Consider the following 72089-nt stretch of genomic DNA (forward strand, 5'->3'; position numbering starts at 1 on the left):
TGGCTAACCTCGGCTCATCGAACGAAAATGAAGGGATCAGAATCTGGGATGGTAATACAACTGATGCACTTGATCCTGGATGCAGATAGCTATTACGAAGTAAATGCTACTAATTTGGTTTGGGACTAGACGAATGAGATCATTAATTTCTAAGGCCCACTGGCCCGATGTTTGGGAGCATTCGAAGAAAATTATGTTATGCGAGAGGTCCACGAAGGAATATGTGGAAACCATTCGGGCATATATTCCTTAGTTTTAAAACTAGTAAGGGCAGGATATATTATTGGCCTCGCATGGAACAAGACGCTAAAGCTTTCGTACAAAAATGTGATAAGTTCCAATGCTATGCACCGCTAGTACATCAACTGGCAGAACCATTGCATTCATCCTATATCCGTGGCCGTTCATAAAGTGGGGATGGACATCGTCGGACCGTTGCTGCCAGCTCCCGAAAAGGTAAGATTTCTTTTGATTTTAACTGACTATATTCCTAAGTGGGTGGAAGCAGTTCCTTATTAGAAGATTGACGCACGTGAAATGGTGGATTTCTTGTGGGAAAACATAATCTGTAGGTTTGGAATACCAAAAGAAATAGCATGTGATAATGGGCCGCAATTTATTAGTGCGAAGATCACAAAGTTCCTTAAAGATTTGAAAATAAAGAGGATCATATCTTCACTATATCATTCGAGCGAAAATGGTCAGGCGGAGGCGACGAACAAAGCGATTATACAAAACCTCAAAAAAAAAGTTTGGAAGCGGCAAAAGGCAAATGGCCAGAGGAACTACCCGGAGTTTCATGGGCATACTGAATGACGACCAAATCGAACACGGGGGAAACTCCTTTTTCCCTAGTACGGAGTAGAAGCCTTAATTCCGGTGGAAGTAGGGGAGCCTACCTTAAGGTATTTCTAGGAAAGCGAAGAAGCGAACAATGAAGCAATGCTGGTCAACTTGGAGTTACTCGATGAGCGCAGGGACTTGGCACATATAAGGATGGCAGCACAAAAGTAGATAATGGAGAGATATTATAACTAAAAAAGCCAACCTTCATTATCTTAAAGTGGGAGATTTGGTTTTAAGGAAAGTAACTCAAAACACTTGGGAAATCAACGAAGGAAAGTTCGGACCAACATAGGAAGGCCCCTACTGAGTTTCAGCTGTCACCGAGAAAGGCTTGTACGAGTTAGAGAATCAGAATGGACAAAAGTTACCAAGCAATTGGAATGTGGCTCACCTCAAAGGATACTACTACTAACAAACATCGTTCATACTGGAAGTATGCGCTGCACTCTTTTTCTCTTTGTCTGGTTTTTGTCCCAATTGGGTTTTTTTGGCAAGGTTTTTAGCGAGGCAACAACGGAAAGCATACTACGAAGAAAGTTTCAATGACAGCAATAAGACCTTTAATAGCAAGGCACAAAAGTGAAGGACTACTCCGGGACGGTTAGATTATCTTTGTCTCTATAGCAAAATTTTCACCGGAAAATAAGGTTGCTATAAAGCAAAGGTTACTCAACCGTTCACAAGTGCAAACCACTAGAGGATTGTTAGATAATCCTTTACTCGATAACATAAATTCTTAAGGGGAAGCGAAGTTTGTTACCGAGTGGAAGATTGTCTAGCAATTCATTAGTGGGATCCTCGAAGGTGCAAGATTCCCCAGTGTTCCAATTCGCATTCTTCGCATTAGAACATTGGGGGTAAGATATGAGAATGCTTATTTAATAACTGCCACAGGAGCACGAAAACCAAAAAAGTAGTTATGTCATTGGGATCGGGGACTGCACGGCCAGCCCCGTAGAAACAAGTTTACAAATTAGCCACAAGAAATGGCAATTTCTCTTTAACATAACAAATGCTTATGTACTTTTTGAAAACGAAAGGAACAAAGTAAAGTCCTTTTATTTTCCATCTTGTTTCTTGTCTGATCGATGAATCTATTTTATCATTTGAAAGTTAAACAAATACTTCAAATGCTAGTGTCGTAATGAACAGGAGACGTCCTCTTCAAGAGCACTGTAAACATAAGAGGGCCCTCTCTTATGAAAACCCTTATATTAAAGGGTTGATTTCGGTAGAACTTATGCCCGGAATCAAAATTCTTTTGGGGAAAAATCACCCAAGACTTCACATCATAAGACGCAAACAGTAAAACTTGCGCAAAACTCTTAAGCAAAAAGAAGAGAATGCAGAAATTTAAAATTGCATAAATGTGCAAGGGAAAGAAAGACTCAAATAATACTTGAGGAAAAGGATGTTTCTATTTATAATAACATGCCAAACTGGCACAGTTACAAAAGTTGAAAAAAGAAAAGAAAAGCTAAACTGTTGCATCTCTAAGACCCGGAGGAAGAGAAGTGTCCGCGCCCCCAGGGAAAGTAGGTAGATCCGAAAATGGCTCAACATTTTGGACCTCATCAGTTTGGCCTTGAACATTTTTGTCTTCGGTTTCCTCTTCAGTTCTCGAAGTTTCGAAACCAGAACCGGAAGCATTAGGCTCTGCCTGGAGACCACTTTTAGCAGCTAACTCAAGCTCACAGGCCTTAGCGAGTTTGGAATCAAAGTCAATGATACTTGTTTTAGCCTCTTCCAAGGTTTTTCTCCTCATGATGTACATAGCATAAGTTTTCTCAACAACGAGGGAAGCCGCTCGGCGCTTAAGTTCTTCTTTGAGTCGGGTAACCTCGACAGAAAGGTTTTCCTGGGCGGATTTAACAGATTTGAGGCTAATATCGAGGTCGCGGATAGTTGAGCTAAAAATCCTATTATGCTCAATAATATTCATATACTTCTCCTCCAATTGGGCATTTTCACCCCCGCAACCGCAAGATCTTCAGTCTTGGAGTCCAAGGCCGCCTCTAAGTTAGTCAATCTTTCAGCGGAGGCAACCTCGCGGTCAGTTGCAGCAAGAACGGCACTATGTACCTCAACCCATTTGGCCCTGGCTTCATCAAATGTAACCCTCAGTGGGCTAATCTCTTAGCTAAGGGTTTCCACTTCATGCTCGCTTTGATGCAAATGAGTCTCCAATATAATGGCAGCTTTGGCCTCCACTTCTAAGAAGTGGATGGCAGTTTGCTCCCGCTCGGTCAATAACTGATCCTGGGCAGAGGTAAGTTCTTCCTTTTCCCCAATCAACCTTTGGAAGCCTTTGGAAGCAAGAAAATTGGCCTATAAAGCAAGGAAGGCAAACTCAGGATATTTTTGGGCAAACATAGAAGAAATAACAAAGAAAGTCAAGAATATACCGTTGCGGTGTTGTACATGGCGTTGTTCAACAAGCATTCTCCCAAGAGAGCCTATATCTTTTCCCAATCTTTCTCTGAAGCCAAAAGCTTCAGATAATTAGCAAGCTCCACCGGCCGGGATAACAAGTTTTATCCGGTGGAGACCGAGAGGTAATGCTCCTCTACCTTTGCGGGTCCTTTGAAGGGGGAGTGTAGTTTTGCCCCAAATTCCCATGAATTGGGGACTGGGGGAATAGAATACCCTCTTCTCCGGAAGACACGGTCGGAGGAGGTGATGTAGCAGTTGCTGGTGGAAGAGTTGGTGAAGGTGGAGATGATGTAGTAGCTGCTGATGCTGGTGAAGATGGAGATGAATCTATGTGTGACGAAGGGTGAGATTCAGTTGCGACAAACGCAATGCTGGTTGTTGGTTGCTCGTCAATCGAACACGAAAAAGATCCGGTACTCAGTCTCAAAGTACGGGGAGCAGCGAATGGGATCCGGAAATGTGAGTCGACATTCTTTGCCATTTCAAATCCCTCCCCCCTAGAGCGCTGAGACATCATCCTCGGCTGGTGTAACTAACTCAACAGATTAAGCAATCTATTGAGTTGAGGATGATCGTCATCTTTTATGAAGAGAAGCTACATCCTCGCTAGCTTCTTCCTCATCATCAATCATCACGGTATCAATGGTCGGCCCAAGCAGAGGGCTCGTCACCACAACTTCCGAAGATGACTGGGGGGAAGCAGTCTTCGCCCTCTTATTCTTTCCCCCGGTTGTGGAGGAATGCCTTCTTTTTGGTTGCTTGTTCTCTGGCCGGGGACTCCGAGAAGAAACACTTGTAACAGAAGCAGGCCCGGAGACGCCCGCCTATGAAAAAGCTTTCTGCAGCAACCTTGCTGTATCAGCAGGATTAGCCAAAATTTCCTCCTCAAGGACAACGACCGAGCCCTGGGGCAGACCTATATTTAGCAGAAGAGAAAAATTAGATAATTTTCTCATAAGAGAATGGTAAGGATATGATAAGTTAAACTTACCATGATTTTTGGCCTTCCACCCATATTTTAGGGACAGCTCTTTCCACGAGCGAGTTTCGGGCATAGTAACATCCAAAATCTTCTAGACCTGTTGGTCCAAGCCCTAAACCCTAGGTGGAACCCACCGAGTTGCTGAGGGGGAAAAAGAAAGAAAAGTTAATAATGACGAGGAAAGAATCTTTGACAAGGAAAGAAACAAACTTTATACTTACGAGTGTGGTTCCACAGTTCCGGGAAAGAAGAAGCAGAGGCCGGGATGATGTCACTGGTGGTAATTGAAACAAACCGTTCCATCCACCCACGGTTGCTATCATCATCTATGCTAGATAAAAATGCATGATGGCCATGCTTGCTGAAGTTGATCATCTCCCCACGAAAGATCTTGGGGGAATAAAGATTCATCACATAAGCTAAAGTTAGTTCCTCCCCCATTTCCTCGAACGGGCGCTAAAGGCAAGCAATTGTCATCCACACGGAGGGACTCACGTGCCAAACACACTTGATAGCGGAGGCAAAACTTCATAATGACAGAGTCAAGCTCTCTACTTAGAGAGAATGTTCCCAAAGTGAAGGGATACGTATAGAAATACATAAAACCCTTCTTGGGTAAGGTTACCCGCTCCGCCAGGTCGAGAGTGATAATGTCTAGGTCCTGGCAATGACAGTCTTCCTTCACAGCGAGAATTCTGGCAGGGTGGATGGAAGAAGGATATCTGCTAACGGCCCATGTACAGGAGCTAACGGAAGGAATTTTCTCTTCAAAGTCTTTTGTTATAACAAGACTTCTAGGGATTATGGTGTTCAAGAAACTCATTCACGATTGGCACGGACTCGGGGACAGACACTTCTGAAGTGATGTCCGCCACCCGAACCAAATGGTAGATACACACCTTCCTAATCATCTTTGAAGCCTTAAGGTAGGAGATAAACCTACCTTTAGGCACCACACCATTTCCTTTCCACTCAATAACCGACTCATTAGGGAACTCAAGCCTCATGACTCTCGTTCGGCAGTCAAGTTTAGCAAAGCACGAATAAAGCCAGTCCATTCCTATAATCACATCAAAATTCACCATTTCAAGCTCAATAAGATCGGTCGTGGTAGCACGACCACATACCATGACAACACAATTCCTATAAACTCGCGTGACTGAAATAGAATCACCAACCGGAGTCGATACAGAGAACGGCTCATGAAGTTGTTCGGGTTCTACCCCAAAACTTGAAGCAATGAATGGGGTGACATAAGACAAAGAGGACCCCAGATCAATAAGAGCATAACAATCAATGGCCTGAATAGACAAGATACCTGTAGCAACATCTGGGGAGGCCTCTGCACTCTGGCGACCACTCAAGGCGTAAAACCGGCTGGGTACACCTCTACCACGAGCTCCACCCCTAACTACGCTGCGCCCTGCTGGGGTTGGAGGACGCACGGATGATGTGGCAGCTGAAGAACCGGATGACTGAGCAAATCCCCTACCAATGCCCTGACTGGGCGCACGGCAGTCCCACTGGATATGACCTCTTACCCCGCATCTATAACACACCGGAATATCCAAATAACAAGTCTCGGAATGGAACCTCCCACACTTGGGGCATGAAGCCCTCCCCTGCTTCTGTGATCTCCCTCCTGGATGACCGGAATGATGGGGTCTCCTACTATCTGAACCTGATCTCAAGTGACTGCTCTGCTAATAACTATGCACAGATGGCGGTGCGCTTGCTGAGGACTGGGAAAATGACTGGGATGGCCCTGATGGTCCTCTCTACGAAACTGGTCTCCCTAAGTAACCCACTGATCGGGCCCTACTACTACTCTCCCTTTCTGCCCGTATTTTCAACTTCCTAGCCTCTGTGGCCTGAGCGAACCCCATAATCTTCCCATAATTCATATCTAAGTGTAAGGCCGATGTAGCAGCCTCATTCACCACCAGAGGACCAAGACCCTGAATGAATCGCCGAACTCGAGAATCCATGGTCGACACTAACTGAGGAGCATACTTGGAAAACCTCACAAACTCCATGTGGTACTCCCAAACACTCATATTGCCCTGCTTAAGGACCTCAAACTCTATGGCACGGGCCGCCATTATCTCGGCAGGCAAGAAGTGGTCCATGAATGCATCTACAAACTCATCCCATCTAGCCGGAGGTCTTCCCTCCCTACGGGAATCCTCCCACATCTCGAACCACGAATACGCTGCTCCCCTCAACCTGCATGAAGCCAACTCAACCCCTTCCATCTCTGTAGCCTTCATCACTCGAAGGATCTTACACATTTCATTAAGGAAATCCTGCGGATCGGCCTCTGGGTCTGTGCTCGTGAACTCTGGAGGGGCCAACCGCAGAAACAGGTTAACTCTGAAGCTGGCGGAATATCCCTGTCTGCTGGGGGGCGCAGGGGCATTATGAGATCTCTGGTCCTGAGCGGCCACTAACTGGGTCAACATATGGATGGCTCCTCTAAGTTCCCCATCAGAAACCCCGGGACCGGAAGATAGAATTGCATCAAGATCAGGAATATCAGCGGGAGGGATGGTAGCACCCTCTGCCGCAGCTGGAATAGGCATACTTGGATCTGGAATAGATGGGCCAGGCAGATTCAAGACCGGGGAGTCACTCTCACCCACGGCATCAGGTACATGATTCAAAGCCACACTTGGGGTGGCATTAGCCCCGAGGCCGAGTCTAGCTCTCTTCTTAGGTGCCATTACTGAAAATTTGGAACAGAGCACGAGTTAGATGTAAATACTTCCACTTTTCACTTCACCGCACGATATAGAGTAACAAAGAAGAAGGTAATTTCCTAAATGCCCATGTAGCCTCCAACTTATAGATGTGGTCGACAACACACCGATAAGGAGGACTCTACTAGACACGGCTCCGAGACATCCTAGGACACTTTAAAACCTTAGGCTCTGATACCAAGTTGTCACGCCCCAAAAACCGAGGGGCGCGACCGGCGCTCCACCGGGTAGCCCCCAGCCAAGCGGACCTGGGTGCCTTTCCTATTCCACGTGATACCGTGCGTTTCCATTACCCATCAACCAAGTGAAATAGCCATTTATAAATTTAAACACATTCTTACGAGATTTACATAACATACATAGTTACTTAGCATGGTTTACAAGTTATACTGCCCAAAATACATAAGCACATAACCCACATTTCCTGTCTACGGAGCCTCTAGAGATACAGAAGAGTGTTACAATACTTGCCGGTAACAAGGCTCCGGCTATACCTTACGCAAATACCAAAATAAAATTTTCGGGAGGATAAGCGGCATGAGCCACGCAGGGCCCCGAGAGGAAAGGGGCTCACCAATTCAGCTGACGGGAGGTGAAGGAGTGCTACTGTCGATGGGCTGGAGTACCTATTATGGAACCACCTACAATCATAACACGAATGTAGCGCCCCCAGCAAAAGGGACGTCAGTATATTTGAATTGTACTGGTATGTATGAACAAACTTTACCCCAAGTAAAATCAAGAAATACACAGATAACAAACAGTAATAGAATCAACAATCAAATGCACATGAAAGGAACAACCAAAGACAAACAACTCCACAATCTCTCCTTTTCCCCTTTCAACATTATTTCATCACATCAATGATTTCACAACTTTCACATATTTTTATTTTAATAGTGATTTCGATCACTTTTCCACCCTTATTACCTCGTCCACCCTTATTACCTCGGCCACCCTTATCGCCACAAAACCCACACCTTATAACTTCATGTTGCGGCACGCAATCCGATCCCACCGGACAATCACATTTCACACGACAATAACAACAATTCACAAAGAATTTTCATAAACGTCAATACCATTTCCATCATATGCAACAGCTCGTATACAACTTAAGTCACAACGATAATTGCCCGCGACAAGTCACGTATGATATTACCACAGTTGTTTCAATTGCATCAATTACGATTTCTTTCCATCATTTGTTACACAGCTCTTACCACATAAACACATTCACACACACACTTGGTTTGTTGCCATTTACTTACACCCTTATATCGGGAGACTTAACCAACAACATTCAAGGCATATTAATCATAAGAATTCGCAAATAGTCCACATAAGTAACACATACCAATTACTCGTACACCAAACAAGGTGACTTTACAAAGGTTAAAGTTAGCAGTACATACCTGGAGTACAATCCAATCGGAGACCTACATCTCCTCCCGTACAATGCCTCAAATAGGGCCATCTGAATGCTAACATGAAAGTTGTAATTGTAAGAAAATTCTATAAGTGGCAAGTGATCATCCCAATTACCTTTGAAACCCAAGACATAATCCTGTAACATATCTTCAAGCATTTGAACAGTCCGCTCCGCTTGACCATCAGTCTGCGAATGGAAAGTCATGCTGAGATTCACCTGAGTACCCAAACCTTGCTGAAACTTCTTCCAAAAATTAGTTGTGAACTGGGCCCCTCGATCTGAGATAATAGAAAGTGGAGTGCCATGAAGCCTTACTATTTCCTTGATATACAATTGAGCATATTGTTCCGCAGTATCCGTAGACTTGACTGGCAAGAAGTGAGCTAATTTGGTAGTCAATCCACTATTACCCAAATTGAGTCGAACTTGCGCTGAGTGTGAGGTAACCCTACCACGAAATCCATGTTGATCATCTCCCATTTCCACATTGGTATTTCCATAAGCTAAGTTAACCCACCGGGCCGCTGGTGCTCAGCTTTTACTTGCTGACAATTCGGACATTTAGATACAAAGTCCGCCACACCCATAAATTTCCTACCGTTCCACCAATAAATTTCCTTGAGATCACGGTACATTTTCGTAGAACCTGGGTGCACAGAATACCTGGAATTATGAGCCTCCTCCATTACACTCCCCCGAAGATTATCCACATCTGGAACACATAGCCTACCTTGACATCGTAATACACCATCCTCACCACCGAGTGAAAATGTCGAAGTCTTGTTATTCAAAACTTCCTCCTTCATCTGTGTTAATGCTGGATCAATGAGCTACTTTTCCTTGACTTCCGCTACCAGTGATGATTCTGCTCCATTACGCACCATAACCTTCCCCTCGTCTGAGGTCGAAATACGAACCCCCAGACTGGCCAATTTATAAACCTCCCAAGCCAAAGGCCTCTGATCCACTCCCAAATGAGACATACTACCTATGGACTTCCGACTGAGAGCATCGGCCACCACATTCGCCTTCCCTGGATGGTATAAAATATCCATATCATAATCCTTGATCAATTTTAACCACCGCCGCTGCCTTAAATTCAAATCCTTCTGCTTGAACAAATATTGGAGACTTTTGTGGTCTGAGAACACATCCACATGGACCTCATAAAGATAATGCCGCCATATTTTCAAGGCAAATACAACTGTCGCAAGCTCCAAATCATGCGTCAGATAATTCTTCTCGTGATTCTTGAGTTGCCTTGAAGCATATGCTACAACCTTCCCATGTTGCATCAACACACACCCCAAACCGACCCTGGAGGCATCGCAATAAACTACAAATCCTTTTGTGCCTTCCGGCAAGGTCAATATCGGCGCCGAGGTCAATCTCAACTTCAATTCCTGAAAACTTTTCTCACAAGTGTCGGACCATTGGAACTTAACTACTTTCTATGTCAACTTAGTCAAAGGGGAGGCGAGGGTAGAGAATCCCTCCACAAACCTCCGATAATACCCCGCTAAACCCAAGAAGCTACGGATCTCCGTCGGGGTCGGGGTCGTGGGTCTAGGACAATCTTTTACTACTGCAATCTTCTGGGGATCCACCTGAATCCTTTCACTGGAAACAACATGGCCCAGAAAGGTAACGGACTCCAACCAAAATTCACATTTTAGAAAATTTAGCATACAACTGGTGCAGATAAAGGGTCTGCAGAACTGCCCTGAGGTGATCGGCATGATCCTCCCGGCTCCGTGAATAAACAAGGATGTCATCAATGAAAACAATCACAAAGGAGTCTAGAAATGGCTTGAAGACATGATTCATAAGATCCATGAAAGTTGTTGGGGCGTTGGTTAGCCCAAAACACATGACCAAGAATTCAAAGTGACCATAGCGAGTTCTGAAAGCGGTCTTAGGAATATCTTGTTCTCTGGTCTTCAATTGGTGATACCCGGACCGTAGATCAATTTTGGAAAAGAACCTCGCACCTTGAAATTGGTCGAACAAATCATCTATCCGAGGCAAAGGATATTTATTCTTGATGGTGACCTTGTTAAGCTGCCGATAATCAATACACATCTTTAGCGACCCATCCTTTTTTCTGATAAAAAGAACTGGGGCACCCCACGGTGACACACTTGGCCGTATGAACCCCTTTTCTAATAAATCCTTCAGTTGTTCCTTTAACTCCCTTAACTCCACTGGCGCCATTCTGTATGGTGGAATAGATATCGGTCGCGTATCTGGCAATACATCAATCCCGAAATCAATCACGGATGATGTGGCAGCTGAAGAACCGGATGACTGAGCAAATCCCCTACCCATGCCCTGACTGGGCGCACGGCAGTCCCGCTGGATATGACCTCTCACCCCGCATCTATAACACATCAGAATATCCAAATAACAAGTTTCGGAATGGAACCTCCCACACTTGGGGAATGAAGCCCTCCCCTGCTGTTGTGATCTCCCTCCTGGATGACCGGAATGATGAGGTCTCCTACTGTCTGAACCTGATCTCAAGTGACTGCTCTGCTGATAATTGTGCACAGATGGCGGTGCGCTTGCTGAGGACTAGGCATATGACTGGGATGGCCCTGATGGCCCTCTCTCTGGAACTAGTCTCTCTGAGTGACCCGCTGATCGGGCCCTGCTGCTACTCTCCCTTTCTGCCTGTATTTTCAACTTCCTAGCCTCTGTGGCCTGAGCGAACCCCACAATCTTCCCATAATTCATATCTGAGTGTAAGGCCGATGTAGCAGCCTCATTCACCACCAAAGGACTAAGACCCTGAACGAATCGCTGAACTCGAGCATCCATGGTCGACACTAACTGAGGAGCATACTTGGACAACCTCACAAACTCCATGTGGTACTCCCAAACACTCATACTGCCCTGCTTGAAGACCTTAAACTCTGTGGCACGGGTCGCCATTGTCTCGGCAGGCAAGAAGTGGTCCATGAATGCATCTACGAACTCATCCCATCTAGCCGGAGGTCTTCCCTCCCAACGGGAATCCTCCCACATCTCGAACCATGAATACGCTGCTCCCCTCAACCTATATGAAGCCAACTCAACCCCTTCCGTCTCTGTAGGCTTCATCACTCGAAGGTTCTTACACATTTCATCAAGGAAATCCTATGGATCGGCCTCTGGGTCTGTTCCCGTGAACTCTGGAGGGGCCAACCGCAGAAACTAGTTAACTCTGGAGCTGGCGGAATCTCCCTATCCGCTGGGGGGCGCAGGGGCATCATGAGATCTCTGGGCCTGAGCGGCCACTAACTGGGTCAACATATGGATGGCTCCTCTAAGGTCCCCATCAGAAACCCCGGGATCGGAAGCTGGAATTGCATCAAGATCAGGAATATCACCGGGAGGAATGGTAGCACCCTCTGCCGCAGCTGGAATAGGAATACTTGGATCTGGAATAGATGGGCCAGGCAGATTCAAGACCGGGGAGTCACTCTCACCCACGGCATCAGGTACATGATTCAAAGCCACACTTGGGGTGGCATTGGCCCCGAGGTCGAGTCTAGATCTCTTCTTAGGTGCCATTACTGAAAATTTGGAACAGAGCACGAGTTAGATGTAAATACTTCCACTTTTCACTTCACCGCACGATATAGAGTAACAAAGAAGAAGGTAATTTCCTAAATGCCCATGTAGCCTCCAACTTATAGATGTGGTCGACAACACACCGATAAGGAGGACTCTACTAGACATGGCTCCGAGATATCCTAGGACACTTTAAAACCTAAGGCTTTGTTACCAAGTTTGTCACGCCCCAAAAACCGAGGGGCGCGACCGGTGCTCGACCGGGTATCCCCCAGCCAAGCGGACCTGGGTACCTTTCCTATTCCACATGATACCCTGTGTTTCCATTACCCATTTACCAAGTGAAATAGCCATTTATAAATTTAAACACATTTTTACGAGATTTACATAACATACATAGTTACTTAGCGTGGTTTACAAGTTATACTGCCCAAAATACATAAGTACATAACCCACATTTCCTGTCTATGGAGCCTCTAGAGATACAGAAGAGTGTTACAATACTTGTTGGTAACAAGGCTCCGGCCATACCTTACGCAAATACCAAAATAAAATTTTCGGGAGGATAAGCGGCATGGGCCACGCAGGTACCCTAGAGGAAAGGAGCTCACCAATTCAGCTGACGGGAGGTGAAGGAGTGCTACTGTCGGTGGGCTGGAGTACCTGTTATGGAACCACCTACAATCATAACACGAATGTAGCGCCCCCGACAAAAGGGACGTCAGTACATTTGAATTTTACTGGTATGTATGAACAAACTTTACCCCAAGTAAAATCAAGAAATACGCAGATAACAAACAGTAATAGAATCAACAATCAAATGCACATGAAAGGAACAACCAAAGCCAAACAACTCCACAATCTCTCTTTTTCCCCTTTCAACATTATTTCATCACATCAATGATTTCACAACTTTCACATATTTTTATTTCAATAGTGATTTTGACCACTTTTCCACCCTTATTACCTCGGACACCCTTATTACCTCGGCCACCCTTATCACCACAACCCACACCTTATAACTTCGTGTTGCGGCGAGCAACCCGATCCCACCGGACTATCACATTTCACACGACAACAACAACAATTCACAAAGAATTTTCGTAAACGTCAATACCATTTCCATCATATGCAACAGCCCGTATACAACTTAAGTCACAACGATAATTGCCCGCGACAAGTCACGTATGATATTACCACAGTTGTTTCAATTGCATCAATTCAGAAAATATGTTATAATAAGGGGTTGGGGTGTTTTATTGAAGAAGGGGTCAGATTTAAAATTTAGAAAAATAGGAGCCCGGGTTAGGTATGCGATCGCAGAGTGGAAATGCGGTCCGCAGAATGGACCGCAAAAGTGCTCCCAAAATCAGAACACGTTGCCTGGGTATGTGGCAGAAATGCGGTCCGCATACCCATTATGCAGTCGCATAGTGCACCGCAGAACTGCCCCTCATAAAATCCCAAGGGAAATATGCGACGACTATGCGGTCCGCATATCCGTTATGCGATCGCATATTGGACCGCGTATTTAACCTCCAATTCGACCAACACACTGACTCACTTTGCGGCGATTATGTGATCCGCATATCTGTTATGCGACCGCATTCTAGACCGCATAATTGCATTTCCTGGAAAACAGTATTTCTTGACTTTTTATAATATAGATCAGTACCAAAAGGGTCCGAACTGCGGCTCGCTTAATTTTACACATTCCTAAAATATATTCGGGACTTGGCACCACGAGCTACCCGGTTTTGAGTACAAGTTTTCACGGGGCCTTACAAGTTGATACGTATAAGTATAGGTAGCTATGTTCGTGGCCATGATTATCTCGATAACCGACAAAAGTTATGCTGAATTGTGGGATGGCGCTTGTTCAGGGCATTAAATGCGGAGAGATGTGCATAGAATCAACCGTCAGAAGCTTTTCAGAGGGCATCAGAGTAATTCCCGCCAAAATGAATGTTTCTAACAACTTTCCGGTGACACGAAGTTTTTCCACCGAAAAGCAGGGGGACTATTTGTATAAGGTAAAATATATTCTTATTAAATGATCATGCGAGAAAGCGACACGTGGAGCCAAAGACAGAAAATAGCCAGAACCGTAGGCAATGATCTCATGTGTTACCGGAGAGAACAATATTCATAAACAAAAAATAAATATGTGTCACTCGGTAGCATTCGATGAAGAATATCATGTAGCATTAAGTCCACAATCCGTTATAGAGAATATGGCATTCACTGCCTTCCATTACACATTCTTCAATGGCCCTCATAATTTTCATTTAAGAGAGGCTTGATCCTAGGACTTTGTTCCCTAGGTGCAGCTATAAATAGCGAGCTCCACCATCATTGAAAAGGACACGAATTTTCTAGTAAACTCATACTATAATCAATCCAAAGCTCTATATATTTTTACATTCTTATTACTTGATTCGATCATTGTTGTGCCCAGAAGTCTTGCTTTGGATTCACTGTTTCTGCTATCTTATCTTTATTCCAAGGCTAAGTATTGCATTTTTTTCAATTATGTTGTTATTTCAGGATCGAATTAATTCATTTGTCTAGAAACTAGGCATAAATACAATTGTACTATTTTATGGGTAAACAGTTAACTCGGTGGTTATTGAGAAGATGAGTTTGTTAAATAAATAAATAAAAGACAAACAATGCACAAAGAATCACACAATATTTATGCATTTACGCAAGATCAGAGTTTGTTAAATAAAAGGTAGAAAATTAAAAGTGATAGTTGCAAGGCTGAACGGTCCTATTCCACGGATGTGAGGTTCATATGTAATATATATTTAGAAGTTGGGAGCTTTTGTATCTTAGTAGGAATAAAGTGAACACTCATAGTTTATTTCTATTTACCTTGAAAATAGTAATTATAATTATATTTGATTGTGTGGTTCTAAAAATACGTGATTTATTTTAATTTCAGTTGTTAGGCAATAGATGCTAAGTGTGAGTTAGGAAAATGAGATAAGAGTTTGAGAATAATAAGTTATGCAAACCGAATAACCGCGAATCGGGGTAAGTCGAGGTCTCTAGTTGGCCTATGTCGGGCCTCAAGGTCAAGCTGTTGAGCTTGACTGGGGATGATCGATGAAGGACTAACAGTTCCAAGGGCCTCAATAATGTCTCTTTATGATCAATTATGAATAATAAATGAGGAACAATCAATGAAACATAATAAATGTAAGCAATAAATCAAAGGAAAGACAATGGAGAATGTTTATGTTAGAGAGCAGAGAATGTTCTTGTTCTTGTATTGAATATCATGTCCCCTTACAAAATGACAAGGGTCTCCTTTATATAGGAGGGGGAATCCCAACATATTACATATGCATTTATTACAAAGGTATGTTGCTGGTACAGTTATTTAATGTCACGGTATGGACATGTACTATTCTTGTAGACTTGGTCAGCTTTAACCACGTGCCTTTTGGGAATTACCCGCTTGTCTAAGATAGCCACCGATTTGCACTGCCCCGAGGCCGAGCATAGGGAACCCTCGGGGTCAAACCTCAAGTTGTGCCTCGAGGCTTTTGAAGATGGGCTGCGAAATGCCATAATGACCACAAAATCAGACTCTCCAATTTTAGTCGTATACAGATAGCCCCCGCATTTCTTAGAGTAAACATGATAAGAAACGATCTTGAATTCTTGCCTCTTCGATACTTCCATCATAATATCAGCCCTTCAGAGCATTAAATGACATGACTCAAAGGTTGTGTAGAGGTCGCTGTCAGCATGATTATCGAGAAGCCCATGAACCGTTATTGGTTCGACTCTTCCGCTTCTCAAACATTGCCCAAACGACTTCTATAAATACCTCAACTGTTTGTCATTCATACTTTTACAATATCTTCAAGTTTTCAGGGCTCAGTTCGCAACTTTCTGCATCTATCTTCTTTCCTCGCTTGTTTCTTCATCTTTTTTCTTCGAAATTAAATTACAGTCATGGCAAAAACCTCAAAAACGGTACCTCAGAGATAGGGTACCGCTTCTTCATCGCGCCCGCCCAAGGGCAAACCAAAAACACCCCCAAGTATTGAGAAATGTACCCCTCTCCACTTCGATACGGTCTTCGATTTTACCATAGAGAAACCTCCTTCTACACTGGGCCGATGCGAGCCCATGTCTCGGTATATCAGTGTGGTGACCGACACGAAGAGAGTAAAGATAGATTGCCGATAGGGGAGGCAGTGCAAGTAGAGATCCCCAAAGCTGAGGTAAGCATAGTAGAACACAAAGTTGGCTTACTCAACGTATACACATACCCTTTTACTTTAGGACCCATAGATTCTTCGTCCCCACCGGTAGATCAGGTAATTCTTGACTTTTGTCATCAGTAGCAAGTGACACTCGGTCAGATTTATCCTTCTTTCTGGAGGATTGTTTACATGCTCCGATATTTCTCTAACCGGGTCGAAGGGATGACATTCACCCTCAATCACTTGATCAGGCTGTAGAGCCCCCGTCTCTTCCAAGGAGGTTTAATCAAGCTACACTATCGATCTGCCAAGACATTCTTTGCGAGCATCGATGAAGGCAGAGACCGGGGATGGATGAGTCGATTTGTCAGAGTAAGGACCTCGGACATTATCTTTGCTGATAGGATGCCATTCCAGGAGGAATGGAACATGAAGCGTGAGTATTACTATATCCATTACATTTTATAGCCCCTTCCTCTTCTTCTAAACTGATCTTCTTTTGGTTATGTAGCCACCCTTTGGTTCCCCGGCGTGGTTCAGAACCTTCCGGGGTGGATTACACAGTTAGACTCTGATTTTCCATACAGCGAGCGTGCTTGGTGTGATTTGGCCAAAACGCGGTGGCAGGCCAAGAACCAAGGTATGTTTTCCAAGTTCCTTATGAGTATTCTTTGTGGCGGTAAGTTTAATACATCATGCCTGTACAGGCCTAGGGAAAGGCGTGTTGATAAGACCACCTCCTTTTGGTGGAGAACAAGCCTCAAAACCCGATAAGGGTAAGAAGAGGAAGAAGGAGGCATCGACCGAGTCTCCAGAATCAAAGAAGCCCAAGGTCCTCAAGCCTAAGACCGACGCCACGGTCTTGACTTTGACTGCTGCGGCAAGTCTTTGTGAAGATGGTGATGATGATGGGATCTCCCTTTGGTACAAAGGGTAAGATGGAGTGTTGATGCTCCAAACGTTGTTGGTCAGAAGGCCGCCGAGTCGGGGTGGCCGATGTGGACCAAACTCGTGCTGAAGAGACCCTCGAGGAGGGTTTGGGTGCAGTCCCCAAGCCTTGGGTTGGACATGGTATAGTTTGTGCCGGTGGATCTTCGGCATGCAATTTCGGAGGGCCGGTATCTGAAATTTTTCGGGGTCGAGAAGAAACCCCTATAGAAATTGATGCCATGGGCGGCTTCGAATCGTGCCCTTTATTTTCTCCGGGGGAACTAAGGGATGCCCAGAACAGGGGCGTTGCCGATGTGGGGGCCCCTTAGGGAGAGGATGATACATTCAAGGACTACTTCGTCGGTGTCAACGAGTACATAGATTTTGATGCCCCTGTCGCCCTCGAAGAGGCTGAGAGGCTTCAAAAATAGGTGATACTCTTAACATATCATTTGCGTCTCAAATTTTTACCCTTTCCTTTCTAACTTCTCTGTTTTGTTGTAGGTCAAGAAATTGTATAACCAAGCCTTTTCTAAGCTTCAAGATGAGCTTTCATGCCATGAGGAGGAGCTCGAGAAACTCACCTCGGAGCAAAAGGAGTCGAAGCCTTCCTCTGCCTGAAAGGAAGAGGAGTTGAGTGAGCTTTGTGCGAGTCTGGAGGAAGTGCATGAGGAACGGACTAACTTTGCCGAGTAGGTAACACGGCATTCATGAGTTCATTGTTTTTACATTCTTATAACTTGATGCTCACTATCTTGATTCGCCTTTGTAGATTAGGCAAAAGGATGCCATGGTGGGGCTACTTCAGGAATAGGTTGCAGCCAAGAAAATGAAGATCCTTGAGCTGAAGAGGCAGAATGAGGTCGTGACCTTGGAGAGAAACCTTTTGCGGGAAGAGTTGGCCTCGACCTAGGATCTTCTTCGAAGTGCTCAGAAGGAGACCATTGCGTTATCTGTGGCCAAGTCTGAGCCTGAAGAAAATGTGTCCTCATATAATAGAGATGTCGCCACCGCAAATGAATGAGCCAAAGAGATATCTGAGAAGGTCGAGAAGAAGCTGGCTCAGGCTGTTGTTCATGCTCGTTTGCAAGCTAGGAGGTAGGCCTTCGTGGAAGCAAGCACCGAAGGTGTCGATCTCCCTGCTGAGATTGAGAAAGCCAGAGCCTTGGAGGAAGCATCAGCACCTTCAACTACTTCGGATGAGGGTTTCGGAAGTGATTCAGACTGTAGTGAGGGTGAGGAATAGACTCGCATTGTCATCTTTGCTTATCCTTTTCTTTCTTTTTGCATATGGTCTCCTCAGGGGAGCTTTGTAAGGATACATTCTGTAAATGTATTTTTAAAAATGCAAAAAGGCCCTTTTATTTCAAGTCTTCAAATTTTATTTTTCAGTTCTTATGCAAAGCTGATATCTTGAATTTTGATGTCAACTCTTTAGAACCCATAATTGGGACAATATAGACCCTCGAGATTGGGCACCATCCCGAGGGTAGATCGATATGTGGATCTCGATGGCTTTTTTGGAGCCTATACTCATAGTGACAGAGATACTCGAGATCGGACACCATCTCGAGGCTAAATTAATAGCTCTTTTATAGCCTATTTTTGTAGTAACAGAGATCCTCAAGATCAGGAACCATCTCGAGGCTAGATTGATATTGATGGCTCCTTAGGGCCCATAGTTATAGTAACAGGGATCCTCAAGATCGGACACCATCTCGAGGCTAGATCGATACAGGAATCTTGATCCCTCGAACGATGTATGACAGCGTCGTTTGTATGACATGACCATGAGGCGACCGGGGTGGTCCCATCGACACACTTCCCCAAAAGTGGTAATGGCATGGTCAGAATTAATTGGCCTTCAGAATAGGCAAACAGTCATTGCTTGCTCTATATATGTATTTGCTTTCTTCTTATTTGAGGATTCCGCTACTTTGAGAAACTATCCTTTTTATAGAGCCCTTCTACCTTGCGCCAGTTCTTTCACCATTTTAGTTCAAAGCTTTCACCTAAGTTTTCATTTCCCTTCTCTTGTTTCACCATAGCTATGGCTGCTATGCCCAAATTTGTTCACCAAGAAGAGGAGAGTGCTGCTCTGCTTCGCTCTTGGTCGGTGGTACACCGCCGGCGTACGGCGAGCTAACCTCGAGATGCTTTGTCTCGAGAAGGGACTTTACGTTAGAGAGACCTCCCAACGTTCAGGGCCATTGGGAGCATGCATCGAGGTTCATCTCATCCATAGGAGAGGAACACCTTGAGGCAGTTAGGAGAGATTGAGGATGGGGAGAAAAGGTGGTACTGCAGGTACCTTCCCTGGAAGAGAGCATCATGGCTCATGTAGAGGGATTTTTGAACATATACATGTACCCCTTTACATTAGGCCCTCTCAATAGAGTCGTGCTCGAGTTTTGTAGTAGATATCGGGTTAGCTTGGCACAGGTTCACCCGTCGTTTTGTAGGATAGCACTGATGATAATGTTCTGTGTAGATAAAGATAGGCTCGAGTTCACCCTCAGCCATCTTATTAGATTGTACTAGCCCTTTCATCACCGAGGCCTGATCACTCTATGACGTCGATCCACCTGGCCCTTTGTTGCCAGTAATGAAGAAGATGGGGACCGAGGGTGGATGAGCTGATTTGTCCGAGTGCGGAATGTTGACATTAACCCTGTAGAGTTCTTGCCATTCCCTGAGAAATAGAATTTCACACGTAAGTGGTACACTTATGCTTTTGTCATTTTTGTTCATAGTGGAGACAGACTTCGTAAAGATGTTTTCTTTCCCTTTCTGCAGCAATTCCGTGGTTGCCACATGAGGTCCCTGATCTGGCGGATTGGACTCCAAAACTGGTAGCTTGCTCGACCTACGATGAGCGTAAGTGGCAAGATTTGTTTAAGGGTAGATGTGAGGCAAAACACCATGGTACGTGCTATGTGGTTTATTTTCTTTGAAACGTACTTTCTTTTATGTGTATTAACTCTGCCACTGCAGGCATTGGAGAATTTTCTAATATGAGACCGTGCCCCCTTAGAGAGGAGGAAGGATCGCCGGCTTCGGGGCCGAGGAATGATAACAAACGGAAGGAATCCTCGAAGGACGAGGGTTCTTATAGCGAGGCAAGCCCTGCCCGGAGGCTCAAAGAAGATGTATCAGCTAAGCCTGCAGCACCCAAGGCTTCTAGCCTCGAAAAAATGGTTCCTCCTTTGTAGTCATCTTCTTTTCCCTGTCGAAGGTACTTCAAGGGATAAAGATTTTCTACCGCCATCTTATTCTCCCGTCGATGGTACTTCGAGGGATACAGATTTTCTGCCGCCATCTTTTTCTCCCGTCGAAGGTACTTCGAGGGATGTTCGAGGCCAGGGGCCGCCTAAATCAAGCGGGGTATCGAACGATCATATCCCCCACGAGAGCGGTTCGACTGGGGCCGATGAAACCGGGCCAGTAGATGTATGCTCAATTTTTGAGGAGGCTCGGCGGCTTTGTTTTGTGGTGAGTTTTGGTTGACTTTGTTGGTTTTTTCAGTTTTGCATTTTCATTTTCTTACTGGGCTTCTTTTTCATAGGCCTTTGACAAACTCAAGTCCGAGCTGCTCCGACGTGAATCCAGGTTGCGGAAAGCCTTGGACGGGGAAAAATCCCTCAGGCTTATTAGTGATAAAAGGGCAAAGGAATTGATACACCTTCGGTACGAGATGAATCAAAGCCTGAACTATGAAGGACGCCTCGAGAGATAGGTAACCTTTGCTTTGAGGGGATGCACGTTTCTTCTTCTACCATCGGAGATTAATATTTTGATACTTCAGTTGCAGAGAAAGACAGGGGACCTGGAATGACTTTGGGGCAAAGTTGGTTAGGCCAAGTATGAGTGTAATAAGCTAAGGGCTCAATTGGATGCCCAAGTTACGGCCAAGAAGAATGCTTTGGCCAAGGCTTCTGCCCTCGAGGTGCAACTCCGGAATGCTCGTGAAAATAGCTCGGTCCAGACGAGCAGGATTGTAAGGCTCGAGTCTGACCTATTGAAGATGAAGGCCGAGGTCATGGACGCCTGGGCTAAAGCCGAAGACATTTGAGCTAAGGCTGATAAGAAAGTGGTCGTCTACTTAAAAGACATTGCCGACACTCAGGCTGAGCTGAGAGGGACTTTCGATCGAGAGAGCAGAAGCAATGAATATGCCCGATGCAGATCCCGGAGGGAAACCCTCGAGGAGATCCACACTAGGTGCTTCGATCTCTCGAAAGAGATAAAACAGGGCAAGGCGGATGAACACGACACCAAGTTCCTCGTTTCCGATTTCGAAGACAATGAGGAAGGGGCCAACTGAGCCGTAGCCCCCAAGGGGAAAGTAGAATAGGCTTTTCCTATCTGATTCTGTGTATAGGGCTCTTAGAGAGCATTGTAAATGAAACCTTGTATTATTTCATGTATATAAAGAAACGTTTCGGTTTTCTCCTTTCATGAATTTCCATTTGCTTGTGTATTTCTTTTGTTTTTAATTTTGACGTTTGTCAATGATTAGCTAGACAAATCGGGCTTCGGGATAAAACCCTTAGGTTTACAAACCGGCCCTGAGGCTTGTTAGGCTGGCCCGTAGGCTCTTACGCATTTGCCTTTAGGCGCTTTTTAGTTAACCGTTTCGGGCTTAGTCTTCGAGTCGGGTTTCGACTTGAGATCGTCGACCCTTAAGTTTTTGAATTTTAAGCTGGCTCTTAGGCTCTTACGTATTGGGTTGGTACAACCTCTAATATAGGTTGGCGCTTAAGATCTTACGCGTTGGGTCGGTACGACCTCTAACATAGGTTGGCGCTTAGGCTCTTACGTGTTGGGTCGGTACAACCTCTTACATAGGCTTTATTTTTCCCTCATTAAAGACTTTTTGAAGTTTTGTGTTCATCTGACTCTTTGATGGTTCGATGAGAACCTCGATTGTGAGCCGTTATGTAACAATAGTGAGCACCTCAGGAGGTTTTCTTTGACGGCTGAATTGTCTCGAAGCCTTTTATTGTTTGGAGCTGACATGATCGAAGCTCATTTGCTTATGCCGAGGGTAGCCTGATTAACCGGTTTTTTTTTTTGAAGTATTTTCAAAGTAATTGAAGGCCTGTGATTTTATGGCGACGGGTCGGGCGTCCCCGAGTCGCGTTAGTTTAGTCGGAGCCTTATGACCGTAGCCATTGTGTTTGGCCATAGCCTTTTAGTCCCCTGAGTGAGGTAGCCTCGGCGTTTATATAGAGGGTATGCCTTTTTAGGGGTCTTACAAGTTCGAGTATATAGCCTTGACTTTAAGATCGGGATTATGCCCTTTGTAAGGTCATATAAATTTGAACATGCCTTACTTGAGGTCTTATAGATTCTTTGGTTACTTGGCACAAGTATAATTCATGCCTTGCTTGAGGTCTTACAGATTTGGTATTGCCTTATAGAGGTCTTATGAGTTCAAGGTTGACCGCTTGGGGCCTTATGGCCTCGAGTTTTTGATAGCTCAATGGGGTGACAGCTGGTGATAGTCCTCGAGACATCGAGGGTTTTTGGCTCTAGAGTCGTTCTTTGTAAACTTGATGTTGCTTTATTGAGGGCTTACAAGCTTGAAGGTTTCGGCTCAGAGGTCTTACAACTTCGAGTTTTTTACGTTAGTTCCCGAGAGTTCGGGAAATTTCTGGCCCTTGGGCCATTTCTTGTAAAAAATAACAAACTTCTTTGAAGTGTGAAGTGTTTCAATGGTAGAAGATACTCCTTTGATTACTTGGTACAAGTATGCATGTTTTCATCGTCTAGGGTTCGATTATTCTACGTGGACACAGTTCATTTGATTATTTGGCCCGATACATCATTTTTCAATCGAGATCCTCTTTGGCTCATCTTGACTTCTTCGGGAAGGTGGTCTCCCGGGGGGTTGAACCCCAGTATTCGAGGTTGATTGAAGAGAAGCCTTGAATACTTGTTAAGTTCTCCTTAGGTAGCATATAGATGTTGCCTCGTTAAAAACCTTGCTGGTAAAACACTTCTTGGGATAAAATCCGATCGAAGGAAAAGAGTGCAGCGCATGCTTTACAACCTAAGGTCTTCAAGCTGGAAGGGGCTATGATTTTTCTAACCGGACACTTGCATACAGGTTAGTGTAAGACGTAAATAAAAAGGGAGATAGTTATACCTTAGTAGTAATGGCTCTTCGAGCCTCGATATGCTTCAACTGCTCGCTCTGGGGACGCGGTACAGTCCTTTAATCATTCACTCGAGTGCATCTGATGATGTAGCTTGTGATTGCTACTTAGCTGTTTGCTTATCCTTTGGCTCCTTTGATGTTGAAGGTGTCGATGTCGGTGCCACATCGTGCACTACGAACATCTATCTTGCTGCATGTTGCTCCCCGTATACTGTTTTTATTCCGTCCTTTGTTGGAAACTTCATCATTTGATGAAGGGTTGATGGTACTGCTCTTATCCAGTGTATCCATGGCCTTCTGAGCAAGGAATTGTACCTCATGTCTCCTTCGATGACATGAAACTTGACATTTTGGGTTGTGCCGCCCATGTTGACCAGGAGGGTGATCTCCCCTTTCGTTGTTTTCCTCGCCATGTTGAATCCGTTGATGACTCGAGAGGCGGGCAAGATCTGGTCGAGCAGTCCAAGCTGCTCCACCACCCTCGACCTGATAATGTTGGCCGAACTACTTGGATCTACAAGCACACGTTTAAGTTGAAATGTATTCACAAGAAAAAAAATTACCAATGCATCGTCATGAAGCTGAGACAGGGCCTTCATGTCCTCTTCGCTGAATGTGAGAGCATCCTCGAGTATGTAACCTCGAGTTTGCTTTTCCCTGGTGATGCATATTTTCGTTCGTTTGACAATGGGTTCCTGTGGGATGTCGATTCCTCCAACGATCATGTGGATGACATGTTGTGGCTCTTCCGTTTCATTTTTCATGTTCGCCTCTTTTTCCCAAAATTGATTTTTGGCTCGGTCGCTGACGAACTCTCGAAGGTTCCCTTTGTTCATTAGTCGGGCTACTTCTTCTAGGGGCTGTCTGCAATCTTTGGTCCTATGACCGTGTGTGCCGTGAAATTCTCACACTAGGATAGGGTTCCTTTGCGACGGATCTGATGGTATGGGTTTTGGCCATCTGGGGTCTTTGATTTTATCTATGGCTAATACGATGTCCGAAATATCAATGTTGAAGTTGTACTCAGACAATCGGGGTGCCTTTGTCGGTCCTACGTATCTGTTGAATCTGGCTCTTCTCATGAGTCCCTGAGGATTCTGACCTCGATCTACCCTTTGGTCGTTTTGGGGTACGTTATGCCTTGGAGCATTTCTTCGATCTTCAGTGTACGGCTGGTACCTTTCTTTGTTTGGCCTTGGTTCCTTTGCGAGGAGCCTGCTAGAATACACTAAGCCTGAGGGGGCTCCTATCTGGTCGTCCTCAACCCTAATCTTTGATTGATACCAGTTGTGGACATCCACCCAAGTCACGGCGGGATATTCAACCAAGTTCTGCATTAGCTGCTTCGACGCTATCGAGCTTCGTTCGCTCAAACCTTGGGTGAAGGCCTGTGCTGCCCAGTCATCGGAGACTAGTGGTAATTCCATTCGCTCTATTTGAAAGCGAGATACAAACTCCTGCAGCATCTTATTTTCTCTCTGTTTGATTTTGAAGACATCGAATTTCCTTGTAGAAACCTTGATGGCACTGGCATGTGCCTTTATAAAAGAATCTGCCAACATGGCAAATGAGTCTATCGAATTCGAGGTTAGGTTGTGATACCACATCATGGCCCCTTTTGAAAGGGTTTCTCCAAAAAATTTCAACAGGACGGATTCAATCTCGTCGTCCTTCAGGTCATTTCCCTTTACAGCATAAGTGTAAGCAGTGATGTGCTCGTTGGGGTCCGAGGTTCCGTTTTACTTCGGGAGGTCGGGCATCCTGAATTTCTTCGGGATGGGCTTTGGAGCAGCAGTCGATGGGAATGGCTTTTGTACGAATTTCTTTGAATCTACACCCTTCAGAATCGGGGGTGCGCCTAGAATCTGATCAACACTTGAATTGTAGGTCTCCACCTTTTTGTCATTGGCTTCTATCTTCTTTTCGCCCGATTCAATCCTCTTTGTGAGGTCCTCGAGCATCTTCATAATAGCGGGGTCGGCTGCTGACCCGTTGTTGCTCGATCTTTCCGGTACCTGTTCGGCTCGAGGAGCCGTTTCCGGTGCCGTTGTGCTTGGAGTTTTTTGGTGGCTTTGCAGTTGAGCAATTGCCAGCTGTTGTGCCTGCAATATCTCAAAAATCACGTGAAGGCTAACCTCTCGTTCCTCCCGAGCTAGGGTTCTCTGAGCTTCTTATTGGTTTTCATGCATATACTCACGTTAGTGTGGGAGATTACATCGATGTGTTGGGCATTGCGTGAGACCAGATCCACGGGGATTGGCTCTGGTGCATCCTCAGAGTTTCGCAATGGTACACCGACGCCTGGAACAGCTACACCATTCTCTCCATGGTCCTCAGGACTGTTGTTTTCATGTGCATTCACTGAGTTAGACATTTTGACCTGAAATCAAAGATTCTTGGGCAAGAAAAAGTGTGAAGAATAACTTGCATTTTCAATAAACCAGCACGAAAACAATCACTATAATTTTTAGCCCCACAGTGGGCCCAAACTTTTTACCTTGAAAATGGTAATTACAATTATATTTGATTGTGTGGTTCTAAAAATATGTGATCTATTTTAATGCTAGTTATTAGGCAATAGATGCGAACTGTGAGCCAGGAAAATGAAATAAGAGCTTGAGAATAATAAGTTATGCAAACCGAATGACCGCGAATCGGGGTGAGTCGAGGTCTCGAGCTGGCCTATACCGGGCCTCGAGGTTGAGCTGATGAGCTTGATTGGGGACGATCGATGAAGGACTAACAGTTCCAAGGGCCTCAATAATGGCTCTTTATGATCAACGATGAATAATAAATAAGGAACAATCAATGAAACATAATAAATGTAAGCAATAATAAATCAAAGGAAAGACAATGGAGAATGTTTAAGTTAGAGAGCAGAGAATGTTCTTGTATTGAATATCATGTCCCCTTACAAAATGACAAAAATCCTCTTTATTTAGGAAGGGGAATCCCAACATAGTACATATGCATTTATTACAAAGGTATGTAGCTGGTACAACTATTTAATATCACGGTACGGACATGTACTATTCTTGTAGACTTAGTCAGCTTTAACCACGTGCCTTTTGGGAATTTTCCGCTTGTCTAAGATAGTCACCGATTTGCACTGCTCCGAGGCCGAGAATAGGGAACCATCAGGATCAAACCTCAAGTTGTGCCTCGAGGCTTTTGAAGATGGGCTGCGAAATGCCATAATGACCACAAAATCAGACTCTCCAATTTTAGTCGTATACAGATAGCCCCCGCATTTCTTAGAGTAAACATGATAAGAAACTTAGCTAGCAAGAGTACTCTTGTAAAGAGAGTTTTGGTGAATTCCAATATCTCTAAAAAGAAGGAATTTTAATTTAAATAATGTATTGACAGAACTCATATCCACACAGCAAAATCCAAAGATGATCCAAGCTTAAAAATGCAAAGGATCTCTTACGACCACTCTAGCCTCCGTTCTCATTCTAATATGAGCAAGACTCATGTTATCAAAAAAAAAAAAAAGCAGGCATTTTCTGATATTGGGTAAGCATTGTAGCAGTTAGCTTGAATATTTACATGAAGCTGAATTCAACATTAATCTCTACCATTATTTGTATAGAGACTGGATTAATCAGTATTAGCAAAATATAATCTTTCTTTTTCTAGTAATTATCCAAAAATATATATATGTAAAGAGAAATGAGGGATACAATGTCGACTCAATCATCTGAGAAGAATTGGCCACTAAGATTATCCATAACAGCTAACTGCATATTCTCTGATGGTTTCCAATGTCTCTTCCTTTGGTTTATAAACCAATTGTTGATCTGCTTCGGATCTAGTCCCGTTGATTCTGCTAGCGAATTTTTATCTGCTTCCTATATAACATCAGCCACATAATTATATATATATATTGGGAAAAAATGAAATGAATTGGTCCCACCCATCCTCTTGAGGGTTTAATTAGCAAGAATAATATACACTACTAGAAATTCGGCAAAAACCGACCAAGAAAAACCAACCAACTTTGTTGGTCAAAAAACCGGCCAAAAACCGATCAATGTTGGTCGGTTTTTCAAAATATTTTAATTTTTTTTTTTATGAAACCGACCAACTTTGGTCGGTTTTCTTTGGCGCAAAAATACGGGAAACTATTTTCGAGTCCCGCAAAATTTATTTTTCAAGAAACCGACCAACTTTGGTCGGTTTTTGCAATTAAAATAAATAAAAATTAATATTAAAAAAACCAACCAACTTTGGTCAGTAATTTTATTTTTTAATAAAACCGACCAACTTTGGTCGGTTATTTTCGTGCGAAAATACAATTAAAGAGTATTAAAAAAATAAGACAATCTTAAAACAAAATGCACCAATGATCTAGTGGTAGAATAGTATCATGTAGCAGTACACACCCCGATTCGATTCCCATATGATGAATCTTTTGATTAAATAATTAAAATACTAACCAACTTTGGTCGGGTTTTTTTTTTTTGCAATATTTTATTTTTAATTTAATTGACCGACCAACATTGGTCGGTAATTTCCAACCAACTTTGGTCGGTATATTAAAACGACCATCAAAATAGTCCAAGCATATTTGGTTGTGTTTTGGTCGGTAATTATCCATAACCAACCAATGTTGGTCGGTTTTTTTGGTCGGTATTTACCGGATTTTTAATAGTGATAAGGGTTTTATCAGAAACAACAAAACGAAACTTAAAAAAAAAAAAAAGTGAGTGAAATTACCAATGAATTAAAATTTGTCGATGAGAGACTAGCCAAACTACTGTCTGTACTCGTTTATTTTCTAAACTCATTAGACTTATTAGGTTGATATGTTGAAGAAAAAGTCTATGCCACGAAGGAATAGTGAAAATATGATCTAATAACATGATATAGTATTTTCAGTTATAAAGATTAGCTTTGCATGCTTATCAAGGGCATGTTATCAATTACCAACATAACTAGGATTTAAGTTAGACAAATTAAAGAATTTTTTCATTATCGATAGTTTAACCTGAAATAGCCGGATATTCATTATTTTTACCAGGTTATCAATTAATGCATGTTTATCATAAAAACTTACTTGTAATTGATTTAATAGTAACCTAATTGTGTAATTATCTTTTTAAATTATTAGTGTATAAATGTTAAACTCATAGAATTACGAGAAAAGCAGTTTGATACTATGTTGCTCGGACTTCCTAAAATTGTTGGTGCACCTATGTCAAATCCTCAAAAAATACACTATATTTAGAGCATGCATTTTTAAAGATACCGAAGAACAAGAACAAAAAGGCATTAATGTAAATGTAAAAGATGGATATAAATAAGAAGTACAAACCGTAGGGTAAGGCCATCTATAGTGGTCATTCCACCATGCAAGTAACATTTGCCTTGCCTCTTTTGGTAGCTTTCCTTTCTTCTTTTTCTTTGAGAACTCCAATTTTAGACTACTTAGGTGACTCCCAAACTTACGTAGGAGTCTGCCCTTTAGTTCATTATCCTCACTTCTCTGTCCTTCTACCTCCCCACAACTCAACTCTTCATCTGATGATACACCACCATCATCTGCAACAATCAAATGCACAATTAACTACATATTAGATCAAGATGGACTTTGTTAGTTGTATACAGGAGCAGAATTAGAGTTTAAGGTACGGGTTCAGGTGAACTTAGTAATTTTGGTTCAAGTTCTGTATTGATGTTAGAAAATTCATTTAATATGCAAATATAAATTATTTAAAACGTATAAATTTGAATTTAATAAAATTCCGAACCTATAAGCATCAAATCAATGGCTCCGCCTCTGGTTATATAAGCTCTTCACACATCCTAACGGACTTTGTTAAAGTTCATTTCGTTTTGCGCAAAACAAATAAGAGAAAATCTTTCCTAAGAGTTTATACATTCATGTGTTAACTAATCATTTATCTAGTTCTAGTCAAAAGCATAAGGATACAATGCACACGCCGGCACGCAAAGACAGAAAAGAGATGCGTTCAAAAAAGTTCTCAAACTTGTTTTTGTAACATCTTGCACTCACACACGAGATAAAAGAAAACTAAATGAAGCAGTACTCTTCTCTTTTACGTCCTATGAGAGAATCCCAAAAGAGATGAAATATAATTTATATAAGGGGAGTGGAAACCTCTCTCTTATAAGCTGTAAGGACTGTTGGAAAAACATAATACTACTAGATTACTCTCAAAATATGTGTGATTTTCTTAGTTCATGTATTCAAGAGATTATGTAAGGAGCATATATAGTTTAGAAATAAATTATGATATATCTACTAAACGAGGTACTTGTTAGGATACTACTTCTTAATAACACCTATATACTATAGCTATTTTATACAAATGAACTTGAGAGAAGTAAATTGTATTGGTCAAAATCTGACCATTGTGGTCAAGCTGACCAACATCCCGCCCAGGCGGCAAGGCAGCGAAAGACAACATGGTCTAATCCACATCCAGCACTCTCGATACCCGTCGAGTCAGAAGAAACAACGTTTAAAGGACGACCAAGGCAGACATAGTGTGATAGAGGGTCGGACCGAGTGAATAGCAAAGGTCCCATGACTATATATAATAGGGGAAAACCTTCGATTGGGGGGCTTCCTTCCATCCTCTCTCCTGAGTTCTCTCCTTGTAATCTTCATAATAAAGAAGAAAGGAATAATCTCCAGAAAAACATGTAAAACTACCTCTCTCATTGATTAATGGGAGCCACGATGAAAAGTCTCAATAAGACCGATTACCTCTATTTTATCTCGTATACTATTCTTTCAATTAGCTCATTGATCTGAAATTTATTATGTCTAACTAAGATTTACCCTTTCATTTTCATTAATTGATTTGTCCAAAAATGTTCCAATATTTTTTGAGTCAAACAATTTGGCTCCTGTTTGTGAGAATTTCTTAGTGAAATTTCCTAGTCTCTTCCAGATCAAAGACAAAAAACACAATTACCCACCGGAAAAAGCGCCAAGGCAAAACTCAACCCACGCGGGACAAAGGCACAGCATAGAAGGGGAAGCAGAGTCGAATAGAGTCACCGAATTTAGAAATCCTCGCCCCATCAACCATCAAAATGCCAAACAAAACGAGCAACGTTACAAACCTGCTCTCATTCACCGGTTCATCGGATGGGGGTAAGGAAAGTATCATTTTAACTCACCTTCTGCTCTTCGCTCAAGCAGGAACACAAATGCCGTGCGGGCGAGCGAGCAAAGAAACATCTCAATTAAAGAATGAGAAACCACTACAAGACTACCGAAATATCGCCCGCCAATGGCATCTTCAGGCCGGAAGGCTGGAATCAGGCAAAGAAACTCCAATATGGGCACAAAATGAACATAAGCGAAACAGTAACGTTTCATACTCTCTGACATTATGCCCTCTGATGCAGACAATATCAAGCAAACTATGACTCCCTTGGAGGATGCCCGACTCTCCAAAAACTGGGACTGACGATGAGGTACTATTTAGACAAGTTCGAAATAACGCCCTTTAAGGCCAAGGGCCTTCGCCAAAAGGAAGAATTCGGCCTTGATCGAACGACGGCATGTTGCTATTTCGATAAGTTCGAAATAATACCATTTAAGGCTAAGGGCCTTCGCCAAAAAGAAGAGTTCGACCTCGATCGAATGACGACGCATTAACACCCTTTAAGGCCAAGGGCCTTCGCCAAAAATAAGAGTTTGACCTCGATCGAACGACGACGGGTTATTATTTCGATAAGTTCGAAATAACACTCTTTAAGGCCAAGGGCCTTCGCCAAAAAAGTAGAATTCGACCTCGATCGAGCGATGACGGGTTACTATTTCGAAAAGTTCGAAATAACATCTTTTAAGGTCCAGGGTCTTTGCCAAAAAGAAGAATTCGACCTCGATCGAACGACGACATGTTACTATTTCGAAAAGTTCGAAATAACACCCTTTAAGGCCAAGGGCCTTTGCCAAAAAGAAGAATTCGACCTCGATCGAACGGCGACATGTTATTATTTCGACAAGTTCGAAATAACACCCTTTTAAGGCCAAGGGTCATCGCCAAAAAGAAGAATTCCACCTCGATCGAACGGCGACAAGTTTCTATTTCGACAAGTTCGAAATAACACCCTTTAAGACCAAGGGTCTTCACCAAAAAGAAGAGTTCGACCTCGATTGAACGACGACGGGTTACTATATCAATAAGTTCGAAATAACACCCTATAAGGCCAAGGACCTTCGCCAAAAAAGAAGAATTCGACCTCGATCGAACGATGACGGGTTACTATTTTGATAAGTTCGAAATAATATCCTGTAAGGCCAAGGGCCTTCGCCAAAAGGAAGAGTTCGACCTCGACCGTACGACGACAGGTTACTATTTCGATAATTTCTAAATAACACCCTTTAAGACCAAGGGCCTTCGCCAAAAAGAAGAATTCGACCTCGATCGAATGGCGACGGGTTACTCTTTCGATAAGTTCGAAATAACACTCTTTAAGGCCAAGAGCCTTCGCCAAAAAGAAGAATTCGTCCTCCATCGAACGACGATGGGTTACTATTTCGATAAGTTCGAAATAACACCCTTTAAGGCCAAGGGCCTTCGCCAAAAGGAAAATTTCGATCTCGACTGAACGACAATGGGTTACTATTTCGATAAGTTCGAAATAACGCCCTTTAAGGCCAAGGGCCTTCGCCAAAAAGAAGAGTTCGACCTCGATCAAACAATGACGGTTTGATATTTCGACAAAAGTTCGAAATCACACCCCAAGGCAACCCCAAGGACATGAGCCATCACCAAAGAGAAAAGTTCAAAATATATATAAGGCCAAGGGCCGTCAGTGAACAAAAAGGGGAGGAAAGACCGGGATTTGCCATATGGGAGACTACCCCGCACCAAAATCATGAAAAGCGAAAACAAAGATAAAGTACAAGGAAAATGACATCGAAAAAATTCTTCTTTATACAGTCACCGTGCTAACGGTCGCAAATTACACATGGCCCAAGCCAACAATAAAAAAAGAGAAAAGAAGAAAGGAACAACGACAACCGACAATGAATAAAAGAAACAGACTAAGACAACATTCTTTCACTCGGCGTCATCACCGCCACCATCATCGCCATCAACTCCAGGGAGCTCTCCCTCATCATTCGCGCCCTCTTCGGCCTCCAGAGTCGCAGAGTCATAACCAAAGTTGACACGAGCCTTTCACGCTTTTGCTCGTGCTCCTTCATATGCGGCCTCAGTAACATTGCCCGCCTCCCACAGGCTCTTGTATATATCACGCTAAGCTTCAGCATGAACCTAAAGCTCGTGTAAGCGGTGGGGAACAGCGGCGGAGGAAGACTCAATCTATGCCAACAGTCTCTACCTCAAGAGCAGCGACCCGATCTCCTAAGTTCGAAGTTTCCCGGTCGATCTCACCAATACGCTCCTCAAGCCTCGCCTCTATTAGTGTTGTCGTCGCTCTCTCCGACTCCTGCTCAAACTGGAGGACGCGGATAGTGTTTTCTAGGGTCGCCGCCCTTGCTGAGGCCGCAGACTAGGCACTCTCGATACTCTGTAGTCCGGCGACATTTCTCTCCAACTCGGCTATCTTTCCCATCCACTCTGCACTCATCGCCTCGACCTTCACAAGATTTTTGTCCATTTCGGCTTGCATTGACATCAGTCTCCCCTGCAGATAATCATACTCTGCTGCCACCCCCTTTCCCACCTCGAGCTCTTCATCCTTCGCGCGAAGCTGCTCTTCGAGCACATTGTTCCTGCGAATGGCCTCCATCAACTGCTGGTCTCTCTTATCCAATTCCTCACCTAGGGATCGAGTACCGGGATTCTCCCTCAGTCACTCGTGCATCTCACGACACTTATTGCGATAGCATCGATACTTTTCCAATATCTTCAAGAAAAGCTTGGCCCGAATGTCGGCCCTGCGCACTCTCCACTTCCACCATGTACGTCTGAAAAACGAAAATATGGGTTAAAGCCATATCAACAAGAAAACTGAGAGAAGTATAAAAGAAAAGTGCAACGTACTCTCAAGCCCATAGCGGCCACCTCATTCATCAAATCGACATCAGGAACGTTTTGGAGAGCCTCGTTCTCGGCAGCAGAACACAAAATGTCGAATTGTGGCACCAGATCCTCCGTGTCCCCCAGGAGATTAACATCCGAAGAAATCTCAAAAATACAAGACGACCCTCCCCCACTAACCACCTAGTGGGTAATACCCTCCTCAAACATCCTCACATCATCAGGATCGAGGTCCGAATCAGATTCATAATCGTCGACCACAACGCCTATTCCCCTTTCAGTTGCTGAGGAGGAAGCACGACCAGGTACGGAGGACGAGGGTACATCTGAAACCACAACGGCAGCCTCAGAAATCTGGCCCCCTATCAAGGCAGGTTGCTGATCATCAATAGCAGCAGGAATCTCCGTCGATGGGGCAGATACGACGGTTGTCTCCATCTTTATGGGTGGAGCGGTATCAACCCCCGTCCCAGATTCTGTCAAGGGAGAGTCGTCCAGGTGAATTACAGTTGAAGGAGCTGCCTCGAATTCCACTCGCCGACTCTTAGACGGCCTTTCTTCTTCCTCAGCACGGGAAGATTCACCCGTCAGACGAGCGACACGAGTCGGGACCTCAATCTGAGAAGTGGCCTCCGCAGGAATAACCACAGCCGCCGCTTGACTGAAGCAGCCCTCAACGAAGGCCGGGCGGTAGGTGCGAGGAGACGATGACGGCTGACGAAAAGCTAATGAAGGAGCCCTCGCTCCCCGCACTCTCCCCGGCATCGACAAAACCGCACATAAGTAACTGAGTAAAAAGAGAGGAAAAATAGCAAGCTGAAACGACATTTGACCTGTGAGGGGCCTGCGTCCAAATTTCTCATAAAAGGCCGACCATGTGCAAACCCCCACCTATGGGGAAGGATGGCACTCACCCACTCGCGGATACCCTCGACAGATGGAGGGGGCAATTTCTCAGCTACAAAGACAATGGGGTTTAGTACTGTAATAGAAAGCGGTCGGGCATCTCAACGACTAAAAAATAAAACATAAGAAACTTACATGCAAAGTTCCACTTCTCAGGGAACCTCATTGGATCCGCCACAATATGCTCAGTCCGCACATAGAAATAATTCTCATAGAAACGACGGTTACTCCTGTCGTCCATTTTCACCACCAGACTCTTCGACCCTCGGGGACGCATATGGATCATCATGGTGCGGATAAGTTGAGGGGCGAAGATATTGAGCATGTGATCCAAAGTGATCTCACGACCGACGAGTTCCGCGAACTTGAGCAACATAAGAAACAGCTTGTACAGGTACGGCGGAAGCTGGGCGGGGCAGACCTTGTAAAAACAGCAGAAATCTATCACCAGTAGGAGGAGAGGAAGTGTGTACCCGATAAGAAAGGGGTAGGCATAGAACACGCAGTACTCGGGGCGGTCAAAATGGACTATGTCATTCCCTACCGCCGGTCGCATGTCAACGTAACTGGGGATTCCCCACCTAGATTTCAACTCGGGAATATCTTCTTCTCTCATAATGGAGGGGACAGGTTCCAGCTCCACCCCGGCGCAACTGCTGAAGTCGGTCAATTCTATCCCAGGACGAGGCAAAATCTCAACTACCGACGGGACCTCCTCGTCTTCCACCACTTCTGCCCCTCCAATGGCATGAGCAACATTTTCCGATGCCGGAATTATGACAGGGAGATCGGTGCGAGAGGAATCACCAGCCATTTTGTCAAGATGATGCGGCAAAAAGACAACGGAAAGAAAGGATGGCAGTTTTCAATTAACTAAGGGCAAACGATAACTCGGAGTATCAGGAAGAAAGTATATCTGCAGAATTCTTTCAAGCAAAAGGCAAAGAAGTGTGTCAATCGAATGATGTGTTCCTTCTATTTATAAGAGACATAAATCCCCCAAGCAGGAAACCAAGAGTCGCCATCGAATCTGATAGGGCACGAAACGTTTCGGTTCCCCAGGAATGTGTGTCATAATGGCGGCAGCCACGAAACAACGCTTTAATGTCAAACGACGTTTCGGTTCTGAAACAACCGCAACGATCCAAGGATATCGAAAGAGCGCCCTCATCCCACTTGAAACATAAAAAGCATAACCAAGGAACAAGTAGTCAGATTTCTCTCGAATTCGTAGCAATCATGATCCGTCTGCCTGGCCCGACAGGAGACGACCCCGACAGACGGAGGGACTAACTGTATTGGTCAAAATCTGACTGTTGTGGTCAAGCTGACCAACATCCAGCCTAGGCGGCAAAGCAGCGAAAGACGACATGGTCTATTCCACATCCAACACTCTCGATACCCGTTGAATAAGAAGAAACAACGTTTAAAGGACGACCAAGGCAGACATAGTGTAAGAGAGCGTCGGACCGAGTGAATAGCAAAGGTCTCATGACTATATATAATACGGGAAAACCTTCGATCGGGGGGCTTCCTTCCATCCTCTCTCCTGAGTTTTCTCCTTGTAATCTTCATAATAAAGAAGAAAGGAGTAATCTCCAGAAAAACATGTAAAACTACCTCTCCCATTGATTAATGGGAGCTACAATGAAGAGTCTCAATAAGATCGATTACCTATATTTTATCTCGTATATTATTCTTTCAATTAGCTCATTGATCTGAAATTTATTATGTCTAACTAAAATTTACCCCTTCATTTTCTTTAATTGATTTGTCCAAAAAGGTTCCAATATCTTTTGAGTCAAACATAAATAAAGAAACATTCCTCCACTTATCGATCATGAGAATTTGACTGATTAAGAATACTCCTCTTTCCCAAATTACCCAACAAAAAAGACAGAAATAAACAGATAATTATCTTTGAAATTTTCTTTATTACTCAATGGAAGATAGAAGGTTAAAAAATTAATCTAGACGAGCTAAGTGCATTTATATATTCTCGTTCATTTTCTTAATTGAAAATAATTGGAAGTGAAGGTGGGAAAAAGGAATGAGGTTCATACTCATACTGACTTGAGCACATATTCTAGTTCAAGTCTGGCTGCTTCACAAAAATTTCAGATGAAGCAGTTATTTTATGGAAGTCCAGAAAAAGACTTCACTTAAGAAGAGGTAGCTTGAACAAAAGCTTATTAGAAAACATCGATAAATCAGAACGTCAGAAGTACCAGTGAATATACTAAAAGGAACAAATATAGAATTCTAGTTCAGGTTGTGTAAAAAAATAAAATAAAAAAATTATCACCCTGGAGACTACATATCAAGATGCTAGAAAGATAAAGAGGTATCTTGCTCGGACTCTCCAAAATATTGCCGCACCTCGTGTTGGATCCTCCAAAATGCATCCCTTTTGAAGGATTCGACACACTCCCAACGGCATTTTTGAAGAATCCGAACAACATAAGATAAGAGGCCTCAATGATAAAGGAAAATTTTGCTAGCATTGCAAATGATAATAATTTCATTTTTCTGGAAGCCAATATTACTAACATGAGTATATCTCCCATCCTGTTACATGTGATTTAAGATTTGTTTTTACCTAGTAGTATAAAAGTATATACAATCTCAAGTATATATCAGATCGAGATTAATGTTTTTATCAGAGTGAGGCTGGGAGAAATTATACCTTACTCTTTAAGCTTTTACATGAAATAGATACGCACTTCAATATCGTATTAGAGTTGCACGAAACCTAAGTTTAAGTCTTAGCACTATCATCATCAAAATAAAAATAAAAAATCCATGTTTGGTTTATGAAAATGAATTTAGTCCTCACATGTTACAAAGAACTTTTACGTATTTTGAGTAATTAAATAGCACGAGAAGAGACATATTAAAAATATAATTAAATTAATAAAAATGTGCTATCTTTTAACAATTTAAGCTTTTACATGAAGTGATATGATCACACATTTAATATAAATGACTAGAGAAATAAAGGAGGAATCTGTCTAGCTATTCTAGGAACCATGAAAACATAAAGGGGTCGCTTGATAGGGTGTATAAAAATAGTATTGAATATGGTGTATTAGTAATGCTGGCATTAATAATACCAGAATTAATTATGCTAAGATTATTTCTTATTGACTGTTTGGTTTGGTACATTGAAGGTTTTGAAAGGGCAATTTTGTCTTTATACATGTTTATCCATATATTATAAAATATGATATTGCTAATACCGTTTGCAATGTATAAGAGTAGTACCAAATAGGGAGCATACTAATACAATTATTAGCTATACATAGGTTATGAAAAGTACAAGGTAGCAAATAAGGGGTCAATGATATCAAAGCTAATACACGTATTTTCCCCCCAATACATCTTACCAAACGAGTAACGACCCCAAAGTGTATACCATTAAAATAAGAATTCTAAATTCTATGCAATAAAAATACAAAAAATATTTACACTATCTATCTATCTATCTATCTATCTATCTATCTATCTATCTATATATATATATATATATATATATATATATATATATATATATATATAAATTGTGGGAATGAGAAATGTGATGTGGCATGTCTCAAATGCCAGGAATTATATTTATCTAATTTCTCGATTTTTTGGGAATTTCCTCTCATTTCAATACAATACTCGCCTCTTTCTTTATTTTATTTATTATAAGAATCACAACAGTCAACTTCTTCCATAACTGCCTAGACTAAAATCAATAGTTATATCAATTAAGGATCAAAAAATAAATGTCGCTTCAGTCTTCTCTGAACGCCACTCTATAGTCTATATTGTATCTTTTCCCCTTCCCAATAATTAACAGTTACTACTATTAATATGTACTAATGTTAGCCCGTTTGAAATTCTACCAAAAAACGCATATGCATGGACTATATTGCTCCCTCTTTCATTCACATTGAGTCAAGATGGGGAACGACGCTCATTGGAGTTTCTATGGGAGGCTGACAAATTCATAGTTTTCTTCGTTCTTTTACTCACAAATTCAAGTGGTGTGCATCTGTTTCTTTGTTATTCCCAGTATGTTTTGTGAAGTTGCTCCAAATGTTGTTGTTGTACTATTTATCTTGTGAATACCAGGTAAAAATTTTAATAAATGTCACTGAGTTATTTCCTTGAAATTGTCCCCTCAGGTTGCCCATTCTTTTTCTGCTCTAATTTTGATTTTTGCATATTATGCAATCAACCTGGATGTTGTAAATGTTTTAAACCATTTTTCATTCTTTAATGGTATCCGAAGGCTCCAAAGCGGAGAAGAAATCAACGGAGACGAAAGAAGTGAAATTAACGTATAAAAAGACAATTGCCAGTTTGTAATACTCCTGGCCTTCCGTTGTTATATTAATTGTGAGATAGGTGATTGGTATTTAGAAGCATCTTTAGTAATTCTTTTATTTCAAACATAATTATTGTTTATTTACTTTGTTAGTATTTCTTTTGTGTGAAATCATTGCATCCGTTTTAATTCTTTAAGCTTTTTAAAAATTTTGGTGTGCTTTTCATTTGATATGTTTGAATTATAGTTTTTCTTCCTTTAAAGATGGATAACTATGTTTTAGAAGATGTATATATAATTAACGGCAATATAAAATTAAACCAAGTTACATAGTAATATATTATTTTGAGTTATGTAAATTTCTACCATGAAGATCAGCAAAGTAAAATCATAATTTTGAATGTTTTTATTGATTTGATCTTCCTTTCGCCAATTTATGGAATAACCTTTGAGTTGAAGTTTAATTGATTTATGGAATCTAATAGGAGGCCTGAGTGTTCTCTGAAGAAGGTGATCATAACTCCGTCTCATCTTCTAGCCATTTGCAATATATATAACTGCTTCATTGATGTCCTTATATATATATATATATATATATATATATATATATATATATATATATATTATAACGCATTGCTTTGCACTAGCCTATTTGCAGTACACAATTGATTCATAACTTGGTTACTGACGCCTATAAATAATGGCAAAGCTTAAATTTTCACTAAGAGATATCAAAATATAAAAATTAAACACTCGAATAAGTTAAGGGGATTCTATATATAGTTAGTGTGTGTGTGTGTGTGTGTATATTACATTTTGTCCCTCCGTATGTTAATCATTCAAGGCTTCATGTAAGAGTTAAATAGAATTCTCTTACATAAATACAACAAAGAAATGATGATTTTATCTAATTTATATTTTTGATTTTTACAGAGTTTTCTCAAATTTTATCATTTTTATAACCACGCGAAGCGCGGCAAATTTACTAGTTAAGTAAATAAAATGAAATCTCGTGATAGCATGAAATGTTTCGGGCCATGACATGTTGAGTCGTTTCAAAGAATCGGAGTGACAACAACAACAAGACGTATATCAATTTTTTGTGTATATATGGATGGTACCCATGAATTCTTCCACACCCACATAGAATTTGCTAATATTGGTACTCCCTCCGTTTCATATTAAATGAGGTAGTTTAACTCGGCACGGAGTTTAAGAAAAAAAGAAAGACTTTAGGAATTTGTGGTCTTAAAAGCTTAAGGAGTAAAAAATTTGTGGGGCCATGACATTTGTGTGGCTATAAAAGCTTCTCATTAAGGGTAAATGGGTAAAATGAAAGAGTTTACAGTTGAATTATTTCCAAATTTAGAAATGTGTCATCTATTTTGGAATAGATGAAATGTTTCAGGCCATGACATGTTTAGTCGTTTCAAAGTCAGAACTGAAAGAAAGGATACTGCAATAAGTCTAATTGGAGTGACAACAACAACAAGACGTATATCAATTTTTTGTGTATATATGGATGGTACCCATGAACTCTTCCACACCCACCTAGAATTTGCTAATATTGGGACTCCCTCCGTTTCATATTAAATGAGGTACTTTTGTTTTTAGTCTGTTCCAAAATAAATGACACATTTCTAAATTTGAAAATAATTCAACTTTAAACTCTTTCATTTTACTCATTTACTCTTAATGAGAAGCTTTTATAGCCACACAAATGTTATGGCCTCACAAATTTTTTACCCCTTAAGCTTTTAAGACCACAAGTTCCTAAAGTCTTCTTTTTTTCTTAAACTCCGTGCCGAGTCAAACTACCTCATTTAATATGAAACGGAAGGAGTAGTATTTTATAATCGGGGGAGTATTAGATATTTATTTAGTTTTTGGAAGCTATAGTGTGAAATAATTCTTTCTTTATTAAACATTTGTGGAGTACTATTTAGTATTTTAGGGTACAAAGAACTAACTAAGAATAATTACAAATATTACAATTGATATTTAAGAGTTAAAGTAAAAAGTGCAGACATGAGTCAAAACTTTCTCTCTCTAGAATGAAATTTCCTCTCAGCTAACGCTAAACATGGGTAGGAAATCGAAGGCTGGAGCGAGAGGGCAAAGCAATCAAATGCCAAATTCAGATCAAAATCAAGGAAATCAAGGAGGAAAAGGTATTCCGAGGACAGAAGATTCGAAGAAAGCAAGGAATTTGAATGCAATTACTAGAATAGTTCCACTAAACTTCGAGCGAGTATTAGCAATGTCAACACCAATGGTAACACCAGTGAGGACACAGTCTGAAAATATGCAGGGGAGTGATGCATGTAGGAAATCGTGGGCTGATAAGGTGGAGGACGAAGCAATTGAACTTGAATCACAAAGTGAGACACAAGCTCAAGGATCTAGATCGTGGAGCAAAGTTGTGGCTACTGTTCCATTGGAGGAAGGTGAGGATCTTAAACGAGAATCACCTATTAACAGTAATGTGAAAATAACACTGGAAGATATCCATGAGGAGGTAGAATAAAAACTGGTGTAGTATGCTATGTGTTGGGATCTAATCCACCACAAAATGTCATGGAAGGGTATTTTAATAGAATTTGGGGAAAACTGGGAATTGATCTAGTAGCACAAGTACAAAGAGGTGTGTTTCTGGTCAGATTTCATACAACTGAGAGCAGAACTAAAGTAGTAGAAGAAGGAGTCCAGATGTTTGATAGAAAGCCAGTAATAGTTAAACCTTGGCATCCGGATATAGAACTGAAAAAGGAGATAATAGATAACATACCAGTTTGGATTAGACTACCAGGGCTGAATGTGAAGTACTGGGGAAAACAGGCTTTAGCAAAAATAGCGGGGCTGGTAGGAAACCCATTGAAGACAGACAAAGCAACTACTATGAAGGAGAGAATGACATGCTAGAATACTGGTGGAAGTACCAATCAATAAGGTATTTCCAGACACAGTAATGTTTGAAAATGAGCATGGCCACATTGTGGAACAAGAGGTGGAGTTTGAATGGAAGCCAATACTTTGTACTAAATGCAAAAACCATGGACATGATCTGAAGGAGTGCATGAAATATATAAGGGAAGAGATAAACAATAGAGCCCAGGAAAAGAAGGAAGAAACACAGCAGGGAATAGAGAAGAATAATAAAGGAGAACAGCCAGAAACAACCAAAGAAAAGGGGCAAAGATATAGGTGTTGAAGAGAGGTTTCAACAAAGGGCAGGGAAACAACTGATGGGGAAGCAAAGACGGGATGACAACTATTACAGAAGAAGGTATGCAAGGAGAGGGATAGTGATCATAGAACCTCAAATAAATACAGGAAACTCATTTGCAACATTAGAAGAACAAAGTAATAGAAAGGAAGGGATAACTAAACCTTCCAGCCCTGGAGAAGGTGAAGCTGAGGGAGGACCTGGACATGGGAAGGGTGGGGGACACCTCAACCCTAATAGATAGTATTGGTTTTTGGAATGCCAGAGGCCTAAACAAGCTAGATAAGCAGAAAGAAATGAATCTGTTTATCCACAACTTGAGAGTAGGCTTGTTTGGGTTTCTGGAAACAAAGATAAAAAGAGCTAAGGCACACAAAGCTTCTTTTTATCTTTGTTAAGGTTGGTCGTTTATTACAAATTTAGACAAGCATCCAAATGGTAGGATTTGGATGCTGTGGAAACCTCAGCTATATGAGGTGGATATCAGAGAAGTTACAGAACAAATGATTCATAGTACAGTAAAACATAGGGGGATTGGATTGACTTTTAATGTTACCATGGTGTATGGCTTCAATGAACAAGCAGCAAGGAGGAAACTATGGGAAGACATCAATCAAATAGGGGTCAAAATGGATGGACCATGGGCTGTAATGGGAGACTTTAACTGTGTGCTAAGCAAGGAGGAAAGAATAGGAAGCAAGGTAACTATGGCCGAAACTAAAGACTTTAGACAATGCATAGAAGGTTGTGGTTTGAAGGAGCTGAGGTCCTCATGAGCCTTCTTCATATGGAATAATAAACAAGGTGGAGACAGCAGAGTATACAGCAGGATAGATAGAGTGTTGGTTAATAATGAATGGGTGACTGAATTGCCTGCATCAGAGGTGCATTTCATGAATGAAGGCATCTATGATCACTGTCTAGCAATTATAAACTGGGAAGGAAGGAATGCAGGGGGGAAAAGACAGTTCAGATATATCAACATGTGGAGTGTGATCCCAGAATTCCAAACAAGAGTTCAAGAAGTTTGGGAAAAAGAAATACAAGGCACACAGATGTACAAATTGGTAGGCAAGCTGCATAGAACTAAAAGCATACTGCAAAGATTAAACAAAGAAAGATTCTCATATGTGGAGAAAAGGGCTGAAACAACAATGGCCAAACTAACAGAATGTCAAGGAAAGATTCAAAAAGATCCTAAGAATGTTGAATTAATTAAAGAGGAAGGCAGATGGATGAAAGAGAGTATCATATGGAAGGCTGCTAAAGAGCAGTTCTTAAGACAAAAAAGCAAGATACAATGGATAAGACAGGGGGATCAAAATACAAAATACTTCCACGAAGTAATAAAAGCAAGAAAAAATACAAATAGGATATTCTCAATTAAAGATGCAAAAGGGAATATGATAACAGATGTTGAGGGGATAACAGATGCCGTTATAAAATTTTACAAGGAGTTGCTGGGAGAAAGCAAAGGAGATAGGCAAAATGTACGTAGCAATCTTGTAAGGAAAGGGCATGTGGTCCAACAAAAACAAAGGGAACAACTAGAAGCTCCAGTTACAGGAAAGGAAATTAAGGCAGCATTATGGTCAATTGCAGGAGACAAGTCCGTAGGACCTGATGGCTATGGATCTCAATTCTATAAGGACTGCTGGTCAGTGGTAAAGCAAGATGTCATTGAAAGTGTCAAGGAGTTCTTCAACACATCAAAAATGCTCAGGATAATCAATAAAACAACTTTGACTCTCATCCCGAAAAACAATCATGCAGCTGAAGTAGGTGACTATAGACCTATTGCATGCTGCAATACAGTCTATAAAATAATTTCAAAGGTGTTGTGTGACAGGTTAAGAGGAGTCCTGCCATCAATAATAGTTAAGAACCAAAGTGCATTTGTGGAAGGTAGAAGCATAGTGCAGAACATCCTAATATGTCAAGATCTGGTGAAATTGTATAACAGGAAGAAATCAACAAGCAGTTGTTTGATAAAAATTTATCTAAAAAAGGCATACGATTCTGTAGAATGGGGATTTATGGAAGAAATGCTGCATGCACTGAACTTTCCTCCCAAATTCATCAAATGGACTATGGTTTGCATCTCAACAACTCAATACTCGATTGCTATAATGGAGGATTATATGGATGTATTGAGGGGAGAAGGGGTTTGAGACAGGGTGATCCTATATCACCTCTCCTGTTTGTAATATGTATGGAGTACTTCACAAGAATAATGCAATGGGTAGCCACATTAGATGGATTTGCATTTCACACAAAAAGCAAAGAACTGAAGCTAAATCACCTATGCTTTGCAGATGATGTCTTACTGTTTTGCAAAGGTGAGTACAGCAGCATTATGCTTATGTTGAGAGGGCTACAAACATTTTCAGAAGCATCTGGGCTGAGCATTAATGCAGGGAAATCAAATGTATATAATGCAAACATGGATAGACTGTTCAGAAGGAATATGTGAAATCACTGGCTACAAACAGGGGAAATTACCATTCAAATACTTGGGGGTGCTCATAGCTGCAAGGAAACTAAATGCAGGAGACTGTGAAATGTTGGTGGACAAACTTAGTGCAAGAATACACTCATGGGGATCGAGAAACCTATCATATGCAGGTAGGGTCCAGTTGATCAACTCAGTGCTAATAAACATTCACTCATATTGGGCTGTTATTTTTATCCTACCAAAGAAGGTTCTTAGGGACATCATTGCAATATGCAGAAACTACCTATAGGCTGGAAAAGGCATATCAAATAAGGTGACACTAGTTGCATGGGACCTTGTGTGTAGACCTAAAAGAGAAGGAGGATTGGGAATAAGGGAGTGCATCATATAGAATGAATCTGCTATAGCAAAGTATGTCTGGCACATAGCAAATAAAGAAGACACATTGTGGGGTCAAATGGATCAATCATATATACCTGAAAGGAGAAGACTGGTGGCAATATAATCCTTCCCAAGACAGTAGCTGGTATTCGAGGAAAATATGCTCTATACGAGATATATATGTTGCAGGTTATACAGGAAATGGATGGCAAGCAAGTACATGATAATACACAATCAAGAGTGGATACCACTGGAGAAAAAGGAAGACTGAAACAATGGGCTTGGAGCAGAGAAGTGTGGAATAAAATGAACATCCCTAAGCATAGCTTCATCTGCTGGCTTGCAATGAAAAGGAAACTACTGACAAAGGATAGAACACTGAGAATGAAAATAACAGAAGATAGTGATTGTATGTTATGTGAAGGAAATACCGAAACAATGGATCACCTATACTTTGAATGCACATTCTCTAAGATGTGCTTAGCTGAAGTTTGCAAATGGCTGGGTATGAATATAAAGAACACTGAGGTGACAGGGATATGGAGAAGGATGGCAAGAATAGCACAAGGGAGAATAGGTAGAGCATTCACAATGTCAGTACCAACAGCAGTCATCTACCACATATGGAGAGCTAGGAATGAAGCAGTATGGATGAAAAGAGTGCCAAGACCACAAGCAATATTGGAGCAGATACAATACACATGCAAAAACAGGTGCATGGAAGCTGTACAGAAGAAGAAGAACAAGAAAGGAATAAGCTGGATAGAGTCACTATATAGCTAGATAGAAAAGAAATGTATAGTAACAGTCCATGAAAATGAAAGTATAGATGAGATAGAGGAAAGTTAGTAAGAATAGAATAGAAATAGCGGAAGAATGATGAAAAATATATATGTTTGGTTTGGGATGATGAATAAAGATTTATTTTCCACCAAAAAAAAGTGCAGACAGAAATTACTAAACAAAATGCCCAATGAAACTTTGGGCAAAGGGTCAACTTGAGATCCTGCTCAGACCATACATTTATATTACTCCCACTTTTTTATTTTTAAATATAGGTTCAATATATACAACATACCAAAAATATTATGAAACTTAATACGATGTTAAACACATTTTATAATTAAAAGATGACATCATTAGAAATTTTAAATAGTATATTAGAATTAAATAGATTTAATATAATAAAAAGTGTTGATCTTGTTGTTACAGGTAAAGAAATACCGTTATATAAAATAAAACAAAAAATAAATAGAACTACTAATAGAAAGAGCATAAAATCGATAATATAAAAGAAAGAAGTGTTAGTTGCGGGACCCACAAATAATAGAAAGATATGGGAGCAAAGAGACATTGGGGAGCACAAAGGCCCATGACTCGACACTGACCCACTAAGATTTGACATCCACTATGCTGCAGTTGCAAATGGCAGCAGCAGCTGCTGCTTTCAGTCTCAGTGGGTTTTCGAGAAGTTTTATTATGTGTCTCGTGCGATTGATACAACTGGTTTTTTTTTGTTTTATCGATCTTATATTTTTGGGTCCATAAAATTGTGAGACAAAAAAGTTACCTCATACAACTAGTATCAGTTGTATGAGACACAAAATAAAATTTTCCGTGAATTTTTCAATATAAGAAAAGAATGTACTAAATGGATATAGTATACTGATTAATGAGATGAATATTCAGTAGAGATTAGAGTTCAAATCAAAATTGAGATTAAAAAAATATCATTAATTTTTTAACTGTCAAAACTATAATAGGCAAAGTTATTTGGTAAAGGTAGAAGGTATATCACCGCGAGTAAAAAAAATTAAAAAAATAAAGTAGGTGTTGCATATAGATAGAGAGAGAGTAAATAGTGACAGAAAATTGTGTCCGTGTGCAAGTGTTTGATAGGAGTAGTACTTAGATGGATAAAGAAAGAAGAAAAGAAAAGAGTTAGGATTGGCAGCGGAAAGCGCGGGAGTCCATGTGATTAAGTATTTAGACCACCCGCTCTACACGGGCTTTCTCTCCATTAAAGTTTTTCTTCATTGGTCCTACCCTTTTTATATCACTTCCCAACCCCACCTTACTCTTCTATTTCTGTTTTTCGTTAATATCTCAACTTTGCTATGGGTGACATTTATTTATTTTTCCTTACAAGGTAGGTGTCAAAGATATGCAGCCACATGGACTATTACACTATATACTTTTTATCTTCTACCAACACATATACAAAATAAAAAGATTTTAATTACTCACATATTTATTGTCTATCTTATAATCATGACATGATTTTTTTTATTGATTTTGGAATGGTTATGGAAACCAATTCCGAGGCCATAAGAAAGTTAGAAATATGTTTGGAAAATAGATAGACACGTGCATAAAGAAAAAAATATATTCCATTTATTGTTTCGAAAAACAAGTATACAACTTAAATTAACAAACTTTGTATGTCACAGGCGGTAGAATGATGCTTTGATGTTGGATCGATCATGATGAAATGGATGCAGAATTCATTTCTCATCATGAATATTACTTGGGGGATCATAGAAAAAAAATGAATGCTGAATTCTAATTGGACTTAAAAAAACGTAGGAAAAGTCTACAATTTCCCTTTGAAGAACCGAATACACAACAGTGTAAGGGAGATAGTTTAGGTGAGAACAAAGGGAGACATGACAAAGATAAAGAGGAATTCTACGAAGTGACCTTCGATCTCGTGTAGCTTAAAAAATAAAATCATTAGAGAGGAAACTTTGCCCTAAAACAGAAATCTTTGTTAACCTAAGTAAGAGTCGCACGAATAAAATTGCCATCAAACATCACGACCAAAAAGAAATAGACGGACCTTCTAGTAATATATTCCATATAATCCTCTAAGAAACAAGATTGATTTCAACACAAATAGAACGTCACTATAACAATTATTACGCCACAATCACAAGCATATTTAAATTTGGATATATGAATCGTTATTGTCTATGTGAGGCTTCTAGTAATATTCCATATAATCCTCTATACATCAATGATACTAGAAATTATACGACCTTTATATATATGTCAAATAAGAGGAGTATATCGTTAATAAAAGAGGATCCGTGGAAATTTAATTGTAGAAATCACAGGTATTCAGCTTACATCTCAAGCATCAAGACCATAATATAACATTCTAAACATAAACATTAAATTCTCAAAAATCATACAGCATGCATCAACTTGAACATGAAGTAAAGCCACAAAGATAGCAAAACAGACCACAAAGAAAAGCAGCAGCCATATGGAAAACAGCATCCAGCAGTTATCAGTTAAACATGTTTAATGCAATCTAAGCACGTGAACGAACATATGCAGTCATACAGCACTTCCACTAAAAGTGATCTTGATTGGAAATTAAACAAAAGTTTTATTATCAGCTGAACTGGCAAGTTAAAAATTAAGGCACACGAGGCCAGATTAATAAATTATATGTATAGTTGTATAGATAGCCAAGCATCACTGAAAAGTTAAGTTGTACTTTGCAACAAAAAACAATTATAGTTGTCAAACACAAAGAATTTATATATCTACTTCACACATTGATTAACTTTTTTTCCACCTTAAGACTGCCATTTTTTGCCATTCTTTAGTGTAAGGCTGCTGCCCTCTACAGATCAAATGCCATTTGCCTCAACTCAAACCTTTTGTGGAAGTAGACAATGATAGCTTCTAATGGGTGGAGAAGCATAAAATAACATAACTTTATCCTATTTAATTAGTTCAATATATTACTCTAAGTCTTAAGTCCAGAACAAAGTGAAAGATTTTTGTAAAACAACATTAAAAAAACAAGTTCCAATTGTACTTGGCATGTATAGTTAAGGCTGCCAGGCTAGGACAGAAGATCATGAGAGTTAGATCAAAGAGAAAGAATTGAACAAAAGATCAATGTTGTCACGTGACACGTTAGTTAAGATTCCTGATTTTAATCTCTTACGATAAGAACAAATGGTGATAGTAAATCATTAGGCTGAATTCTTAGAAGAGTTTTCTTCCAAAAAAAGATAACTTTAACTGCACACCAATGAGAAATCAAACACTTCCCAATGAGTCTGCCAAAAACACATGCTATAATATCGGAACTTGAAACTAACAAAGAAAATAAAAAACATTTAAGGCTTTGAAGGCCAGAACATCAATTTATTTATTTTTAAAAACGAAATTGAAATCGGATCTTTCATAGAATACTAGGAAAACAAGAGAGGAACTACAGCATTTACTTGTGGAGAAAAGAAAAGGGTTGAGCTAATATTGGACATCCTTTTGCAAAAGACCAATTAACTGCAGTTCCACATGCAATGCACATTCGGAGAATACATGCGACATTGTAGACTGTACTCAACATATGAGAAAGTAAAGGCCAAGCAACATCATTGTACTTCAATCCAAGTTAATCATAAGTAATATATTTTTAAATGCGATAATATTTTTAAAAAATTCGAGCAACATAGATTAAAAGTATAGTCATGAAGATGAAGGTAAATAATGCTACAATTATAACTACCTTGATCAAGAATATCTTGCAATGAAAATATAAATCCGAGAGGAAACTGAAAATTGTGTTATTACCAAATTCTATGCTCTATCATATGCGTGAGCCAGCTCCCCGCAACAAAACTAGTCCAACTACAAGAATTATAAACCCTATTCATACTACTTGATAGGAAGTTAGCTGATTATATTTTCTATCTATATTTTAAGATATTACCCCGTGTCTTCTCCTTTTTAATGTAATACTCTCATTAGTTTGTAGGAATAGAAATTACAGGCATGTTCCATATTTAAGGTCACGATAACTCACGCTTGGTTTTTACACCAAATCAATCAACTTAACTTTAGCAACTAAAAGTCAATGTGAGATGACACACCATTGAATCAATGGTTAAGTAACGAATGCATACATAATAGACATGATTGTTTCCATGGATCAGCACATTGATCAAACAGAAGAATGGCAATTGCAATATGTTCCATAAGTTGCAAAATCTTTCTTGATTTAACAGGAAACTAAACAATTCTAAGATATATTTGCTACGGACAAAAACCCTTAAAACTCCAATCATACTAGTACCATAGTTACATAAATACCCAAAATATATAGTTACGGTCAGCAACAAATGTCCTCCCTATAATCAGCAGTGAATCTAGGAAAGCAAGGCTAGGGTAGATAGATATAGAGGACATATGTCACTGTTCTTGAAATAATGTTATAGCCTACTATAGCATGTCACGTCAGTCCGTGATACGTCAAAATCAGAATCTCTGAGCTAAAGTGGTTTAAATGCAAAAAAAGAAGAAAATTTCTCTGACACCAAACAAAAGGCAAGAGAGACAAGTGAAACACCACAAAACAATATGAGTAAAACTAGGATGAAAGGTCCCAGTTGCACTAAAACAGATCTCACCCTGAGGAAAAATATGGCTAGCTCTTTACTAAGTTAGCTATAGTATTTTGTATTCAGTGAATTACATGCAACAAAATAAGCAAAATTTCCAAAATCATATACTCAGCCACACATAAGGCAAGAAGCTCTCACTCATACATATCATTATTTTTATTGCTGACACCTTTTTGGTCATTTTTTGGAGCTCTATGCTATATTATTATCGCGTCCACCTAAGTGCTTTTTAATTGTTCTTTTCCTTAATTTGCAGCAACACAAGAAATAAGTACGACAACTATAGCTCAAGGAAAATACTACTGTGATTTTGAGGCTGATAGTCAAGTGGTACTGGTAGATTAGTTTGCAACCTATGTGTTTTCACAATTCTCATACTTTAATTTATTCATCATTCGTGTAAAAGAATTTCATTCGGAAGGGAAAAAAACAAGGAAAAGAGACGAAAAGAAATAGTTGCGGGCAAATTGGTAAGTACGCCATCATCATCGAAATAAATAAATAAATAAAACATGTAGTTGCAGCATGTGAAAGAGAAAGAGAACACGTAGTATTGGACTAACCTTTGCAAAGATTGCTGAGTTGCAATTCAATCTTGCTGAGGAACGTAGTTGCTTCATCGAAAGGCCTAGACAGATCCGACTTATACTTCACCAATATATCACAGTACGTTTCCTATTTTTCACATATAATAAGCATATATGATCAAAATTTCAAACAAACTGTTCCCAGCAAGAAAAGTCAATAACAGCTAGTAACAATTATAAATTCTACAAACAGAAAGAATTAAGAACTAACCATAAACTCGTCGAGTTCAGGATCAGCTCCTATGCATATGGAAGTAGCGTTTGCTTTACGAAAGTCATTTTGTTGCCTTATCTCTTCTAGTACAGTAGCTATCTCTGGTGGTGCTCCTACCTGAAAAATAAACGACCATTGAAACCTAGTCAGAACCTAAAGCCTAAATAATTATTACAAGTACTGGAAAAAAAAAAGGAAAATTAAAAGAAGAAGATAAGATCGATATCCAAATTTGCAGAAGCTAAAGATTTCGAAAGCCATAACCCTCTTCGTAAAGAAAAGCAAATCACAAAGTTTCGGAAACTTTTGAAAAAACATATCTCTAAGAAGTGATGATGAAAATATATTTAGGTTAAACAGTCAGTGGGAGATGTACTGTTTAAATAAAATTCAGTCTTTTAATTCAAATCATAGAAATAGATGTGAAAACACTTAAAATTACTATATTGTTTTGGAAAACACTCGGAACTTTAAACAATACAGATTAAAAGCTTGTATATATGAGTAGTGTTTTAACCTTTTGGCAATCAATATAAGCGCGGAGCAATTTAGGATAATAAGGATGGGAGACGATTTTAGCCTTGATAATATTTGAAGCATCTTCATCATCATCTTCAGTATCATCGCGTCTGCTACAGCTGCCTCTAATTTGATGATTTTCAGAATTAGCAGCTTCCGATGATAATTGAACATCATCGGATCCAAACATCATAGGAGGAGTAGTCAAGGTGTTGTAGTTGTGGTAAGTCATGTTGTACTCAGTTTCCATAATTAAATTCTCCGGTGACATCAACGCCTTGTCCGCGTATTCACTTGTTGAATGGAAACCATACATTTCTTCATCCATATCACTCTTCAAAACCAAAGTTATGTGAATTAGTAAAGAAATAATCAAAATACTAATTTTATTTTTATAAAAGATGTTATTGGGTTGGAAGAAGAGAGCTGGTGGTTTTGTTTGCTATTTGAAGTGGGGTATTCTTTATTTACTATTTTAATGGAGGAAAAAAATTAAAGGAGAAGAGGAAAAGTAGGGAAGGCCGAAGAAGAGGTTCCAAGACTAGTGTGGGCAAGACCAAGATAGGTCCCATACTTGTTAGAGATAGCGAATCTAACATTTGGGTTAGTCCGATCTTACGCCTGCAAAAGTGTGCAATATTGAAAAGAAAATAAATAAAAAGAATATAAGGTAGAACATTTAAAGCATAAAATTACTTCTATTTTTACCAATTACTCATTAAGTTGTTTGTTCTGATGTTCACTTCTTGACCCGTTGAGCATATTCAGTGTGCTCCAAGCTTCGTTCTTCCACTTGTTAAATTAGCTAAGTTTGGACATAGATTTGGTTGAACCATAAAGAAATAGTTTTAAAGCTGTGTTGAAAAATAATTTTTGAAAGTTGAAGTTGTATTTGGATATGTATTTTATTTGAATAAAAAAGTTGAAGTTTTGTGAGCGGAAGAAAAATATTCACCCAAAACTAGCCTAAACCAGTTTTTGGGAACTTGAAATTTTTCAAAAACTAATCATATTCTATGAACAAATAATATTTTTTTAAAAATTTAAAAAACAAAATTACCAAAATTTATGACCAAACGGGAACTAAATTTATTTACTCTAGTTCATGCGCTTTAACCTCATAAATACACTAAGTATTAGATCTACCCTAACCTGTGAGGGTTGTTAAAAAATTAGAGTTAGTCAAGAAACCAAAGAGAAATCATTTGTCAAAATAAATTCTAGCACAGAATCATATTGTACATAAATATGTCAGAGATATATAATGTGACCTCCATATGGGATGGCAGACCGACTGAGGACGGGTTAAGCAAGGTTGACAAATTTCTAGGCTGGGAAGCTTTTTAACTATATCTTTGGTAACTTTCACAAGGGAATAACAAGTGAATAATTTTATAAGATATAATAGAAGTTCACATAATATGCATGTGTTTGGGGTCGATAATGGCATAGTCCAACGAACTCATTGAGATTTTTATAACTGGACCAACAAAAAAATGAAGCACACATATGAAGAGGCATATTGTAGAGTTAAATAAAATTAGTAAAACAGTCCTCTCACTATTGTTAGAATTTTTAGATGATAGAAATCTTTCTTTATAGCCAATAGGTGCTATATATACAATTATCATAAGATAATATGGCCATTCTTAGTGCTTTTTCCATGTGTATTATCCAAATTCTAGTTATTTTATTCTTTATTACCTTCTGTTTCGTTTTCACAAGCAACCAAACGGCCATGATCAAGTAGTCCACGCAGAGTCAAAGCCATCGTCTTTTAATGCCAAAAATGCCCTCAAGAACGTGTCTCTTGCAGTCTCGCTCCATACTCAAATCCACATGGTCCTGTTGTCTAAAAATTGGTCAAATTTGACCCCGAAACAAGTTCATACTGTATTTACATTTTTTTTTTCTTGCTTGATAGGCTAGATTTACCATATTTAAAAGAAGCTTATATACTGTTAGATGCAAGTTGGTTAAAATGAGTAAAAATAAAAAGTTGAGCTAATTGTTAAAAACAGAGAACCTCGTATAAGAAGTGAAATAATTCAGACACAAGTTTGATAGAAAAGATCAACAAAATTTAGTGGGAGATGGAGTATCTTAAATAATATAACGGATCTAGCAAGTATTTGATGAAATAACCGGGAGAAGTATAAGTAAATCCGAATACTACCGTCATATTAAAAATACAATTGGCATATAATATTACATGAAAGTGGAAGGTTAGAACATAAAGAAATTCGGAAATGACGTCAGATGGTAAAAAGCTGGAACATAGATGTTGGGAAGAGTGTTTGAAGAACTAAATTTAAAGAGAAAGGTGCGACAATAATCACTTGTAAAGAGTATGATAATGATATTTAATCAGACAATTCAGATTAGTGATGTTATAGGAATAACTTTACTAAATAATAGAAAAGAACCTTGATCCGTTTATATAAGTCTAATCTTAAGATTTAGGAAGAGCAAATTTTTAAGAAAAATGATGCCTTAAAGGGAATCAAACTTTAGGAGCTACTGCATTCCTGTATGGTGTACAGTGTCTGAAGGGGAGATCACAAATTTTATTATTTAATCAAGAGAGAAAGGTTCTCATGTACTTTGTAATTAGAAGATCGAAAAGGCTAAATATACCCCTAATACTATTAGAAAAGATTTAAATGTCTCCTTCGTTATACTTTGAGTTTAAATATATCCTTGTCGTTATACTATTGGTTCAAATGTACTACTTTTCAGTGAAGTTTGTCCAAGGTGGATGCCACATGGCTTGCCACCTCAGTGCCCCGGCCCTAACCCATTTTACCCCTCCTTTCTATTTTTTTTCCACTACTAAAATTTTCTTCCCCTCCACCACTATTGCCACCATTACTGCTACCATAAAAAATATTGTATTTTAAATTTTAGTCTTTTATATATGAATTAGAGGCGCTGAGGTGGCGTACTATGTGGCATCTACCTCATCAAATATCAGTGCCACGTAGGATTGGATGTCCACCTTAGACAAACTTAACAAAAGAAGGGTATCTTTGAATAGAGTTAGTCGAGTTGTAAACCTTTGTAATAGAGTTATGACAAAGTGGCTTGTAATAGATTTGTTACAAGTTAGTGAGGGATTAAGAGGTTGATTCCTAGGTTACAATAGGTTGTAATCTGAAGTTTGCTCAGTAGTAAAATTGAAATCCTACAAGGGTAGGTCATGATTTTTAATTACGTGAGCTGGGAGTTTTCCACGTAAAACTCCATTATGTCATTTAATTATTGCAGTGCGCGTGTGTTCTGTGGGAACTAATAGAGAACCTAGTTCTCTATATAGTTTGGTGGACCCTTAGTTTCTATCAATTGGTATAAGAGTAGGTTCTTTCTATCAGAATAATACCTAGAAAGGATCATCGTGGTTGCTCCGCCAAACTTTGAAGAAAGATAATTAACCTACAGACCACCAAGATTCAACGGCCAATACTATGGATGGTGGAAGACAAGAATGCATGATTCATTATGGCTGAAGATTCAGAGCTCTGAATGTTATTTGTGATGGACCATTTGTTCCTACAAAGACTATTGGAGACCAAGCATCGACAATTCCCAAAACAAGAAAGGAATACAACGATGATGACCGCAAGGCTATAGAAAAGAACTTTAGAGCAAAGAAAATCCCCGTCTGTGGTATTGGACCAGATGAGTACAACAGAATTTTAGCATGTTAATCGGCTAAGGAGATTTGGGAAGCTCTCCAAACAGCTCATGAAGGGACAACACAAGTAAAGCAGTCGAAGATTGATATGTTAACCACAGAATATGAGCTCTTCAAGATGAAGGATGATGAGTCCATTCAGGATATGCACACTCGCTTCACATCTAGCATCAATGAACTTCACTCTCTGGGAGAAATCATCCCCAGGGACAAACTTGCCAAAGTTACTCAGTGTATTACCTGGTTCCTGGGAGAGCAAAGTAAACGCTATCACATAAGCAAAGGACTTGCAGAAGTTGACCATTGATGAACTGATTAGCAATCTGAAGACTTATGAAATAAAGAAAGAGAAGAATAATGAGAGAAGAGAACCAAAAAGGGAGAAGAACCTGGTCCTCAAGGCAGACAGCAATGACTCAGGTAGTGAGGATGCTGATATAACTTACCTAACAAAAAGATTTCAAAAAATGGTTCGTAGAAATAGAGGTATTCCAAAAAGGGGCAGCTCCAGCAAGCCAAAAGGTTATGACATGTGTCATAAGTGCGGTAAGCCAGGACACTTCATCAAGTATTGTCCTCTCCTCAAGCAAGATCAGTACAAACACAACACAAACAAAGCAGCTAAGAGGAACCTGGTTCCTGACAAATGTTTCAAGAGAAAAGATGTCACTGACAATGTTGTGAAACAAGCTCTTGCTGCATGGGAGACTCTTCCAGCAAATCTGAAGAAGTTGATGAGGTGACAACTTCATGATGGCAGTGGAAAGAGAAGCAGCTGAGTATGACTCTATCTTTGCCCTGATGGCAAAATCTGATCATGATGAAGATGACGATGATGATGATGAGGTAAACTTTCTAGATGTTCAAAGAAATTTGAAGTCTTATTCTCCGAAAAAACTTATGTCTTTGGCAAATGTTTTAATTGATGCTTATCATTGTCTTATAAATGATAAAAATACATTAACTGTGGAACTATGAGAAGCAGAACATGAGAGAGAGGATCTAGTAGTCATGGTGGTAGATTTGAAAGAAACCATTGAGAGTTTAAACAAAGAAAAAAATTCCTTAACTGAAAAAATTACAAACATAGAATATGAGAGAGATGATCTAGTGGTTGTTGTAGTCGATCTAAAAGAGACCATTGAGTGTGTTAAAAAGGTGAAAGAAGTTTTAACTAAACAGGTTGCTAACATTGAGCATGAGAGAGATGACCTATTAGTAGTGGTTGTAGACCTAAAGAAAATAATTGAGGAACTAAAACAAAAAAGTAGGCATGAGATTCTTCAATAGGGAAAGGAAGTTGCAAATGAGACACATCTTAGGCTTGAAGATGAGCTAAAATTAGTGAAATCTAGTTTGAGTGCTGAACTCGAGAAAAACAAACAACTTCAGGAACATCTAGGTAGAGTTAAGAGTGATTTTGAAAAATCACTCAAGTAGACCTGGTCCTCTGATGCTATCACTGCCATGTATACGAATAATGGGGGAAACAGGCAATGAATCAGGTTCCAAAGGGAAAAGACTCCCTACAACCCTCATAGCAAGTACATTACTATACCTGATAACTGGCTCTGCACTCACTATGGTAACAATGGCACTTTAAGGAAACTTGTAAGGCCAGATTTCAGTCTCAACAAAAAAATAAAGTTTTTGCTAAAAAGGTAACTACTGCTAGAGAACCTGGTCCCTCATATATAAAATATGTGATGCCTGCTTGGACCAAAAGAGCCCCCATTCACCCCTTTCCTCATTACAAATGACCCAAACTTATTTGGGTTCTTAAGTCTAACCCTTGATTTCCTTGTGCAGGGAGCAGGGAGCGAGAGCAGCCAACAATGGTACATGGATAGTGGCTGTTCGAAGCACATGATTGGAAATACAAATGATTTTCTTTCACTGAAGGCCCTGCAAGGAGGAGTGTATCCTTTGGAAATGGCAAGAAGGGATACATTCTGGGAGTTGGAAGCATTGGGAAGTCTCTCTCTCACTCTATTAAAAATATATACTATGTGAACGAGTTGAAATATAGCTTGCTGAGTGTTTCCCAAATCTGTGACAAGGAAAACAAAGTGGAATTTGTATCAAAGATATGCACAGTCACTAATCTTGTGACTGGTGAAGTGGTGTTAGTGGCCAAAAGATGCAAAAATATTTATGTCGCTAACTTTGAGTCCTTGCAAAATGGGGATCTTAGCTGTCTGAGTGCTGTTGGTGATGATGCTGAACTATGGCACAGAGGGCTGGGTCATGCAAGTTTTACGGTGCTGAACAAATTGGTTAAGAAGGAACTGGTTCGTGGTCTGCCCAAGTCAAGCTTCAAGGAACACAAGGTGTGTGATGCATGTGTAAAAGGAAAGCAAGTCAGATCCTCTTTCAAGCCCAAAAAAGAAGTTAGTACCTCAAGTTCACTTGATCTCCTACATATAGATCTATGTGGTCTTATGAGGGTGCCAAGTAGAGGAGGAGAAAAGTACATCTTCGTTATAGTGGACGGCTATTCCAAATTCACCTGAACTCTGTTTCTCAGAACCAAGGATGAAACCTTTCAAGTGTTTGCTGCATTTGTGAAGAAGATCCAGGTGAAGATGAGCCATAATGTAGTATGTATCAGGTTTGACCATGGGACAGAATTTGACAATGCCAAATTCGACGAATTCTGTGCTGAGAATGGCATCACTCATAATTTTTCAGCTCCAAGAACACCTCAACCAAATGGTGTTGTGGAGAGGAAGAATAGGACTCTTGAAGACATGGCAAGAACAATGTTGATTGCTAGTGGTATTGCAAAAAGTTTCTGGAGCAGAAGCTGTTAACACCGCGTGCTACTTGGTGAACAGGTGCATGATCAAGTCCCTTTTGAACAAAACCCCATATGAACTACTAAACAGAAGGAATCCCAAGCTGACACATTTAAAGATATTTGGCTGCAAATGTTTTGTTCTCAATAATGGCAAGGAAGCACTTGGAAAATTTGATGCCAAAAGCAATGAAGGAATCTTTCTAGCTATTAATCACAAAGAAAAGCCTAGAAAGTATACAATAAAAGAATTCAATGTGTTGAGGAAAGCATGCATATGATATTTGATGAATCTCACCACTCATGTGGAAAGGATTCACATGATAAGAGTGATCAAGACGGAGAACAGTCAACTGTCCCTGGTGAAGTCATTGACATGGCAAATGGAAAGGCTAATATGATGAGCCATGTCAAGGAATCAAATGAGGATGGTGCAGCCATATCTCCAACTGATGGAGAGGAATCTGGTCCCTCAATTACAATAACTGAAGCTGAGAACAGAGTTGTCGATGTAGTCCAAGGCACCCCACATGCTGAGATGAGAAACAACCAAGGATCACAGTCAGAAATACCTGGATCTTCTTACTATGAGATTCAAGTGTCTAACTGGAAGCACAAAAGTTCACACCCTCTTGAAAACGTAATCACTCCTCTTGATTCAGGAATTCAAACCAGATCAAAATATAAGAAACTCATTTTCCTTCTCAACCCAAAAATATCAAGGAAGCATTGAAAGATGCAGACTGGATTACAGCTATGCAAGAAGAACTCCATCAATTTGAGAGGAACAATATATGGCACCTGGTTCCACGACCTGCTGACCGAACCGTGATAGGAACCAGGTGGGTATTCAGAAATAAACTTGATGAGTTTGGAAACACAACAAGGAACCAGGCAAGGCTAGTAGTTCAAGGCTACAATCAGGAAGAAGGGATTGACTATGATGAAACTTTTGCTCCAGTTGCTTGAATGGAGGCCATCAGAATCCTTATTGCCTTTGCATCTAATATGGAATTCAGATTGTTCCAGATGGATGTCAAAAGTGCATTTTTAAATGGTTTTCTAAAGGAAGAAGTCTTCTCAAGCAACCACCTGGATTTGAGAATCATGAGCATCTTGAGCATGTCTTTAAACTTGACAATGCTCTATATGGGCTAAAGCAGGCTCCTCGCGTTTAGTATGAAAGGTTGTCAAAATTTCTTTTAGAAAATGGTTTACAAGAGGAAAAATTGACAACACCTTTTTTTTAAAAACGAGGGAGGAACCTGCTCATTGTGCAAGTCTACGTTGATGATATCATTTTTGGAGCAACGAATGATTCTTTGTGTGAGGATTTTGCAAAACTCATGGGAAGTGTGTTTGAAATGAGCATGATCGGGGAATTGAATTTCTTCTTGGGTTTACAGGTGAAACACACTCCTAAAGGGACAATGATAAGTCAGCAGAAGTACATCAAGGAGCTGCTGAAGAGATTTGACATGGAAGGATCAAAAAATCATTGATACTTCCATTCCCATAACCACTAGTCTAGACATAGATGAACTTGGTTCCTCTGTGAAAGAGACCATGTATAGAGATATCATAGGGTCACTCCTGTATCTCACAGCAAGCAGACCAGATATTGTTTTTAGTGTGGGACATTGTGTCAGGTTTCAATCTAATCCAAAAGAATCTCATCTGAAGGCAGCCAAGAGAATCTTGAGATATCTCAAAGGGACACAGGACTTGGTTCTCTACTATCCCTCGGGAGACAATTTTGATTTAATTGGGTATGCTGATACTGATTACGCTGGCTATCTGGTAGATAGGAAAAAGCACTTCTGGCATGGCACATTTTCTGGGTTCATGTCTGATTTCATAGGATACAAGAAAACAAAACTCAATGGCCCTCTCAACTGTAGAAGCTAAATGTGTGGCGGCTGCCTCTTGCTGTGCTCAACTGCTATGGATTAAGCAGCAGCTGGAAGATTTTGGTGTGTTTTCTGATTGCGTGCCCTTGTTATGTGACAAATACCAGTGCTCTCAACATGGCCAAGAATCTAGTTCAATATATGAGAACAAAGCACATTGATGTGCGACACCATTTTCTCAGAGACAATGTTAAAAAAAGGCTCATCTGCATGAAATTATGCAGCACAGAAGATCAAATTGCAGATATATTCACCAAAGCACTAAGCAGAGAGCACTTTGAAAAGAATCCATTGGCACTAGGGTTGATGAAATCAAGCTAAGGACCTGGTCCCTCGATGATTGGCTACGAAAAAAATGTACAGGTAAAATAGCTAAAAAAGTATTGTTTGGCAAAGTCTAACTCATCTCTATACCATTACAGGTAGACACGCGTGACGATTACAGAGCAAACAAGTAGCTAATGCATTGCACGTTGGTCAACGAATGAGGCTTGCATTTGCAAAATCTGTTAGGGAACCTGGTTCCCTTGACACGGGTTAGTAGTTCCTTTGTACTCTTATGCACAATTTTTAAACGACTAAAATGGTGCCACATCATTAAATTGTCAGTTTCTATCTTTCCCGTTTTTGAACCCAAACGTCTCACCCATTATGAAACGACCCGACTACCCAAAAAATTGATACTCGCTCCTAACCGGTTCCTCACCCCTCTTAAATAAATCCACTCACAGTCACTTTCATAATTGTTCACATCAAAAAAATCCAAAATTACTCTTTTTCTTCTTCAAACCAAACACTCTCGTCTTCAACTCACTACACTCCACCATGTCCGAAAATTAGGAAACATAAAATGTTCCAAGCATCGCCCCCACTGTGTCTTCATCCATTGAAGCACTAGTGACAGAGCCCACACTACCTACTCCGACTAGTCCAAACCCTAAGCCAGAGTCACAACCACCCTCTGCTTCCTCTCCAACCCAGTCGAGTACTGGTTTTCATCGGAGTCGCAAAACTTTGACTCTAAAGAAATTTGTGGTTGTGACCTCTCCTTTTGCCTCGCTGAAAATAATGGTCGAATAAGATAAAGCGGAGGGAGAAGAAAATCAAGAAATTTCTAGTCTACCAGCGGAAGAAAGTTCTGCCAAAGAACAAGGTGTAAGTCATACTAGTGATGAATCGACAATGACAGCCCTAGGCTTTGATTCTACATGTAATGTTCCTCTTATGCCTCCTAAAGTTACTTTGGAGTTACAAGAATAGGAAGTTATAGAAAATATGTTGTCAATAGCCATTGAGGGAAGTCTGGTTTGAGGTTATGAGAGTGTGTTTGAGTCTCAGAGGGAAGATAATGGTACAGAGGTAGAGGGTAGGGAACTGGTGCATGTCGAAACCTTAGCACCTAATAGTACTACTGGGGAACCAACTGAGGGACTTGATCCTCCACCCAAGAAGAGCCCTCCGGCTCTTTTCAGGTCAGTACTGTTCCCGCCCCCTCTCCTCATTTCTATGCCGAGCCATTATCCATTGTGGTTCTTGAGATGAGATCTCTGTCTGAGGAGGAGAATAAGGATAATGAAGAGGAAGATTATGACAATGTGGCTCTTGCGAGCTTCATTAGTTCTAGGAGTAGAAAGGTAACTCCTAAGGAGTCAACTCCTAAGAGACCTATCACTAGGTTGCAAAATAAGGAAGAACTTGAGTTTGTTCTAAATAAAAGCAAAGAAGAAAAGGAGATTGGTGAAAGATGGAAAGGTAGTGCCTTCTGCACTAGTTGTTGAAGTTGATGATGAGGTGGAAAAGGAACCTGATTCCTTGGTTCATAAGTCCTCAAAGAAACTTACTGTTCCTAAGTCAACAAAAGAGTCATCCGTGAGTAAGATGGGTGTGCGCAATGCTGAGGGTGAAAATCTAGTGAAACAGTTGAAGAGGTGTCTGGTGAAAAAGTGGTAGAGCTGTCTGGTGAGAAACTGGTTGACGAGTATAGTGAAAAAGTGGTTCAAGAGTATGGTGAAAGAGTGGTTGAGGAGTCTGCTGAGAAGGTGTCCAAGAAGTCTACAAACAAAGGGAAACGTGTGAGAAAATTAGTGAAAGGGAAGGCTGGTGCCAATGAGGAACTTGGTTCCTCAAAGAAGGCCAAGGTTGGTGCAACCTAGGATGTTGGCAAGAAAAATTTGAGAAACCAAAATGTGTTGTGGGGCCGCACATTTGCCCCTGATATTCTTGACCTATCAGGTATGTGCCAATTGGATGACATCATTGAATACCAACAATGGACCTGTTCACTAGTGACAGTCCTAAGGTTTATGAGGAAGAAGTGCGCAATTTCTACGTTGACTTCTTCACAATTGAGGATGATAATATTTGTCTGAAAGTGAATGGTGTTGATTTTGTGATGGACAATGCTGTGTTGGGAACCATTTTGGGTGTGCGTACAGGTGGTATGTCTTATGTTGAGGGAACTTGCTCCTCGAACTTCAGAAATGCCATCTTGAAGGATCAGGCAGTACAACAAAGGTAACGGGTGCACAAGAATGCCTTCCTTCCAGTGTACCAACTGCTGTTTGAATTGGTGAACAAGGTTCTGCTTCCTCGTGCAGAAACACGGTCCATTACATCACAAGCAGACCTGGTTCTCATGGAACCACTGGATGGCTACACAACTATAAACCTGCTTGGCCTTATAATAGAGCACATGAAGAAGGTGAAAGAGTTCAAGGATGGTAATCATGGGCTGCCTTACGGTTCTTCCTCACTAAGGTCTTTGAATTCTTCAAAGTCCCTTTGGTAAAAGCTAAAGTGGGTACTCGTAAGCAAACCTTCTCCAAGACCACCCTCGAGTAGTGTGAATGCATTGATAAGAGTGGATGGGTTGGCAACACTTCTACTATCTCTCAGATGATCAACGCTTAGAATAGTGCCACTGAAGAGATAAGGAAGCTAAAGGAAAGGAATGCCATTCTCGAAGGACAGCTCAGTCAGGTTCAGGAGGCACCTGGTTCCAGCAACTCTCAAAGCACAGAGGTTGCTTGCCTGACAAAAAAAATGCTGACCTCAGGAAACAGGTTGAGGACTTGAAGGAGAGAATGCTCAATGAGCAGGTGTCAGCTAATGCTCGAATGGACATCCTTCTTAGAACCCTTACCTCTTCATCTAGGCCTTCCCCTTCCAGTGCTTCCTAAAAAGTATTCCCTTTCCAGTATCAAGTTCTTAGAGTTTGTCCTCTATTTTAGTTCTGATGATGTTTATGACCTTCTTGTTGTTTTTATTTTGTGGATGTTTTGGTAACAATGGAACTGCTCCCTGCTTAATTTCTAAAAATTAATGAAAGTTTCATCCTTTTGTTGTGTATGCCTTGCTCTGTTTTTAGTCATGATTGTGTGCACACATATGGCATGAGTTAACCAAGCTAGACTTCTTTTTGCTTGTTGCTTGTTACTGTTACTGATCTTTTTATGATGCTAAAAGGGGGAAAATAATTAAGGGGGAACAGATTCAGGGGGAACACGGGATATGAGTACGCCATTTTGGATCTTAAGGGGAACTTAAATTATAAGCTTGTCATCATCAAAAAGGGGGAAATTGACAGGTTTATATGTATCCATATTATGTTTTAATAATCAAACAAACTTAATGTTAAGAACCAGATATGGAACCTGTTACGCATCTTCAAGTACTCAAGATCAACAAGTCTCAAGTCAGGGACATGGTTCAATTCTTCAGAGTCAAGAGAAACAGCAGAGGGAACAGATGGGCACCAATTCCCTTGGTGACTGTACCAGTCAACCCCGACAGCTGTAAAGTTGTTGCTTGCACATGCAACAGAGCAAACAGTGTGACAGTCAACTTTATAGGGAATACCCTTGTACCAAATATGCTTACATCATTCAAGTGATGTCACCTATGCAATATTATCATTGAAGCAAAGGTAAAACATAACACACACATTCAAGAATCGATTGAGCATTCTCTCGAAGTGAGCAATCAATCTGGAAAGTGATTCTCAAGGGCATAAAAAATAAAGAACAACATAACAACGGACCAGTTCTCTGTATTGAGTCATTACATGTCCTTAGTTATATTGCACCTTTGTCAAAGTTCTTTACTTATAATTCTTACTTAGTTTAATTAGAAGCATTGTGTAGGAATCTTTTGTAAATCATAAACCTTTGTGTTTGTGTCTTGGCTAGAGTTAGTCGAGTTGTAAACCTTTGTAATAGAGTTATTACAAGTTAGTGAGGGATTAAGAGGTTACTTCCTAGGTTATAATATGTTGTAATCTTAAGTTTGCTCAGTAGTGAAGTTGAAATCTTATAAAGGTAAGTCGTGGTTTTTAATCCCATGAGCTGAGAGTTTTCCACGTAAAACTCCATTGTGTTATTTACTTACTGCAGTGTGCATGTGTTATGTGGGAACTAATATAGAACTCGGTTCTCTATATAGTTTGGTGGACCCTTAATTTCTATCAATAATCAAACCAAATCAATGGTGCCAGTTTTTTTAATCTATAAACCAAAGAAAACCAACAAAGTCAGGTTTTTCAATATCGATTTTCTCGGATTTTTCAAAATTTTCCGAGTTTTCGGGTTTTTTCCGATAAAGTCTTCATAGCAATATGTAACTTGTGCTCCAAATATTTTTTTTCTTTAGTCCTTGTAGGATACAATTATATAATGTATTTTTCAAGAAAATAACATAATAATATGAGATGAGTCATATCGTTGTATTAAAATATTCAATAACAAAGATAATAAAATCGCATAAAACAAATATTGCTAATTAATAAGGCATAATAAAAATGAACATAATCTAAAAGTACTATATAAGTCATGCTAAAATAAGTACATCTAATAAGTACTATTAATTACATGACTAGTACTAAAGAAAAAGATAAACTAAGTTATGCATTTTCATTATAAACCAAGCAAAACTAAAAATAGATATCCAACGCAAGATGTGCAATATTAAGGCATAGATTTATAAGTCCACAACTGAGCCCAGACTTCACACTCTCAAGTTCGTTTTAGTTGTTGTGAGCACGTGATTTTTGCATTACGAAAAATTGCTCCAAAATAAATCAAAATAAATTTCTTTTACTGTGTAATTTGTGAATTTGCGTGGTGTTAAATATTTGTATTATGTCCGTAAATGTTTATATTTGTCATAATAAAATAAAAATAAAATAAAATACATATTGCATGCATATAGGATTTAATTATGCATTTAAGAGATAATTTAAATAAAATCGCAAAAAAAAATACGCATTGGATCTATTTTAAATGTTTCACTATGTAATTGATGTTTTTGCCTATGTGTTAAATAATTGTTATAGAGTAATTAATATATTTTTTGTGAAGTTAAAATGGTTTTATAATTTTTAAATTAGAAAATGAATTAATTAAAAAATAAAATAAAGAAAACATACTAGTAAAAGATCGGACCTGGATTAAAATCCAGGCCCAAATCAATTAATCCCCTTCACAGCCCAATCCCAACAGCCCCATGTCCGGTCCAATTCAAACAAATCAAAACGACGACGTTTCATCACCCTTCATCAAGGGCCGTCGGATTCAATTCATCCAACGGTTGAGATACACTACCCTTACCCGTAACCCGTAACCCGACCCTTTAACCCGATCCAGCCTGACCCCAACCTTTAACCAAACGACGACGTTTGGTTAAGTGAATTGATCTCAACCGTAAATCTTAATTGATCCAACGGATGAGATCAATCCACCCCACTCGTATATAAATCAAATACATACCCCAGCCCCCCAGACCAAACACCCCACCCTTCGGCCCTGTTCATCGTCTCCTTCAAGAGACCAAATGAACTTCACCTTCCACCACCGTGCACCGCCTACCGGAAATCGCCTCACGGCGGTTCCGGTAGTCCAAACCACCCCACCTTAACACCCTCGACTCCTCTCAACCTCCCCATTCCAAATCCATAACACATATACCTCGAATCAGGCCCCAATGTCTCGAATCTTCGATCGAAGTTTGGCCTGAAGAACCAACTGTCTCTGATGACTTCCAAAATAACACCAGAGCTTCCCCTGTCCATCCTCATCACGGATCTGTTAGTAGCATGGTTCGAATCTTCATAGAACTGCTCGAATCTTAACTTGAAGATTCGAGTGAAACCTAACCCTACTCAGATTCTTTCCAAATTAACACCAAATGACCCCTAGACCTCGCTCGTGCCTAGAATACCGTTGGTTTGCTTCGAATCTGCCTAGAAGTGTTCGGATTTAAGATCCAAAATCTGGAACCCAAAGAATTTTCCAATCTTGGAATTTTTTCGATTCGAGTGAAGGATTGAGGTCTAAGAGACTTTAATCGAGGTATTCTCAACTGAGAATACTTCGAATAAAGTCTGTTCAACCTCAAAAATGTCCGAATCCAAGTTGAGTCTGTGTCTGAATAAATTTGAAGATTCAGAGGTATTTTCTATTTCTTTTGTGTATTCTACGTGTATTGTTGTCTGTTTTAATAGTTTTTTTTAATTTTTCATATTTGTTTTGATCAATTCTGTCATTTCTGTCTCCTACCCCATCTACTTGATCCGAATGAGAATTGTTTCTATTGGTTGTGATTGTTTACAATGTGTGTAATCGACTCGATTAAGTTCGTCGATTAATTATATTACGAATTCTCATAATACTGATTGAAATTATCTGTTATTATGTACTGTTTGTTGACGAATACTGTAGATAATCATTTTAGCTAATACTCGTTAGTTAAATCATCCTGGTTTATATGAATCTGTCAAAATAAAGGTTGTATATATGTTACTGTCTGAACATTAAAGTTTCAGGACATTGTCAGTATTGACAATGATCCTGTGTGTGTTTGATTCTAGTTCAGTGTTAGGTCCAGTCTGAATTGTGTTGATAATTTTCAGTAATATGTTGTTAAGTTCTAAATTCAGTGAAATATTGCTATAATGTCAAGTTTGGATTCTAGTTTACAAAGTTGGTCAGATACAATTGTATTAGGAGGTTATAGGATTGGTTATAGTTGTAAATCAGAAGAATAACTAAGTTTGTACAGATTTTTAGAAACTGTTTTGCTATAGGTTCTGATTTTTCAGTAATAACATCAAGATTTCAGGGGCATTTCTGGGAATGAGCAGTAAAAAACAGGGTGTTAGTACTAGTATATTATAATGTAATGTTAGTTGCTATTAGTTAATAATACTAATGGGGAACAAGGGATAATGGGCTGCTGAAAATCAGGGAAAAGGTTTTACATAATGGGATTTTCTGTTTTTAAAAAGAAGAAGGGGGTCCAAGAAGCACTTAAATTGCCTAGGACCAGCCCTGTATAAATACAGGAGCTGGACAGACAGTTAAAAACAGAATTTTTGAGTGAGAAAACAGAATTTTTAAGAGAGAAAAACGAGAATTTTTGAGTGAGAAAGAGAGAATTTTAAGAGAGAGTTTTGCATGCAGAATTTAGGAGAGTTTGAGAAATTTTCAGAAAAACTGGAAGAAAGTTTAAGAGTTCCTTTTGAAGAAATTTTAGGAAAATTGAGAGGGAGTTTCAGATTTTAGGATCAGTTTTCAGAAGAGGAGAGTTTGAGAGATTTTAAAAGAGGAAAAAGAAACAGAAAAGGAACAAAAGAGCATTCACACACACACAGATATACAACAACAGAAAAACAAAAATCAGAAAAAATGGGATTTTGAAACTGAAAAGGAATTGAAATTTGAAATATTGTTTCTTTTGTTGAATTTGTTCAACCTTACTTGGTTCCATTGATTCAATTAATATTTGAAGTGTCCAGCTTTAAAAATAGCTGTACTGTGTATCTGTTTTCTTCGGATCCTCTTATTGCTCAAATTTGAGGGAATACTGGTATTTCGCTGTTTTTGTTACTGCTGCAACTGCTGAAACTTACTTCTTCTACCTTCATTTTCAGGTATATATATCCTTTTAAATTCTATGTTGGAAAGAGATTCAATATGGTGGATAAATGAAGATTGAATTGAAATTCCGTTTTTATCTGTCCAAATTCATCAATTTAAATCTCGTTTTTTTATTTTATGTTAGTTAATTAGTAGTGAATTCAATTTGATAGCTATGAGCTAATTGTCTTACTTTGAAAGTTCGTATAAAGATTTGTAATAACATTAGCTCATTATCTCATTAGTTTAATCATATTAAATTGTCGAAGTAGGGAATATGGTATGAATGTTGTTCATTATTTAAATTTTGTTGTTGGTTAAGTAAGAAGTGATGTAGAAGGGCCAAGATAACTATAGTAGTGATATTTTTTGTTACATAAGGTTAAGATGATGATGTCGATAAGATAATAGATGTGTGTATAAACTTTGGTGAAAGGTGACATGGTATAGCTTGTTACGATGTTTAAAATATTATGAAGGTTTACAACATATAACTAAGTTGCATATAAGGTAATTTTATTGAATTGGCTTGTATAATAATTCCTTTCTTATAAACTCGAATGCCTATCTACCTTCTTAAAATAAATTAACCAAGTAATTAGGCCTATTAGATTAAAAGCAAGCATATGAGAATAAGTTGATTTGTATATACATAAATGGCAACTTCTTAAATCAATGAAATAGAATTTGCATTAAATAATCATGAAAATTCCCGGAAATATTTCCTTCCTTTATGAATTATTTATTTTCGGTTTCATATGCAATTTATTATTTGGCATATTTATATATGTCACATTTGTTTTAAAGTTAGTACTAATCATATTTTTATTCTGTCTTTTGAATTTGAATAATTGGAATGAATATGATTTATATTCGGAAATTATAATCAATGGTCGATATTTAATAAATTGTGGATTATTTTCCAAAAATTTAAAGAATATCTTAAAACAAGATTTTTCGTGATATAACAAACATTTTTCTTCAAAATTTCATAATATCATTACAAATATGTTGCGCAATTAGGGATACGTTCGCGTACCCTGATTATACTTTTTAAAGAAACAAAACTTCGGATTATGCGTACGCGCAATTTCGAGCGAATATTTAATAAAAGGATTTTTCTAAAGGCATTAAATCAATTTCATAAAAAACCCGAGATGTACGGTTCACTATTCAAGAAAAATAAATATTCTTGATTCAAAACAATCTCGGAGAAATGATTGCTTAATATATTATAAAAAATTATTGTGTACACGTACGCGTGACACAATTCCGCATTTTTAATTTATAACACGAATATACGTACGCGTAATTCGATTCAAAGAAGGTTTCAATCGTAATAAGTATAAGCAGTAGTAAAATCAGAAAACATCAATATTTAATAAAATCAAGTTGATTAAGCCAATAATAAAAACAGTTAAGCGACCGTGCTAGAACCACGGAATTCGGAAATGCCTAACACCTTCTTCCGGATTAACAGAATTCCTTACTCAGGATTTCTGGTTCGCGGAAAAAAAATAAACAGAGTCATATTCTCCTCGATTCAGGGATTATAATTGGTGACTTGGGACGCCTCAAAATTCCCAGGTGGCGACTCTGAAACAAATAAACAAATCCCGTCTCGACTGTCCTTTAATTGGAGAAAACTCCCCACGCGCCCCGCGGGCGCGGGAAAAAACAAAGAGGTGCGACAGCTCTGGCGACTCTGCTGGGGACTCAACCCAGAATCTTTGGTTCAGGGTTTAAAGAATTCGAGCTTAAAATATCTGTTTTATTGGCTTTACTTACTATATAATTTTCAACTGTTTATATGCTAATATGCTAAATGTTTTTTTTACCGCTTTAATATTATTTGAATTGTGAATATATACAACTGCTACGAAAGCCCCTTCTTTCTGAGTCTTCTGAATTTATGGTGTACACGTGCGCGTGACCCACCTTTCTGTTAAAGTCATACCAAATAAGACGGAGTTGGGACAAGTAACTAGGCCGGGCAGACTTTCGTGCTCCCGGTACGTTGCCCCCGCTTTGGCTCAAACTGTCCATTTGGGTAAGCCAGGTTTAGAACAATCAACCTAAGGTTTTACACTTAGAATAACTCAGCCATGTACCGGATCCCTAGTAGGAACGAATATTTGCATCATATGCATTTGCCCTTGGAGACTCAACACAGGGGTTGGGTCTGTCTAGGACAGGTGAACCCAAAATTAAAAGACCATCATGATGCATCCTACTTGCTACTTGTGCATTCATTTGCCTCAAACATGCTTGTTGACCAGCTTAAATAAAATCATGGTAAGAAGCAAGGAATAAAATGGGTTGTTTTAAAATTTTCGAAAAAAAAATAGTTTTAAATTTTGAAATAAAAATATTTAATGAAAAAAAAAATTCGAAAATAAATTTTAGTATAAATTTTCCCAAAATAAATTTTGACTTTATTAAAATTAAATTTCAGATACAAAATGAGCACCACACAAAGCCCCTCATCCACAAGTACGGAGGAATTTCTATGTCAGCTTCAAATGTGGTGGTATGATTTGGGCGAAGACGGTCAAAAATGGGTCGTCAAGCATTTGGGAAATCTCACGGACATTATGAAAGTTGAGCCTCGGGATGATCTGATTACGGCATTAGTAACTTTCTGGGATCCTGTTCACAATGTTTTCCGTTTCTCTGACTTCGAGCTTACTCCTACATTAGAGGAGGTAGCTGACTATGTTGGTTTTGACGGAAGTTTAAGAAATTAAAGCTTGATATTCACAAAGGCTCCTTCAATACATCGATTCTTCGGTCTTCTGAACATCAGCAGTCAAATCAGGAAAAGCAATGTCATCAATGGATGTTGTTCCTTCAACTTTTTGTATTCCAGATTTGGAAAGTCAGATGGGTTCGAAATTCATGAGAAAGGCCTTACTAATAAGCAAAACAAAGACACTTGGCAGATACACCGACAATTTGCTTTCATGGTGGCTTTTCTAGGAGTCATGGTCTTCCCAAATAAAGAGCGAACAATTGATATTCGCACCGCAAAAATTGTGCAAATCCTCACCACTAAAGAAAATCACACCCTTGTCCCCATCATTCTGTCAGATATTTATCGGGCTTTGACTTTATGCAAATCAGGGGGGAAGGTTTTCGAAGGATGCAAAATTTTGTTGCAAATGTGGGTGATTGAACATCTCCAACAACAACCCAAGATCATACAGTATGGGTCGAACAGAGCTAATTGCATCGAGAGCTATGAGGAAAGAACAAAAAATTACCAAGCTCCAGAAGGGATAGAAGCATGGGTATCTCATCTAAAGGCTTTAACGGCAAATCAAATTGAATGGACTCTGGGATGGCTCCCGATGAGAGAAGTAATACATATGTCAACCTCAAATAGTTATCTACTACTATTGGGATTGAGAAGCATTCAGCCATATGCACCACTAAGAGTCCTAAGACAACTAGGGAGATATCAAATAGTTCCTGATGAGGAAGATTTGAGTATGCAAGTAATCGAATTACACCCAGAAGCCACTATTCCCGAAGCTCTACTTCAGCAGATGTGGAATGGTTGCCGATACTTGAAAAATGATACTCAAGTTCTAGACGCTACCAAGGGTGAGATAAATCCTGGATATGCAAGGTGGTTCGAAAAGCGGTCCCGCGTGGATGATGTACCGGAACCTGAGCTAAAAAGGCCAACAAAAAGACCCCATGTTCAAAATTTCAATGATAAAATCCAAGAACGGTTAATCTGGGAAGAAAAAGAAAAAGGGTACAAAGCCACTATCCATGCCCTAAAAGAAAATCTAAGAAGCCTCAGTTTGGAGAAAGATTTGCAAGAACAAGAAGCCAAAGGCGAGAAAAAGAGTCTAGCTTGTGAGAATGAAAATCTTCATGCTCGATTCCAAAAAATGAAAAGAGCCTCTGAAACGCCGAAGAGAAGCTGGAAAGATCAAAAAACCATCGCCAATCTCTTCGGAAAAATGCAAGATTTTGACTCCATTCTTGCAGAAAACGAAAGGGCATTGAGCAAAGCAAAAGAAAGGATCCAACAATTAAATGAAGAAGCCAGATCTAACAAGGAACGCCAGGATAGGCAATCCGAAAAAGACAAGGCTCAATTCAAGAAGGAAAAAGACTATTGGATGCGATCAGAAGACCAGCTTCGTGCACAACTAGAAGAGGCAAGAAGATGCAACAGAGAATACCAACAAGCAGACCTCGACAGGGAAAGATCACAAGCAAGATTAGAGCAGGCCAGACTCCGAGCTCTATTAGAATCAGCTTTAGATCGTGAAAACCGTGTCAGAGACATAGCCACCACTCGTCAGCAGCAATTGCAAGACCAAGACCAACGTCTCAAAGGTTTCAGGGCACAAGTCCACGACTTGGCAGTCTTCACATCTCAAAGTTATGTAAACTGCCAAGGAATGGATT

The 72089-nt window shown here is 39.9% G+C and overlaps 2 protein-coding genes across 2 annotated transcripts; one reads left to right on the top strand and one right to left on the bottom strand.

Annotated features, from left to right (window-relative positions):
• Window positions 1-26836: 26836 nt before the first annotated feature.
• Window positions 26837-51948, bottom strand: LOC107780680 (homeobox protein knotted-1-like 6). Its single transcript, XM_075241095.1, has 5 exons — window positions 51349-51948; window positions 50829-50948; window positions 50594-50705; window positions 28644-28870; window positions 26837-27177 (listed from the first exon to the last, which is right to left on the bottom strand). The coding sequence occupies exons 1-5, from the start codon at window positions 51676-51678 to the stop codon at window positions 27019-27021; spliced, it is 948 nt and encodes a 315-aa protein (XP_075097196.1). The 5' UTR covers window positions 51679-51948; the 3' UTR covers window positions 26837-27018.
• A 7459-nt stretch (window positions 51949-59407) lies between these two features.
• LOC142174361 (secreted RxLR effector protein 161-like) lies at window positions 59408-59912 on the top strand. Its single transcript, XM_075240142.1, has 2 exons — window positions 59408-59641; window positions 59703-59912. The coding sequence occupies exons 1-2, from the start codon at window positions 59408-59410 to the stop codon at window positions 59910-59912; spliced, it is 444 nt and encodes a 147-aa protein (XP_075096243.1).
• The last annotated feature ends 12177 nt before the right edge of the window (window positions 59913-72089 follow it).

This window comes from Nicotiana tabacum, chromosome 20 (genome assembly GCF_000715075.1).
Source record: "Nicotiana tabacum cultivar K326 chromosome 20, ASM71507v2, whole genome shotgun sequence".
NCBI classification, from domain to species: Eukaryota; Viridiplantae; Streptophyta; class Magnoliopsida; order Solanales; family Solanaceae; genus Nicotiana; species Nicotiana tabacum.

What these genes read in the sequence shown, in the direction of transcription:
- LOC142174361 (XM_075240142.1), top strand. Translation starts at nt 59,408, where the DNA reads ATGTATAGAGATATCATAGGGTCACTCCTGTATCTCACAGCAAGCAGA. An exon ending in CTGATTACGCTGGCTATCTG is followed by an intron (nt 59,642 to 59,702) that starts GTAGATAGGAAA and finishes CTGATTTCATAG; the next exon opens with GATACAAGAAAACAAAACTC.
- LOC107780680 (XM_075241095.1), bottom strand. Translation starts at nt 51,678, where the DNA reads ATGGATGAAGAAATGTATGGTTTCCATTCAACAAGTGAATACGCGGAC. An exon ending in CTGAACTCGACGAGTTTATG is followed by an intron (nt 50,706 to 50,828) that starts GTTAGTTCTTAA and finishes TGTGAAAAATAG; the next exon opens with GAAACGTACTGTGATATATT. An exon ending in ATAGATGGCCTTACCCTACG is followed by an intron (nt 27,178 to 28,643) that starts GTTTGTACTTCT and finishes GATGTTATATAG; the next exon opens with GAAGCAGATAAAAATTCGCT.